A 72,089-nucleotide genomic window follows, 5' to 3' on the forward strand; every position below is an offset into this window, starting at 1 on the left:
CACTTTTTAATTTAGAGATGGATTCATGACAAGTAGATAATTCACTAGAGAGCATTTCATTCCTTTTAATTTCTAGAGCAAGAGAATTTTGTGCACTAACAAATTTATCATGCTCCTCATATAAAAGATCCTCTTGTTTTTCTAGTAACCTATTCTTGTCATTCAAAGCATCAATCAACTCATTAATCTTATTAATTTTAGATCTATCTAATCCCTTAAATAAGCATGAGTAATCTATCTCATCATTATCACTAGACTCATCCTCACTTGAAGAAGCATAAGTACTAGTATCATGAGTGCTTACTTTCTTCTCCCTTGCCATGAGGCAAGTGTGACGCTCGTTGGGGAAGAGGGATGACTTGTTGAAGGCGGTGGCGGCGAGTCCTTCATTGTCGAAGTCGGAGGAGGAGCAATCCGAATCCCACTCCTTTCCGATATGTGCCTCGCCCTTGGCCTTCTTGTAATGCTTCTTTTTCTCCCTTTTGTTCCCCTTTTCCTGGTCACTTTCATTATCGGGACAGTTAGCAATGAAATGACCAATCTTACCACATTTGAAGCACGAGCGCTTCTCCTTTGTCTTGGTCTTGCTTGGCTGTCCCTTGCGACCTTTAAGCACCGTCTTGAAGCGCTTAATGATGAGGGCCATCTCCTCATCATTTAGCCCGGCCGCCTCAACTTGCGCCACCTTGCTCGATAGCGCCTCCTTGCTCCTCGTTGCCTTGAGAGCAATGGGTTGAGGCTCATGAATAGGACCGTTCAACGCGTCGTCCATGTATCTCGCCTCCTTGATCATCATTCGCCCGCTTACGAACTTCCCAAGAACTTCTTCGGGCGACATCTTGGTGTACCTAGGATTTTCACGAATGTTGTTCACCAAATGAGGATCAAGAACGGTAAAGGACCTTAGCATTAGGCGGACGACGTCGTGGTCCGTCCATCGCGTGCTCCCGTAGCTCCTTATTTTGTTGATAAGGGTCTTGAGCCGGTTGTATGTTTGGGTTGGCTCCTCGCCCCTTATCATTGCGAATCGTCCAAGCTCGCCCTCCACCAACTCCATCTTGGTGAGCAAGGTGACATCATTCCCCTCATGAGAGATCTTGAGGGTGTCCCAGATCTGCTTGGCATTGTCCAAGCCGCTCACCTTATGGTACTCGTCCCTGCACAAAGAGGCTAGCAACACAGTAGTAGCTTGTGCATTTTTATGAATCTGTTCATTAATAAACATGGGACTATCCGTACTATCAAAGTGCATTCCACTCTCTACAATCTCCCATATGCTAGGATGGAGAGAGAACAAGTGACTACGCATTTTGTGACTCCAAAATCTGTAGTCCTCTCCATCAAAATGAGGAGGTTTACCGAGTGGAATAGATAATAAATGAGCATTAGTACTTTGAGGAATACGAGAGTAATCAAAAGAAAAGTTCGAATTGACCGTTTTCTTTTTCTCGTGGTCGTTGTCGTCCTTTTGGGAGGAGGAAGATTCGTCGCTGTCGTAGTAGACAATTTCCTTTATGCGCCTTGTCTTCTTCTTCCTCCCGTCTTTTCTTTTGTGGCCCGAGCCTGAGTTGGTGGGCTTGTCATCATTGGGCTCATTGACGAAGGACTCCTTCTCCTTGTCGTTGATCACCATCCCCTTGCCCTTAGGATCCATCTCTTCGGGCGGTTAGTCCTTTTCTTGAAGAGAACGGCTCCGATACCAATTGAGAGCACCTAGAGGGGGGGTGAATAGGTGATCCTGCGAAACTTAAACTTATAGCCATTGTGGCACTTGTTTAAGTGTTAGCACAGTAATTGCCAAGTGGCTAGAGAAGAGTCTCACTCAACACAATAACCACAAATATATCAATCACAGAGATGGCACGGTGGTTATCCCGTGGTTCGGCCAAGACCAACGCTTGCCTACTCCACGTTGTGGCGTCCCAACGGACGAGGGTTGCAATCAACCCCTCTCAAGCGGTCCAAAGACCAACTTGAATACCACAATGTTGCTTTTCTTTTCTTAATCCCGTTTGCGAGGAATCTCCACAACTTGGAGCCTCTCGCCCTTACAAAAGATGTTCACAAAGAATCACGGAGCAAGGGAGGGATTAGCAACTCACACAAGACACAAAGATCACAGCGAATACGCACACACAAAACCCAGACTTGAGCTCAAGAGACTAGCACACTAGAACGGAGCTCAAATCACTAGAATGTCGAACAAGTGCGCAAGAATGATGTGTGAGTGATCAAGATTGCTCAAGGAATGCTTGGTTATTTCCTCCATGCGCCTAGGGGTCTCTTTTATAGCCCCAAAGCAGCTAGGAGCCGTTGAGAGCAAATCTGGAAGGCCATTCTTGCCTTCTATCGTCTGGCGCACCGGACAGTCCGGTGCACACCGGACAGTGTCCGGTGCCCGATTTCCTTCCTCAAATGGCGAAGCCGACCGTTGGCGGCCTTGGAGCCGTTGGCGCACTGGACATGTCCAGTGCACACCGGACAGTCCGGTGCCCCCTTCCGACCGTTGGCTCGGCCACGTGTCGCGCTCGGATTCCGCGGCCGACCGTTGGCTCGGCCGACCGTTGGCTCACCGGACAGTCCGGTGCACACCGGACAGTCCGGTGAATTTTAGCCGTACGTCGTCGGCGAATTCCCGAGAGCGGCCACTTCGCTCGAGCCAGCCTGGTGCACCGGACACCACCGGACACTGTCCGGTGCTCCCAGACTCAGCAGAGTCTTGGCTGCTCGAGCCAAGACAATTCCAATTCGATTTTTCCTGTTTCTAGCACTTAGACACCATATATTAGTTCATAAACAATATACTAAGTCTGAGAAACATACTTTTATCCTTGATTTGTACTTTGTCCACCATTTTACACTTAAGCACTTGTGTTGGACACTAAATCACCAAAATACTTAGAAATGGCCCAAGGGCACATTTCCCTTTCAGAACCAGCAGAAGCAGGGGCAGAATGTTAATCAGAACCAAGGGAAGAGGCAGAAGGTGCAAGTGAGGCAGGGCAGGCTGAACTTCACCACCATGGCTGATATTCCAGAGGGAGCACCCGTCTTGACTGGTATCTTTACAGTTTTGAATTATCCTGCTATTGTTCTTTTTAATTCTGGTGCATCACACAGTTTTATCAGTACCAAATTTAGTGCCAAGTGCCAATTGCCTTTTCACCACACCAATGGGGGTATTACCATCCTAACACCAGGAGGCAGGGTTGCCACCTATCAAATTAATAGACACGTACCAATTAAGTTGGGTAGTCTCATTTTCAAAACCACTCTATTGATAATGGGATTGGACAGTGTGGATATCATCTTAGGGACTGATTGGTTATCACGACACCACGCGGTGATTGATGTCGCAGCCAGAGCCATAGAAATCCGCTCCCCTTTGGATGGCGAGATCACCTTATATCTACCCGACCAGGGATGCACCCGTTCTTGTGCCTTCGCTATGATAGAGTCCCCAGTGGAAAAGATCCCAGTGGTCTGTGACTATCCGGATGTTTTTCCGGATAAATTGCCAGGGATGCCACCTGACCGAGATATTGAGTTCACCATCGAATTGCAACCCGGGACTGCTCCTATCTCCAAGAGACCCTATAGGATGCCTCCCGCGGAATTGGCAGAATTGAAGAAGCAATTACAAGAATGGTTGGACAAGGGGTTTATTCGTCCAAGCACTTCACCATGGGGATGTCCAGCATTATTTGTGAAGAAAAAGGACGAGAGTTTGAGGATGTGTGTTGACTACCGCCCTCTTAATGCGGTGACTATCAAGAACAAATACCCACTGCCCCGTATTGATGTTCTGTTTGATCAGTTGGTAGGAGCCAAAGTGTTCTCCAAGATAGATCTTCGCTCAGGATACCATCAAATCAAGATCCGTGCCAGCGATATTCCCAAGACGGCCTTCTCAACCAGATATGGGCTGTATGAGTTTTTGGTGATGTCTTTTGGGCTGACCAATGCCCCGGCTTATTTTATGTACCTGATGAACTCAGTGTTTATGCCAGAATTGGATAAGTTCGTGGTCGTTTTCATTGATGATATTCTGGTCTATTCCAAGAATGAAGATGAACATACTGAGCACCTGCACATCGTGCTTCAGCGGCTGCGCGATCATCATCTTTATGCTAAGTTGTCTAAATGTGAGTTCTGGCTGAAGGAGATTAAATTCTTGGGTCACACAATTTCTCAGGATGGGATATCAGTTGATCCTGAGAAGGTACAAGAGGTAATGGATTGGAAACCCCCGACTACAGTGAGGCAGATTCGGAGTTTTCTGGGATTGGCAGGGTATTATCGATGATTTATTCCGGATTTCTCCAGAATTGCCAAACCAATCACTGAACTGTTAAAGAAGGGAGTCAAATTTGAGTGGAGCCAAAAGTGTGAAGATGCCTTTCATACCTTGAGGCAGCATTTGACAACAGCCCCAGTGCTGGCCCAACCTGACAACACCAAGCCATTTGAAGTTTATTGTGATGCTTCTGGTACCGGATTGGGATGTGTCTTGATGCAAGAGAACAGGGTCATTGCTTATGCTTCCCGAGCACTCAGGCCCCATGAGCAGAACTACCCTACACATGATCTGGAATTGGCAGCTGTAGTTCATGCTCTGAAGATATGGAGACACTACTTGATGGGAGCCCACTGTAACATCTACACTGATCACAAGAGTCTCAAATACATCTTCACTCAGGCTGATCTGAACATGAGACAGAGGAGATGGTTGGAGTTAATCAAGGACTACAATTTGGAAGTGCATTACCATCCGGGCAAAGCAAATGTTGTGGCAGATGCCTTGAGCAGAAAAGCCCAGTGCAATTGTATGAGCATGAATGCAAGAGTCACCACCCTGTGCGATGAGTTGTGCAAGCTGAACCTGGAAGTTGTTTCTCCGGGTGACTTAAGTTATATCTCGGTGGAACCCACATTGCAAGAGCAAATAGTAAGGGCACAGATTGAGGATAAGGGTGTCCAAATGATTAAGGATATGGTCAAGCAAAAGGCAGAGAAATACGAGTGTTTCCGACAGGACAGCAAGGGAATTCTATGGTTTGGAGATAGATTGGTTGTTCCCAAGGATCCTGAGCTCAGAAAGAAGATACTAGATGAAGCTCACCTTTCCAAATTCTCCATGCACCCTGGTAGCAACAAAATGTACCATGACCTCAGATCTTTATATTGGTGGACCAGAATGAAGAGGGAAATTGCCAAGTACATATCCGAGTGCGATACCTGTCAGAGAATCAAAGCTAGTCATTTGAAGGCAGCAGGCACTTTGCAACCCCTTCCCATACCGTCTTGGAAATGGGAGGACATTTGCATGGACTTCATAGTGGGATTGCCCAATACCTCCAGGCACCATGATTCTATTTGGGTTATCGTGGACAGGTTGACCAAGACTGCTCATTTCTTGCCAGTGCACACCACCCACAGGACAGAGAAGTACGCAGAAATTTATGTTGATCAGATAGTAAGATTGCATGGTATTCCCAAGACCATTATATCTGACAGAGGAGCACCATTTGTGGCACGATTTTGGGAGCAATTGCAAGAATCACTTGGGACCCATGTCATCCGAAGCTCAGCATACCATCCCCAAACAGATGGTTAGACAGAAAGGGTAAATCAGATTTTGGAAGACATGTTGCGAGCGTGTGCACTACACTATGGGAAGGATTGGGACAAGTGTCTTTCCTTGGCTGAGTTTTCCTATAATAACAGCTATCAGTCCAGTCTGAAGATGGCACCTTTTGAAGCTTTATATGGGAGAAGGTGTAGGACCCCATTGAATTGGTCTCAAGCAGGAGAGAGGGAAATTTTTGGGCCAGATTTGGTACTTGAAGCAGAGGCAAAGGTCAGAATTATCAAGAAGAACCTAGAAGCTGCTCAGGCCAGGCAAAAGAGCTATCATGACAAGAGGCGGAAACCTCTACAGTTTGAGGTGGGAGATCATGTCTATCTTAAGGTATCACCCACCAAGGGTGTCCAGAGATTCGGGATCAAGGGCAAGTTAGCTCCTCGCTACATTGGACCCTACGAGATCAAGGAAGCTTGCGGACCCGTTGCCTATCAACTGAAATTGCCACCCAGCATGTCAGCTGTTCATGATGTGTTCCATGTATCTCAGTTGCGGAAATGTGTTCGCCTACCCACGGAAGTGCTGCCTGAACCGGACATTGAGATAGAACCAGACTTATCCTACCAAGAGTACCCTGTCAAAGTATTAGATCAAAAGGAGAGATCAACTCGGGCAAGGTCGGTCAAAATGTACAAGGTTCAGTGGAGTCACCATTCAGCAGAAGAGGCCACATGGGAGACTGAGGATTTTCTACGCTCTCGCTTCCCTGATTTTCTGCCCAAAGGAGTTGGTATGTAACCCCAAAACCCCACCCCCACCTGCCCTTTGAATTCAATTATAAGAAAAACTTAGATAACAAGGATAGTCTAAGTTGTGGATTTAACTTAAGAAGGGCTTCCTTCTGAAGTTGCAAAGAGGATGACATTCGAAGAGCAGTTAATAAGAGAAACTTAAGTATAAAGGGAAAACAACACCAGCACACCTTCAAGCACCCTCCAAGGGACTGTACCTAAAATCTCGGGACGAGATTCCTTTAAGGGGGGAGGGCTGTAACACCCCAGGTGTTACCATGGTTAGAGCACACCTTGCCACTAAGGACTGTGAGTTATATGGGGTAAAAGCTTAGGGCAACACATAAGAACTTTGGAGATCATGTGCTACTCAAGTTGCCAATGACCTAAGAAGCATTACTCTAATCCTTGCTCACTTACTACCTTGGATAAGAGGGGAGAAGAACCCTAGACCTCTCTTAAACCCTATCTTCCAAAACCCTAGGTAAGAGGGGAAAGAGAGTGAACAAGTGTGCAAAGCATGAGTAATTTTTACCCCAACCCTTAACTAACCTTGTAACCATCAATTAGGGGAGGGAAATATTGCAAAAAGACCCCTGGAGAAACCCCAATTCAAATCTCCAAGTGGAGAGAGAGCTAGAGCTCTCTATTTCCCTCTAAGTCAAATTCTAACCCTAATCCAAAGACCAACCGTGTTCACCTTAAAGATGGCGCCAAAACCACTTAGGTTCTATACCAAAAATGTGGTATACCATCTAAGGCACCCCCTGGAAAAAGTGGAAACCGAGACTTGGATGTTTGATAGGATTTGGCATCAGTTTTGTCGTGAGGTGGGCAGTGAGACAAGCCAGATTTGGCGCCCGTCTATCTCTTGATCTAGGGCGTATCCTCCATTGGAACTCACACATGTGAGATAGCCCTAGGTGCCAGGAAGAGGTCTGCGCCGGATTCATGGCAAGATTCGCACGTTTGCGATCTCTGGAGACGTTTGAACAATGGAAGAAACACACCTCCAAGTGTTCGACGCTTCCTGCCTGCGCCAGAGCACGCTCGCGCGCGCCCCCGCATGCCCAGCGCCGCGCCCGAGCCAGGCCAGCGCCATAGCCCGCGCCCGCGCCTATAAAACCCTCCCAGACTTCGACTGTACTCTTCCGCGCACCCTCAAACCTCACCGGAGTCTAGCTCGCCGCCGTTTGCCCATGCGCAGCGTGTCCGCGGCCGCCCAATCCCTCTGCCACCGTAGACCGGCCAGTAGAGCCATTCCCAACTCCGTTCAGCTCTCGGAGAAGACTGTGCACACCTCCGTGAAGCTCCCCGATCAAGGAATCGGAGTTTGCTTCGCCGGAGAGGCCAGTCCACGCTCGCCGGAGCTCTCAACCCAGCCGGAGTACGTGGACCGGGTAAACCACTCCACCATACTTCGATTCCTTGTGCACACGGTCGCTACGTTACCCCGTGAAGCTCACCGTGCCCTCGGATTGAACCAGTTCGCCGTGGTTTGGCCGGTATACTCGCCCCCGATGAGGACACCCGCCTGCACGCGAGGACCGGGCGATTCCGGCCATCCCCGACGTCAAGCCGTACCTCGACGTGACCGCCAGAGTCTCCCCAAGCCAACCCCATCCTTCGCCGGACCTCCCTCGCCGCCGGTAAGCCGCGCCACCCTTTTCTTTCCCGCGGTTACTGTTTGCATAAGGGGAAGGACTGCGGGTGAGAGGGAGAGAAGGTCAGGGGGTTTTGTGAAATGTCAGAGACACAGGGGAATAGTGGCGCGAGGGTAGATTTGCGAAGGTTGATTTAGTTTAAACCCAGGGACCTCGGTGTAAACTGTTTTTCCAGAAAACCTTTATTAAATCTGTTTTTAAATGGGACAGAAACTTTGAAAATTCATAACTTCTGTTTAATTCATCCAAATTTGGTCAAACCAATTTTGTCAGACTCTAAATAATGTAACCTACTTAAGAAAAATATAAAACCCCCTATGTACTATAGAAAACTTCAAAGCTCTGATTTAATTTTAATTTTGACCAAAAGCTTAATAATAGGCCAAAATTAGTTGCACTATTTGACTGGGGTTAGAAAAATTTTAAGAAGTGTGTATCTACCTACTAACCCAAATAAAAATGTTAAACCTCTCTGTCCACTCCATTAAGTTAGTTTTTACCCCTTATTCTATAATATGCTTAAGGATAAGAAAAATAGAAAATGTAATTTAAACAATGAACCAGAGAGTACCTCTATTTTTGTTAGGATACTTGTTTAATGTAGTTCACTGAAAAAATATATCATACCCTGGTTTAGTATAAAATAAGTAGGATACCTTTATTTTAATAAACTAAGGATAACTTAGAAAAACCCTACAAAAATAACCCCAAGGTAAAAACACCCCCACCCTTGGGATAACTAATGTTTTATTAATGAGAACTTAGGAAAAATATGAAATCTGCTGTTTGACATTTTTCAAATAATAATGTAGTAGAAAGTGCCTCTTTGACATTAAACTTAAGAAAATCATAACTAAATAACCACCCCTTAGTTCTCTGTGATTTTTAGCACAGAAGCCTATTATTACTATGGGATGCCAGCAAAAATAACCTTTAGGACAGAACCTACCCCTAACTAAGAGATGTAGTGTAATGTGGCCCATTTTGCATAACTATTGTTATTTTTGTTTAAAGCCTAGCCTTTATACTTTAAGCCTCCAATTCTTAAAACAAGCTAGAATAGCAAATGACAACCCACAGTAATTTTTACAGAATTTTTGGAAATTATTAAAACACTGTCGTAGTTCAAACCTACACTAGAAACCCTAAATGGAAATTAAAGAAAGGAAAATGAATAAGGTAAATTAATGTCATCTTAAAACCTTTGTAATCTGTCAACTAAAATGTATCAAGGTAATACCAATCCACTATGTTATCTTCACTGAAAACCCAAGCCTAAAGAGTAATAAGCCTAACCCACTGGAAGCCCCGCATGACTAAGAAACCCTAAGTTACTCCTTAACTTACTTCTCTTTAGCACAATGTTATTAAATCCTGCATAATCATGACATACATGTTCATTGCATTTCGATAGACTGTAACCTTGCTGACGGAGAGTACATCCTCGTGCCGGAGCAAGGAGCTGCTCAGGAGGTAGCCCCGGATCCAGCACCAGAGCCTGCACCAGAGGACCTGTCTGCCACTGCTTTGGAAGGCAAGCCCCGGTTTTATGCATAACCTGTTATTTATGCTATTTTACTTCACTAAATGATTGTAGGATTGATTGTGCACTTAGGTGTAGGAATTGTTCGAAACCCTAGTTGCATGATCTCAGGAATCCTATTGAGATGAATACTAGTATGCTAGGTTGAGTAGCTGCTTTACTAAGTAGGATCTCGGTAGAAGACGAGTGATTTTTCTAGCACTCGCGCGAGGTCAGGACATTGATTGTACCCACTTTCATATCGTACTGATGTTGGGTGTGGGCAACAATCCATGGGGATTGGTTGTCTACGGGATAAAAATTTGAATAAGGATTAAGGTGTGGTACCGTGAGTCAAGCGTTTGAACGTACTAAACACATACCGAGAAATATGGTAAATCGGTAAGCCTAGTACCTGATTGAACCTGGCAGTAGACTTTGCCCCTCACGCGACCTGAGACGAGGTCTCCCATTCCGGTTATGGTGGGTACAAGTGCGGTCACTGCACGACGGCCAGTCGGGGTCAGTGAGGCATTGTACGCCAAGGCGGTGAGCCCTGATCTGCTGATGGGGAATCGATGGGGACGGTTGATGTGTGTGGGGACGGAGTGCCCCTGCATGTCGTGTGTTTAGGTTTACCTTGCAAGGATAAAAACTCGATTCGAATCGTCTGCTTCTCGTAGCTAATGAGACTGCTTGATCCATGCTGCTACATTGAGTAACAAGTGGAATTGTGCTGAGATGATACAAGATGTTGATTGCTAAAAATGTTTGCTACTATGTATGAATAGATAGTACATCTTTAGCCTTAAGAGAGTCACACTTAATTTTGACAAAGTTAAAAACTTGATTTAGAAACTCAGCTAGTGCTTTTGGCAACCAAACCCCACAGCCAAACAGCTGCATGTCTAGAGGTAGAGGAGTAGACTCCTCACACCGGGTAAGTCTAGCTGAGTATTAGTATACTCAGCCTTGCTTGTGGCATAATTTTTTTTTCAGGTTCTCTGGAGGAAATCGTTGCTGGAGTAACTTGGCCGTCCATCTTGCCACCGGGTTGGACTGTCGAGTGGGACCCTGCCTCGGCTGAGGAGGAGCATGAGGAGTGATGGGACAGGCTTCCCCATCTCTCTATTTATTTACCGTTAGTTTATTTCCGCTGCACTTCGAACAATGATGGTTACTTTTGCAAAAACTCCGATGATGATGATGGTGATGTAAGAATTTAATACTCTGACATGTATGGTTTTATGCTTTATTGTATTTGCTCTGTGACTCACCTTCGAGTGAGATTGTGGTACTTGATCCTGTCAGTGGCCGTGTCGGACTAGATCCGAGGGATTGACGGGTTATTCCCATTTAAGTGTGGTCTAGCCTCTAAAGTGGGGCTTAGGCACTTAAGTTGGAATAATTCGGGCAGTTCCGCCACAGTGACCGTGTTTGTCCTAGTTGTAGTGTTTGAAGCAGTGATAAGTATGGCAAAAATCTCTTAGTGTCTGTAGAGTATCTGACGTCAGCTCTGTAGCTTCTGGTGACGTCGAGCGTCCTTTTGTCGATGATATCAAGGCCAAAGCCACGCTTGGGAGAGACAGAAGTCTTCTTGAGGCCATGACTGAGCCTGCTCTGGGCTTGTAGTCGTGCAGGAACAATTGTAGGGGTGGCCTTCTGCGGGATTCGCGAGGGACAGTTGGCTGAGCCCGAGCTCGGGCGAGGCAGAGTTTGCTTCGAGGTTGAGGCAGGCTTCGGGTGAGGCAGATTCCCCCCCCCCCCAGGGTGAGACCGTGCTTTATCGTACGCATGTCCAATCCGGATTTGTTTGAACTGTAAATGCAATCAACCCTGACTGAGAGTTTTGGTGAGTAAATGACAAAACAAACAGAGTTTCTAACAAGTTTGCTCCTAGTATGTATACATTTATTCTAAAGACAGGAGGAGCATGTATTATATATGTACACAAATGTAAAAGCACAACGGATTAAAGTTCTACATCATATAGTGTGCTTCAAGTGCTTGGGAACAACGGTAATTTACTTTTTACAATTCTTGAGTCATAGGAATCGCCGTTCAATTAAGAGGGATCCGCAATAGTTGAGTAAGTAATTGCGATGAGCTTATTCCAAACCTTTTTCAAATCCTCGAAGAAAACATTTTACTAGATCATGAATGCTCTTGGAAAAACCACTTTCACTTCCCCACTAAGATTTCCCCATGGTTCTCTTCAGTTTTCTAAAAATCTGTTCGCCAGTTTCAAAAACCGGCTGTAGTGTTCCCTCTTCCACTTTCTGACCTGCCAGTCTGCCTGTCAGTCCTGTCAGAAAAAGTCGTGTGCAAACTGTTGGAAAATCGGTTCAACCATTTTTTGGGCCGGTTCAACCGGATTTTGAACTGGTCCACTCTCCGGTTGAGTCAGCCAGTGAACCGAGAACCACCCTGGTGGACACCGGTTCAACCGGTTTTTAGTAAGGATTCCCCAACGGTCACAAGTTTTTGTGTGCACCGGACAGTGCCCGGTGCGCCAAACGGTCCGAAAGGCGCAACGGTCGGCTTCGCCAGAAAAGGAAGGAGATCGGGCACCACACAAGCACTGTTCATGTCCGGTGGTGCACCGGACTGTCCGGTGCGCCACCCGACAGAAAGCAAGGATTACCTTCCAAAAGGAATTCCAACGGCTCCTAGACCCCTTAGAGAGTGGAGAAGTGTTGCTAAAAGCTAGAGCAAAGTCTTGAGCGCATTGTTACTCTGCCGGAGTGCTGTCAAGAAGACTATAAGCAGCCACAGCGTTGTTGTAACCAATATCAACAAAGTGGAATGCTCTATCTGTCATACTGACAGATCTGAGCAAACGGAGGAAGGAGTTGAAATAGACTCCAAGCCCAGGTGTGGCTAACTCCAACGAGGACTAGGTAAGCATTTCAGGCTTGGCCGAACCTCGGGATAAATCCCTGCGTCTGTGTGCTCTACTCTGTGCTGTGTGCTGATTCTCTGTCTTTCTTATTCTTTATATCTGCACTTCAATACTTATTTGTGGTACAAGTTATATTTGAAGTGCAGGGCATTTTAAGACAGGGTCTTCTATTCCGCCGCAACCTACTCGAAGGGTTTTTCATTCCACTGCGATCCAGCCTTCGAGTAGAGTAAGAATTTAAGGATTAAAGTGATAATTATTATTCGCCTATTCACCCCTCTAGGCGACATCCAGATCATGTTCCCGGGCAAAGGGAACTTTCAATTGGTATCGGAGCTAGGCCTCTCCAGTGTGGGCTTAGCCGTCCGGAGATGATGATGTCGTCACAAGAGGTAACTCTAGAACTTCTTCTAGGCGATGGTTCTAATTACAAATCTTGGTCTGTCTCTATTTATAATGCCTTCATGCATATTGACCCTGATTTGAGACAGGTCTTTAGTTAAAGTATTTTTCCCTCTAATATTAGTAAAAATCCTTCTAATGCTGAACTAAGATGTCTATCTCTCAATCACCATGCTTGCAACATCTTAGTCGACTCTCTTTCTAGAGGTGCTTATTTTTCCATCATGAGTAGTGATAGTGATTTATTTGTTGATGTTCATGATCTATGGACTAGAATTTGTCAGCGTTTTGGACCCGCGAGGTCCGTCAACCGACCAGTGAATTTGTTGTTGCGTGCCCCTGCCCAGATGGGTTGATGCAAGATGGAACACAAGCGGGGGGAATGATGCTTATATTATCTCGCACCAGGGTGCTTATAGTAGGGGTTACAAGCGTCGCGAGGGAGCGAGGGCGAGAGAGAGAGAGAGAGAGAGTCTGCGTGCGTCCGTCTCTGTCTCAACGTCAATGTATTGCGTCAACGTGTCTCCCCGTCTGTCCTCGCGTGAACCTCCCTCAACGTCCGTGTTGTCACGTGCCTTAGGAAGGCCCTAGACATCCCCTTTTATAGATGCAAGGAGATGTCCAGCTGTACAATGGGGGTGTAGCTAAGTGCTAACGTGGCTGGCGGAGAAGCGTCTTGAGCCCTATACACGAGCTAACGTGGCCGTCAGAGAAGTGCCTTGAGCCCTGTAGAAGCACAGCTGGCGGTGCGGCATGGATCCTGCTGACGTTTGCTTGCTTCCATAGGGGGTTTGAGAGCAACCGGCGTCATGGGCGCACGCGGGGAACCATCATTACCTGTTTACAGGAGTAACCTTAGATGGGACACCGGTCTTGTTCCTTCGTAGCCTGAGGCGATTAGCTAGGGGTAGGGTAATGATGTATCCCCTGTAGCGTAGTCGGTCCGAGGCCCAGGTCGGGCGAGGCGGAGACTTCTCCTGAGGCCGAGGCTGAGGTCGGGCGAGGTTGTGACTCCTCCCGAGGCCGGGGCTGAAGCCGAGGCCTGGGGTCGGGCGAGGCGGAGACCTTCTCTCGAGGCCGAGGCCAAGGCCAGGGGTCGGGCGAAGCGGAGCTCCCTGTTGTGCCCGAGGCTAAACTCGGGAGTGGTCACGACTTGCTGTTGCTAGTCTTGCCCTGGTGGTTGGCACAGTAGCCGGAGCGGGGTGAATAGCGCTGTTTTCCTGTCAGATCGGTCAGTAAAGGGGCGAAGTGACTGTGGTCACTTCGACCTTGCCGACTGAGGCACGCGTGTGAGGATAAGGTGTCAGACGATCCCCGCATTAAATGTGCATGCGATACGGTCGATTGGTAGGGCGATTCGGCCGAGGTCGCTGCACGACAAAGTCTGCCCAAGCTGGGCTTTAGGCAAGCCGAGGGTGCGCTCACTGCCTGACGAGGCCCTCGGGTGAGGCGTGAATCTGCCCGGGACTACTGTTCCCACCCGAGGCCGAGGCTGGGCTCGGATGAGGTTGCGTCCCTTGGTAGACGAGGCCCTGACTTGAACCACACTTTATCAGTTGTTTATGGTTTGTTCTGAAGATGTTTTCCAGCCGCGTTTAGGAGTATTGGGGGTACCCCTAATTACGGTACCCGATAGTAGCCCCCGAGCCTTGAAGGGAGTATAGGTACTCGCTTGGAGGCTTTGCTGGATTTTTTGCAAGGGTACCGGCCCTTCTCGGTTATGTTTGGTTCCGATGGGTGCACGCGAGCGCACCCGTTGGGTGTAGCCCCCGAGGCCTCGGAGGAGTGGTTTGACTCCTCTAAGGTCTTAATTCTTTTTGCGATTCCTAGGTCGGCCTTGTTGTTCCCTCCTGCGGCCTGGCCGTAGCCCGGGTGCACAGTCAGGCTCCGAGTTTTCACGCTGGTTTGTTGACGTGGTCAACGGTTCAGCCGTAGCCTGGTGCGAGAGCAACCCCGAGCCTCTACACGGAGCGAGAGGACGATCAAGGACCGTCTCGACTTTTATTGTACGCCCCTTCGTCGCCTTTCCGCAAGGAGGAAGGGGGGAAGCGCCATGTTACCCTCAGAGGGCACCGAACATGGTGTTTCCAGTGAGTTGCTAGCGGGTGATCCGAGTGGACGCCCGAGCCCCGTTCGTAAGGGTCGGCTAGTGGCCCAGAGGCGCGCTCCAAAAGTACCTGAAGGTGATTTGCTGGACCCGGACCCATTCGATAGGGTCTGAGGGCTCGATGCCTCCCTCCGGTGGGATTCCGTTACAAAATCGTTCCCGCTGGTCTCAGAAATGTCCTAGGGTACCTCGGGAGCATAGCCCGAGCCTCGGCCATGTAACAGACGTACCCAGGGTCATCCCTGACTCTGCGCATGCTCTGGGGCGGCTGTCGAACCCTTCCGAGGGGCTAGCCTTCGAACCCCTGATCAGTAAAGGGCATGGAGCCCGAGTGCTCTGGGGCGGTTGCCGAACCCCGGAGGGTGCAACCTTCGAACCCCTGATCAGTAGGAGGGCTCGGGGCCCGTTTCCTTCGCTGGGAAGGATCCTTTTTCGTAATACCCCCTTTCCCGGTCCCTGTGGCAAGAGAGAGAGAGGGAAAGAAAAAGGACATGAATTTAAATAAGGCGGCGCACCTTTTTTGACGCGACCATCATGACGGAGGTGAAACGGCGCCCGCTTCTCCTGCCGGAGGTGTCGCTTGCCCTGCCAAGGAGTTAATGCAACGGGACGGGCGATTCGCGGGGCGTCTGTTGCGCGTGCGCGGGCCGTTCGAGGAACAGAACACGGGCGTGTCGTATTTACTCCATGGGAGAGGGCTCCCCTGCCGTTTCAGGAGAGGATGCGAGCCTGTAGGTGATTGGGCTGCTGCTTCCACACGTCTGTTGCTGCAATTACTGTCGGTCCGCTTTTGGCCATATCGACCGTCGCGCCTCCTCCTGCGGCTGACTGACCCGTGATCGTTGCACTCAATTGGCACTGTTGGGTCACGCGCAGGGCTGCCTCGAGTCGCAGCTCTGGTTCCGCAGTCAAGAAGACGTGGCATTGGCGCGAGTGGCGGTGCGGTTTCCTTGCACGCAGTAATCGTTGCGCCGGTTACATGACATGTTGGCCCGGGCCTCCATGCTGGATCGCCAGATGCTATGAAGCCGAAAGGGTGCACAACCGTGGTGCGGTTGCATGCCTCCTGCGTGGCGGTCCGCTTTTCCGACCGCTGGTTTCGGCGAGGATGGGGGAATGCTTATAACCGCGGGGCGGTTGCATACTTCGTGTGCGGCGATTTGGCTTCTTCCGTTTCGGGTCAGCTCGCAGGACGTGTGGGATCCAGCCCCCGCGTCGGAGGGTGAGAACCCTGGAGCACGTCGGTGGAGGCTTTGCCCGTGACGCTTGGGGGTGCGAGTGAGGAGATCTGCCTTTAAAAAGGGGTCGATCCCCCAGGCAGTAGCCATGCCTTCACACTCTTCGCATTCATCGTGCCCTTCCACCTTCCGAGCCCCCATATGGGGTGCACCCGTGTCGCCTTCTTCTTGTTGCTGTTGGAGGAGCGCGACCCCGTGGGGGTTGGTGCTCTTCAGTCATCGCTCGGCTTCAAGGATTTTCATCACGCAGCCCGGCTGCAGTCCCCCGCCGGTGGTCACCCAGGATGATGACCACAGGCCTCGTGGTGGGAAAGAGCGAGCCGGGTCGTGGCCTCCCCCTACCCTCAGCTTCAAGGATGTTCATCATCCGTGCTGGGGAGGAGGGTGCACCAAACTGGGGTCAGCCTCCGCGTGGGCAGCGGCCCGCTCCTTCCCTCAGTGATTGGGGGAGAAGGGCGTTCGCCGTTCGTGGCACTGGCAGCTGCCGCGTGTCTGGCTCCCCGGCCTGAGCAGCTCTGGCGCTGCTTCCGGTGCCACCTCCTACCTCTGGGGCGGAGCGCGGCTGCCCTTCTGCTGCTTGGGTGTCGGTCGCGCCGTACGCGGTCCAGCCACGTCCAGGTCCTCCTTGCGCCATTGGCTGCACCGGGGGGTCGCACAAAACGTCGTACGCCGCGAGGGTGGTACTCGTGTTCTGGGACGGTCTCGTTCTCGTTCCTATGGCGAGGACGGGAGTGAGGACCTGCCGGTGCGCTTTGGGGCGGCCGCCATTCGACGGTGCGGTGTTGGTGGGCAGGTGGTCGCTATCGTCGGTGCTGAGGTGGTGGTCGCCATAGGTGATGCTTCCGCTTGCCGAAGCGGTTGCCTCCGCCGACGAGACTGTCAGTGCCACCTGTGCTCCGGGCCTCCGGCTCTTTGGCTTTAATGGCTGGTTCTCGTCCCCCGTGAGGGGACGTGAACGAGGGCCTTTCAGTAGTAGTGTTTGCCCTGAGGCCATCGCTGCTGTTGTCTACCCGTCCGAGACGAAGGTCGTTGTCGCGCTGCTGGTGCAGTGGTCGTCGGCGAGCCACCTGGAGTTTGTTATTCCGCAGGCCTTCTGGTGTGGAGGTTGTTCATTCCTGCGGGAATGGACCCGGAGTCCCATTTGTAATGGTACTTTCTTGAGAGCAGGATGTAACTGCTTCAAGCACATGTTTCCCGAGGGGCGAGATGAAGAGCAAGCCAGCACATGCTCCAGTTTTCATCAGCGACCCATCGAAGTACATGGTCCAAAGTTCGGCTTGGATTGGAGCTGTCGGCAATTGGGTGTCGACCCATTCTGCCAGGAAGTCTGCCAAGACTTGGGACTTTATGGCCTTCCGAGGGGCAAATGAAATTGTCTCGCCCATGAGTTCCACTGCCCACTTCGCTATCCTACCTGAGGCCTCTCGGCACTGGATGATCTCTCCTAGGGGGAAGGATGACACCACAGTCACCGGATGAGACTCGAAGTAGTGTCGCAATTTTCGCCGTGTCAGAATTACTGTGTACAATAGCTTCTAGATTTGTGGATAGCGGATCTTGGTCTCGGATAGCACCTCGCTGATGAAGTAGACCAGCCTCTGGACGAGCAGTGCATGTCCTTCTTCTCGTCTCTCGACTACGATCGCGACGCTGACCACCTGAGTGGTTGCGGCTATGTAGATCAAGAGGGCTTCTCCCGCAGCGGGCGGCACCAAGATGGGCGCATTGGTAAGGAGTGCCTTTAAGTTTCCGAGGGCTTCCTCGGCCTCGGGGGTCCAAGTGAAGCGCTCGGCCTTCCTTAAGAGGCGGTACAACGACAATCCTCTCTCGCCAAGGCACGAGATGAAGTGGCTCAGAGCCGCAAGGCATCCCATGACCCTTTGTACTCCCTTTAAATCTTTGATGGGTCCCATGTTGGTGATGGCTACGATTTTCTCCGGGTTGGCCTCGATGCCTCGTTCGGAGACGATGAACCCCAGGAGCATGCCTCGGGGGACTTCGAAGACGCACTTCTCGGGATTGAGTTTTACGCCCTTTGCACGCAGGCACCCGAAAGTTACTTTGACCACAATTTGATCGATGCGAGGCAGAGGGTAGGGAACCTTTGGACATGCTTTGTTTAGACCAGTGTAGTCTACACACATCCTCCATTTCCCACCTTTTTCTTTACAAGCACAGGGTTAGCTAGTCATTCAGAATGGAATACCTCTTTGATGAACCCTGCAGCCATGGACCTCCTCGCCTATGGCCCTGCGCTTTTCTTCATCAAAACGGCGCAGGTGCTGCTTCACGGGTCGGGCACCGGCTCGGATATCCAGCGAGTGCTCGGCGACATCCCTCGGTATGCCTGGCATGTCCGAGGGACTCCACGCAAAAATTTCGGCATTTGCGCGGAGAAAATCGACGAGTACTGCTTCCTATTTGGGGTCGAGCTTGGAGCCGATCCTGACTTGCTTGCAGGCGTCGTTGCTGGGGTCGAGGGCGACGGTTTTAACCGCCTCGGTGAAAGGGAAATGTGCCCTTGGGCCATTTCTAAGTATTTTGGTGATTGAGTGCCAACACAAGTGGACTTATGTTAATCTAGGCAAAGTGATGGACAAAGTGCAAATCAAGTGAAGAGGTATGTTTCTAAGACTTAGTACATTGTTTTGGACAGTAATGTATTGTGTCTAAGTGCTGGAAACAGGAGAAATCAAGTTGGAAAAGAGATGGCATTGTTCAGCCAAAGACAACTCTGTCTGGATGCACCGGACTGTCCGGTGGTGCACTGGACAGTGTCCGGTGGTGCACTGGACAGTGTCCGGTGCGCCAGGCCGGAGTCTGTCAACTGGCTGCTCTCGAGAAGCAATTAACGGCGTACGACTATAAATCACTGGACTGTCCGGTGAGCCAACAGTCGGCCGGGCCAACGGTCGGCCGCATAATCCGCGCGCGACGCGTGGCAAGAGCCAACGATCAGAAGGGACACCGGACTGTCCGGTGTGCACCGGACAGTGTCCGGTGCGCCAACGGCTCCAAAGCGCCAACGGTCGGCTTCGCCAAATAAGGAAAGAGATCCGCACCGGACAGTGTCCGGTGGTGCACCGAACTGTCCGGTGCGCCAGGCGACAGAAGGCAAGAATTGCCTTCTTGAAATGCTCTCAACGGCTCCTAGCTGCCTTGGGGCTATAAAAGGGACCCCTAGGCGCATGGAGGAGAACACCAAGAATTCCTTGAGCATTGTTGATCACTCACACTTCATTCTTGCGCACTTGTTCGACATTCTTAGTGATTTGAGCTCCGTTCTAGTGAGAAATTCGAGATATTGTCTTGAGCTCAAGTCTTGATTTTGTGTGTGCGTATTTGCTGTAGATTTGAGTGTGTTGCTTCCCTCCCTTACTCTTTGTGCTTCATATTGATTCTTATTGTAAGGGCGAGAGACTCCAAGTTGTGGAGATTCCTCGCAAACGGGAAAGAGAAAAGTAAAGAAGAACACCGTGGTATTCAAGTTGATCATTGGATCACTTGAGAGGAGTTGAGTGCAACTCTCATCCATTAGGACGCCACAACATGGAGTAGGCAAGTTTTGTACTTGGCCGAACCACGAGATAAATCCTCGTGTCTCTTGTGCTTGTCCTCATTGTGTCTATTTGTGCTTCACAAGAGCTCTCCTCTCTACTCACTTGATTTCATTGTTCTAACTCTTAATCAAGTTTGTGGTGTTAAGTTTTAAGTTTTACAGGATCACCTATTCACCCCCCTCTAGGTGCTCTCAATTGGTATCGGAGCCGTTCTCTTCAAGAAAGGGACTAATCGCCCGAAGAGATGGATCCTAAGGGCAAGGGGATGGTGGTCAACGATAAGGAGTCCTTAGTCAATGATCCAAAAGATGACAAGCCTACCGACTCGGGCTCAAACCACAAAAGAAAAGACGGGAAGAAGAAGAAGACAAGGCGCATCAAGGAGATCGTCTACTACGACGACAACGACGAGTCCTCTTCTTCCCAAAAGGATGACGACAACTATGAGAAAAAGAAAACGGCCAATTCAAACTTTTCTTTTGATTATTCTCGTATTCCGCAAAATACAAATGCTCATTTACTCTCCATTCCACTTGGTAAACCTCCTCACTTTGATGGAGAGGACTACGGATTTTGGAGTCACAAAATGCGTAGTCACTTGTTCTCTCTCCATCCAAGCATATGGGAGATAGTAGAGAGTGTAATGCAATTTGATAGTAGTGATAGTCCCATGTTTATCAATGAGCAAATTCACAAAAATGCACAAGCTACTACTGTTCTTCTAGCATCATTGTGCAGGGATGAACACCATAAGGTGAGCGGCTTGGATAACGCCAAGCAGATTTGGGACACCCTCAAGATCTCACATGAGGGGAACAACGTCACCATGCTCACCAAGATGGAGTTGGTAGAGGGTGAACTTGGGAGATTCGCAATGATCAGGGGCGAGGAGCCAACCCAAACGTATAACCGGCTCAAGACCCTCGTCAACAAAATAAGGAGCTATGGAAGCACGCGATGGACAAACCACGACGTCATCCGCCTAATGCTAAGGTCTTTTACTGTCCTTGATCCACATATTGTGAACAATATTCGTGAGAATCCTAGGTACACCAAGATGACACACGAGGAGATACTTGGAAAGTTCGTAAGCGGGCGGATGATGATCAAGGAGGCTAGATACGTTGATGATGCATTGAATGGCCCAATCCAAGAGCCTCAAACTATTGCTCTCAAAGCAACGAGGAGCAAGGAGGCGCTACCTAGCAAGGTGGCACAAGTTGAGGCGGCCGGGCTTAATGATGAAGAAATGGCCCTCATCATTAAGCGTTTCAAGACGGTGCTAAGGGGTCGCAAGGAGCATCCAAACAAGACCAAGACGAAGGGGAAGCGCTCATGCTTCAAATGTGGTAAGATTGGTCATTTTATCGCTAATTGTCCCGATAATGATAGTGACCAGGAACAAGGGAACAAGAGGGAAAAGAAGAAGGCGTACAAGAAGGCTAAGGACGAGGCACACCTTGGAAAGGAGTGGGACTCGGATTGCTCGTCGTCCGACTCCAACAACGAAGGACTTGCCGCCACCGCCTTCAACAAGTCGGCCCTCTTCCCCAACGAGCATCACACCTGCCTCATGGCAAGGGAAAAGAAGGTAAGCACTCGTGATACTAGTACTTACGCTTCCTCAAGTGATGAAGAATCTAGCGATGATGAAATAGACTATTCATGTTTATTCAAGGGCCTAGATAGAACTAAGGTTGATAAGATTAATGAATTAATTGATGCCTTGAATGATAAAAATAGGTTATTAGAAAAGCAAGAGGATCTTTTGTATGAAGAACATGATAAATTTGTAGAGGCACAAAAATCTCTTGCTTTAGAAGTTAAAAGGAATGAAATGCTTTCTTGTGAACTATCTACTTGCCATGAGACAATTTCTAATCTAAAAAGTGTTAATGATGATTTGAATGCAAAACTAGAAGTAGCAATTAAATCTAACTCTTGTGTAGAACATGTTGTGATTTGCAATAGGTGTAAAGATGTTAATGTTGATGCTTGTAGTGAACATCTAGTGTCAATTTCTAATTTGAATGATGAAGTGGCTAGTCTTAATGCCCATAAGACTAGCAAGAATGAATTTGACAAACTAAAATTTGCAAGGGATGCCTACACAATTGGTAGACACCCCTCAATTAAGGATGGTCTTGGCTTCAAGAAGGAAGTCAAGAAATTAACAAGCCATAAGGCTTCCATCTCCGCCAAGGAGAAAGGGAAGGCCCCTATGGCAAATAGTGTGCAAAAGAACCATGCTTTCTTATACCATGATAGGAGATATTCTAGGAATGTTCATCATGATAGAAGTTGCAATGATATTGTTTCACATGCTTATGATTCAAATGCAATGTTTGCTTCAAGTTCTTCTATGATGTATGATAGAAGTTTGGCTAGGAAAAATGTCATTCATCATGTGCCTAGGAGAAATGCTCATGTGCCTAGAAAAACAAGTAATGAACCTTCGACAATTTATCATGCTTTAAATGCTTCCTTTGCTATTTGTAGAAAGGATAAGAAGGTGGTTGCTAGAAAATTAGGGGCAAAATGCAAAGGAGATAAAACTTGCATTTGGGTCCCTAAGGCTATTTGTACTAACCTTGTAGGACCCAACATGAGTTGGGTACCTAAGACCCAAGCCTAAATTTGCCTTGCAGGTTTATGCATCCGGGGGCTCAAGCTGGATTATCGACAGCGTATGCACAAACCACATGACGGGGAAAAGAGGATGTTCTCTTCCTACGTCAAGAACAAGGATCCCCAAGATTCAATCATATTCGGTGATGGGAACCAAGGCAAGGTGAAAGGGTTAGGAAAAATTGCTATTTCATCCGAGCACTCTATTTCTAATGTGTTCTTAGTTGAGTCGCTTGGATATAACTTGTTGTCTGTGAGTCAACTTTGTAATATGGGATATAACTGTTTATTCACAAATGTAGATGTGTCTGTCTTTAGAAGAAGTGATGGTTCATTAGCTTTTAAGGGTGTACTAGATGGCAAACTTTATTTAGTTGATTTTGCAAAAGAGGAGGCCAGTCTAGATGCATGCTTAATTGCTAAGACTAGCATGGGCTGGCTGTGGCATCGCCGTTTAGCACATGTGGGAATGAAGAACCTTCACAAGCTTCTAAAGGGAGAACACATGATAGGTCTAACTAATGTAACTTTTGAAAAAGATAGACCTTGTGCAGCTTGTCAAGCAGCTAAACAGGTGGGAAGCTCTCATCATGCCAAAAATGTGATGACAACATCAAGACCCCTGGAGTTACTTCATATGGACCTCTTCAGACCCGTCGCCTATCTAAGTATAGGAGGAAGTAAGTATGGTCTTGTTATAGTTGATGATTTTTCCCGCTTTAGTAGGGTATTCTTTTTGCAGGATAAATCTGAAACCCAAGGGACCCTCAAGCATTTCCTAAGGAGAGCTCAAAATGAGTTTGAGCTCAAGGTGAAGAAGGGTAGAAGAGGCCTTGCTAGATCCGGACTGGGTGCTGGCCATGCAGGAAGAGCTCAACAACTTCAAGAGAAATGAAGTTTGGACACTGGTGCCTCGTCCCAAGCAAAATATTGTGGGAACCAAGTGGGTGTTCCGCAACAAACAAGACGAGCACGGGGTGGTGACAAGGAACAAGGCACGACTTGTGGCAAAAGGTTATGCCCAAGTCGTAGGTTTGGACTTTGAGGAGACTTTTGCTCCTGTGGCTAGGCTAGAGTCAATTCGCATATTGTTAGCCTATGCTACTCACCATTCTTTCAGGTTGTTCCAAATGGATGTGAAGAGCGCTTTCCTCAATGGGCCAATCAAGGAGGAGGTGTACATGGAGCAACCCCCTGGCTTCGAAGATGAACGGTACCCCGACCACGTGTGTAAGCTCTCTAAGGCGCTCTATGGACTTAAGCAAGCCCCAAGAGCATGGTATGAATGCCTTAGAGACTTTTTAATTGCTAATGCTTTCAAGGTTGGGGAAGCCGATCCAACTCTTTTCACTAAGACATGTGATGGCGATTTATTTGTGTGCCAAATTTATGTTGACGACATAATATTTGGTTCTACTAACCAAAAGTCTTGTGAAGAGTTTAGCAGGGTGATGACTCAAAAGTTTGAGATGTCGATGATGGGCGAGTTAAGCTATTTCCTTGGGTTCCAAGTGAAGCAACTCAAGGATGGGACCTTCATCTCCCAAACGAAGTACACACAAGACTTGATCAAGCGGTTTGGGATGAAGGACGCCAAGCCCGCAAAGACTCCAATGGGAACCGACGGACACACCGACCTCAATAAAGGAGGTAAGTCCGTTGATCAAAAGGCATACCGGTCAATGATAGGGTCTTTACTTTATTTATGTGCTAGTAGACCGGATATTATGCTTAGTGTTTGCATGTGTGCTAGATTTCAATCCGATCCAAGGGAGTGTCACTTAGTGGCAGTGAAGCGAATTCTTAGATATTTAGTCGCTACGCCTTGCTTCAGGATCTGGTATCCAAAGGGGTCTACCTTTGACTTAATTGGATATTCAGACTCCGTCTATGCTGGATGTAAGGTCGATAGGAAAAGTACATCGGGGACGTGCCAATTCTTAGGAAGGTCCCTGGTGTCGTGGAGTTCTAAGAAACAAACTTCTGTTGCCCTATCTACCGCTGAGGCCGAGTATGTTGCCGCAGGACAGTGTTGCGCGCAACTACTTTGGATGAGGCAAACCCTCAGGGACTTTGGCTACAATCTGAGCAAAGTCCCACTCCTATGTGATAATGAGAGTGCTATCCGCATGGCGGATAATCCTGTTGAACACAGCCGCACAAAGCACATAGACATCCGGCATCACTTTTTGAGAGACCACCAGCAAAACAGGGATATCGAAGTGTTTTATGTTAGCACCGAGAACCAGCTAGCCGATATCTTTACCAAGCCTCTAGATGAGTCGACCTTTTGCAGGCTGCGTAGTGAGTTAAATGTCTTAGATTCGCGGAACCTGGATTGATTTATAGCATACATGTGTTTTATGCCTTGATCATGTTCCTTCATGCATTTTGTTGTCTATTTATGGTGCTCAAGTTGTACAAGCACTCCCCGGACCTCACAAGTCCATTTGCAAGTGATGCACATATTTAGGGGGAGATGTTCTACAACTTGACCCTTTGAGACTAACTGTGTGCTTGAGTTTGCTTGATTTAGTCTCAAAGGTGGATTGAAAGGGAAAAGGTGGAGTTGGACCATGCAAGACTTCCACTGCACTCCGATGAGAGGGTAACTTACTCCAAGTTCATCTCAATATCCTTATTGCCTTTTTTACTCTTAGTTGAAGATTTTGGTGAGGCAATGGGGTTAAAGGGCCAGAATTGATCCCGTTTTGGTGCTTGATGCCAAAGGGGGAGAAAATAAGGCCAAAGCAAGAAATGGATCAGCTACCACTTGAGAATTTTGAAAAAGTAGAGTTAGAGTTTTTTGTTTGTCAAAATACTCTTGTTTGTCTCTTATTGTCAAAAGTTGATCTCTTGTGGGGAGAAGGCTTGATTATGGGAAAAAGGGGGAGTTTTTGAATCTTTGATCAATTTCTCTTGAAATATCTCTCTTTATGTTTCAACAAGTGTGTTTGACTTAGAGATAGGAAATTGAGTTTGATTTGCAAAAACAAACAAAGTGGTGGCAAAGAATGATCCATATATGCCAAAATTGAGTCAAAACAATTTTGAGTTCTCATTTGTATTGATGTTGCACTTCCTTTAGTTGCTTTTTATTGTGTTGGCATAAATCACCAAAAAGGGGGAGATTGAAAGGGAAATGTGCCCTTGGGCCATTTCTAAGTATTTTGGTGATTGAGTGCCAACACAAGTGGACTTATGTTAATCTAGGCAAAGTGATGGACAAAGTGCAAATCAAGTGAAGAGGTATGTTTCTAAGACTTAGTACATTGTTTTGGAGACTAATGTATTGTGTCTAAGTGCTGGAAACAAGAGAAATCAAGTTGGAAAAGAGATGGCTTTGTTCAGCCAAAGACAGCTCGGTCTGGGTGCACCGGACTGTCCGGTGGTGCACCGGACAGTGTCCGGTGGTGCACTGGACAGTGTCCGGTGCGCCAGGCCGGAGTCTGTCAACTGGCTGCTCTCGGGAAGCAATTAACGGCGTACGACTATAAATCACCGGACTGTCCGGTGATGCACCGGACTGTCCGGTGAGCCAACAGTCGGCCGGGCCAACGGTCGGCCGCATAATCCGCGCGCGACGCGTGGCAAGAGCCAACGGTCAGAAGGGGCACCGGACTGTCCGGTGTGCACCGGACAGTGTCCGGTGCGCCAACGGCTCCAAAGCGCCAACGGTCGGCTTCGCCAAATAAGGAAAGAGATCCGCACCGGACTGTCCGGTGCGCCAGGCGACAGAAGACAAGAATTGCCTTCTTGAAATGCTCTCAACGGCTCCTAGCTGCCTTGGGGCTATAAAAGGGACCCCTAGGCGCATGGAGGAGAACACCAAGCATTCCTTGAGTATTGTTGATCACTCACACTTCATTCTTGCGCACTTGTTCGACATTCTTAGTGATTTGAGCTCCGTTCTAGTGAGAACTTCGAGATATTGTCTTGAGCTCAAGTCTTGATTTTGTGTGTGCGTATTTGCTGTAGATTTGAGTGTGTTGCTTCCCTCCCTTACTCTTTGTGCTTCATATTGATTCTTATTGTAAGGGCGAGAGACTCCAAGTTGTGGAGATTCCTCGCAAACGGGAAAGAGAAAAGTAAAGAAGAACACCATGGTATTCAAGTTGATCATTGGATCACTTGAGAGGAGTTGAGTGCAACTCTCGTCCATTGGGACGCCACAACGTGGAGTAGGCAAGTTTTGTACTTGGCCGAACCACGGGATAAATCCTCGTGTCTCTTGTGCTTGTCCTCATTGTGTCTATTTGTGCTTCACAAGAGCTCTCCTCTCTACTCACTTGATTTCATTGTTCTAACTCTTAATCAAGTTTGTGGTGTGTTGGCACTTGCTCTCAGCGGCAAGGAAGCCAACAAGGGTGAACGGTGGTGACAACAGGGTTACGCGCACGGGGGCAATAGCTCTGTTGATCTAGCCTCTCACGGGCACTGTGCGGGGGTATTTATAGGTATCTGAGTGCCCAGCGCCTTGTGTTAAGGACGCATGTGCCCTCAGATACCTAGTTTATCCCCAGAATATTCCCATAAAGCGGGGTTACAAGCCGTAATTACAAGAATGCCTTTACAAACTAGGCCCGTAACACAAATGCGGCCACGCGGGGCCCGTTACAATGGGCCAGATCACACGTGGGCCTCGAAGCAGGACGAGGCCGTGCTACGGGGAGACGTCACCGCAGGCCTTCGTCTTGTGCTGAATGAAGCGAAGGGTGTCCCTGCCCGTCTTGTCTTCGTCAAACCAGCGACTGCAGCGAGAGACGACGAGCGGAGGGTGGCGTCTTTGCCTTCGCCCCAACATGGTGTTAAGTTTTAAGTTTTACAGGATCACCTATTCACCCCCCCTCTAGGTGCTCTCACTCGGCTGGTTCGAAGTTGCCGGCGTGGCGCTTCGCATCAGGCGCCTTCTTGAAGATGCAATCCAGGTCAGCGATGAGGGCCTCGGACTCGGCGATGGCCTCAGCGTACTCCATGCATTCCACGTTGCACTCGTAAGCGTGGCAGTACGTGGATCCGACGGTGATGATTCCTTTGGGGCCTGACATCTTGAGATTAAGGTACGTGTAGTTGGGGACGGCCATGAACTTGGCGTAGCACGGTCTTCCCAACACTGCACGATAGGTCCCTCGGAACCCGACCACCTCGAACGTGAGGGTTTCCCTGCGGAAGTTGGAGGGAGTTCCGAAGCAGACGGGCAAATCAAGTTGCCCAAGGGGCAGGACACGCTTACCGGGGACGATCTCGTGAAAGGGTGCTGCACCGGCCCGGATCATGGATAGATCTATCCCCAAGAGCCCTAGGGTCTCAGCGTAGATGATGTTGAGGCTGCTGCCTCCGTCCATGACGACCTTGGTGAGCCTAGCGTTGCCGATGACGGGGTCGACGACGAGCGGGTACCTTCCTGGGCTCGGCACATAGTCGGGGTGGTCGCCTTGGTCAAAGGTGATGGGCTTGTCGGACCAGTCTAGGTAGACCGGCGCCGCTACCTTCACCGAGCAGACCTCCTGGCGCTCCTGCTTGCAGTGCCGAGCCGAGGCGTTCGCCACCTGCCCGCTGTAGATCATGAAGCACTCGCGGACCTCCGAGAACTCCTCTTCCTTGTCGCCCCCCTTCTTGTTGTCGCTTTGGTCCTTGCCACCTTCTGACGAGGGTCCCGCCTTGATGAAGTAACGCCGGAGCATGTCGCACTCCTCAAGGGTGTGCTTGACGGGACCCCTGTGATAGGGGCACGACTCCTTGAGCATCTTGTCAAACGTGTTGACTCCTCTGGGAGGCTTCTGAGGCTTCCTGTGCTTGGCAGCAGCGATGAGATCCGCGTCAATGGCGTCGTGTTTTGCTTGCGCCTTCTTCTTGGCCTTCTTTTTCGAGCCACGCTGGACGGACGCCTTAGGGGCGTCTTCCTCCTATGTTCCCTGAGGCTGCTTGTCCTTCCGGAAGATGGCTTCGACCGCCTCCTGACCAGAGGCGAACTTGGTGGCGATGTCCATTAATTCGCTCGTCTTGGTGGGAGTCTTGCGCCCCAGTTTGCTCACCAGGTCCCGGCATGTGGTGCCGGCGAGGAACGCCCCGATGACGTCCGAGTCGGTGATGTTGGGCAGCTCGGTGCGCTACTTTGAAAACCGCCGGATGTACTCTCGCAGGGATTCCCCTGGCCGCTGGCGGCAGCTTCGGAGATCCCATGAGTTCCCAGGGCACACGTATGTACCTTGAAAGTTTCCAGTGAAGGCCTTGACTAGGTCGTCCCAGTTGGAGATCTGCGTAGGAGGCAGATGCTCCAGCCATGCCCGGGCAGCGTCGGAGAGGAAGAGAGGGAGGTTGCGGATGATGAGGTTGTGGTCGTTCATCCCTCCCAACTGGCATGCTAGCCGGTAATCCGTGAGCCATAACTCCGGCCTTGTCTCCCCTGAGTACTTGGTGATGGTAGCCGGGGCTCGGAACCGGGCCAGGAACGGCGCCCGTCGTATGGCCCGGCTGAAGGCTCGTGGACCTGGCGGTTCGGGTGAGGGGCTCCTATCCTCCTCACTGTCGTAGCGTCCTCCGCGCCTGGGGTGGTAGCCTCGGCGCACCCTTTCCTCGAGGCGGGCACGACGGCCGCGGCGGTGCTGCTCGTCGCCGAGGCGATCCGGGGCCACGAGCGTCTCGTCCTGTGTGCGCTCGGTGCGGACCGAGGCCTCCCGTATGCGTCGAGAGGGCGTTGCGCGATGCTCCGAGGGGCATCCCTGCCTTCGAGAGGCAGAGCTCTCGGCTCGCCGGACTGCGGCATCTTCCAAGAGATCCTTGAGTTCGCCCTAGATATGCCGCCCCTCGGTGGTGGATGGCTCCAGCATTGTCCGGAGTAGCATCGCTGCTGCAGCTAGATTCTGGCCGACCCCGCTGAAGGCCGGGGGCAGCCCCGCCCTGACATCGCCAACGATACGGCGCTGGACGTCTCGGGCCCAATGACGCGCTTCTCCGGCAAGTGCTCGGCCCGCCCACTCCTACTCGATGTTTTGTCGGAGCTGCACAAGCCTCCCCGCTTCTTCGTCGAGCTTGGCCTGCATCTCGCGGAATTGCTCGAGCTGTGTGTCCTGACCCCCCGCAGGGACTAGGACCACAGCTAGCTCCCGCGGGATGTCAACGCGAGACGCAGGCGCAGGGGCGTCGCCATCTTCTGGCATGCCGAGGTGGTTGCCTTCGCCATGATCCCCCTGATCGATGTGGAAACACTCGCGACTTGGGTCGTAACCCTCATCGTCAAAGCCATGGTCATCGTCAGAGCAGCCGGAGAGGCAGTAGTCACATGCGGACATGAAGTCTCGCATGGCACTGGGATCACGAAGTCCGGAGAAATCCCAACCGAAGTCGGAGTCGTCGTCTTCCTTGGAACCCGCGAGTCTGGAGGTTGTGACGGCCGTCAGTCGGTCCCAAGATGACCACATATGGTACCCCGGAAGGTTAGGATATGCCTTTACGAAAGCGCTTACAGAAGCGGGGTCGCTTGGTGGATCAAAGCTGAATCTAAAAGGGACAGGGTGGAAAACAGACGGTACCTCTTAGTCGATGGACAGTGGCAAAGTCGCGTCGGGGACGGACTGCACCGTTATCTCAGGTACGAGGCTAACGCCTAGCAAGTCCTTTGCGAGGGTGCTGGCATCATCAGTCCGCTTGGGGTTGGCGCATTGTGGGGAAGCGACACCCGACATGGCCCCCGCAGGGGTGCCGGCGTCGTCGACTCGCTCTGGCTCGACAGCCGACGAGGTGCCGCCTCCTACATGGCCATGGTTGCCCCGTCTCCTCCTCCTCCGGCGAGGAGGGTGGCAGGGCAAACTCAAGTGTTCCTCTTCTGCCACGGGGGGAAGTCGTCATCGAGTTCGCCGCCGCCGGGCGAGCTGACGACCGTTGTTGCTGTCGCGCTGCGAGGGGAGAAGCACCATGTCGTAGCTGCCGTCGCGGGACACGAACTCGAGACTCCCGAAGCGGAGCACCGTCCCGAGTCGAAGAGGTTGCTGATGGCTACCCATCTGGAACTCAACAGGAAAGTATTCACAAACACGCAGCGAGCCCCTACCTGGCGCACCAACTGTCAGCGTTTCAGACCCGCGAGGTCCGTCAACCGACCAGTGAATTTGTTGCTGTGTGCCCCTGCCCAGATGGGTTGATGCAAGATGGAACATAAGCGGGGGAATGAGGCTTATATTATCTCGCACCGGGGTGCTCGTAGTAGGGGTTACAAGCGTCGCGAGGGAGCGAGGGCGAGAGAGAGAGAGAGAGTCTCTGCGTGCGTCCGTCTCTGTCTCAACGTCAACGTATTGCGTCAACGTGTCTCCCCGTCTGTCCTCGCGTGAACCTCCCTCAACGTTCGTGTTGTCACGTGCCTTAGGAAGGCCCTGTACATCCCCTTTTATAGATGCAAGGAGATGTCCAGCTGTACAATGGGGGTGTAGCTAAGTGCTAACGTGGCTGGCGGAGAAGCGTCTTGAGCCCTGTACATGAGCTAACGTGGCCGTCGGAGAAGTGCCTTGAGCCCTGTAGAAGCACAACTGGCGGTGCGGCATGGATCCTGCTGACGTTTGCTTGCTTCCGTAGGGGGTTTGAGAGCAACCGACGTCATAGGCGCACGCGGGGAACCATCATTACCTGTTTACCAGAGTAACCTTAGATGGGACACCAGTCTTGTTCCTTTGTAGCCTGAGGCGGCTAGCTAGGGGTAGGGTAATGATGTATCCCCTGTAGCGTAGTCGGTCCGAGGCCCAGGTCGGGCAAGGCGGAGACTTCTCTTAATGCCGAGGCTGAGGTCGGGCGAGGTTGTGACTCCTCCCGAGGCCGGGGCTGAGGCCGAGGCCTGGGGTCGGGCGAGGCGAAGACCTTCTCCCGAGGCCGAGGCCGAGGCTAGGGGTCGGGCGAGGCGGAGCTCCCTGTTGCGCCCGAGGCTGAACTCGGGAGTGGTCATGACTTGTGAAAGGGAATTAGGCTTACACCTATTTCCAAAATAATTTTGGTGGTTGAATTGCCCAACACAAATAATTGGACTAACTAGTTTGCTCTAGTCTATAAGTTATACAGGTGCCAAAGGTTCACATTTAGCCAATAAAAAGACCAAGAAATGGGTTCAACAAAAAGAGCAAGGGATAACCGAAGGCAGCCCTGGTCTGGCGCACCGGACTGTCCGGTGTGCCACCGGACAGTGTCCGGTGCACCAGGGGACTCCAAGCCAAACTTTGCACCTTCAGGAATTTTCAGAGGTGCTTCGCTATAATTCACCGGACTATCCGGTGCACCACCGGACAGTGTACGGTGCTCCAGAGGAGAGCGACTCTGAACTCGCCAGCTTCGGGAATCCGCTCCGCTATAATTTACCGGACATGTCCGGTGCACACCGGACTGTCCGGTGAGCCAGCGGAGCAACAGCTACTTCGCGCCAACTATCGTCTACAATGCATTAAATGCGCGCCAGCGCACGCAGAGGAGCAGAGCACGCGCGGGTGGCACACCGGACAGCCAGGCGGGCCCACACGTCAGAGCTCCAACGGTCGGAACCCAACGGCCAGGTGATGTGGCTGGCGCACCGGACTGTCCGGTGCGCCATGCGACAGCAGCATCCACCAAACGGCTAGTTTGGTGGTTGGGGTTATAAATACCCCCAACCACCCCACATTCAAGTCATCCAAGTTTTCCACCTTCCAACCACTTACAAGAGCTAGGCATTCAATACAAGACACACCCAAGTGATCAAATCCTCTCCCAATTCCACAAAAGCACCAGGGTTAAGTGAGAGTGATTTGTTGTGTTCTTTTGAGCTCTTGCGCTTGGATTGCTTTCTTTCTCATTCTTTCTTGAGATCAAATTCACTTGTAATTGAGGCAAGAGACACCAATCGTGTGGTGATCCTTGTGGGAACTTTGTGTTCCAAGTGATTGAGAAGAAAAACTCACTCAGTCCGAGGGACCGTTTGAGAGAGGGAAAGGGTTGAAAGAGACCCGGTCTTTGTGACCACCTCAACAGGGAGTAGGTTTGCAAGAACCGAACCTCGGTAAAACAAATCCGCGTGTCACACTCTTTATTCGCTTGCGATTTGTTTTGCACCCTCTCTCTCGGACTCGATTGTATTTCTAACGACTAACCCGACTTGTAGTTGTGATTAACTTTGTAAATTTCAGTTTCGCCCTATTCACCCCCCCTCTAGGCGACTTTCAATTGGTATCGGAGCCCGGTGCTTCATTAGAGCTTAACCGCTCGAAGTGATGTCGGGAGAACACGCCAAGAGGGAGATGGAGACCGACGACAAGCCCACTACAAGCCACGGGAAAGCTTCATCGGAAGAGTCCCGCAACAAGGGGAAGGGGAAGGAGAAGAAAGCTTCTTCCCACAAGTCGCATCGGAGTGGCGACAAGAAAAAGAAGATGAGGAAAGTGGTCTACTACGAGACCGACACTTCATCACCTTCCACCTCCGGCTCCGACGCGCCATCCATTACTTCTAAGCGCCATGAGCGCAAGAAGTTTAGTAAGATTCTCTTACACTACCCTCGCACTTCTAGACATACTCCATTACTTTCCGTTCCATTAGGCAAACCGCCAACCTTTGACGGTGAAGATTATGCTAGGTGGAGTGATTTAATGAAATTTCATCTAACCTCACTCCACAAAAGTATATGGAATGTTGTTGAGTTTGGAGCACAGGTACCATCCGTAGGGGATGAGGATTATGATGAGGACGAGGTGGCCCAAATCGAACACTTCAACTCCCAAGCCACAACCATACTCCTCGCCTCTCTAAGTAGGGAGGAGTACAACAAGGTGCAAGGATTAAAGAGAGCCAAGGAAGTTTGGGACGTGCTCAAGACCGCGCACGAGGGTGATGAACTAACCAAGATCACCAAGCGGGAAACGATCGAGGGGGAGCTCGGTCGCTTCCGTCTTCGCCCAGGGGAGGAGCCGCAAGACATGTACAACCGACTCAAAACCTTGGTGAATCAAGTGCGCAACCTCGGGAGCAAAAAATGGGATGACCACGAAGTGGTTAAGGTTATTCTAAGATCACTTATTTTCCTTAACCCTACTCAAGTACAATTAATTCGTGGCAATCCTAGATATACACTAATGACTCCCGAGGAAGTAATCGGGAATTTTGTGAGCTTTGAGTTTATGATCAAGGGCTCAAGGAAGATCAACGAGCTTGACGGTCCCTCCACGTCCGAAGCACAACCGGTCGCATTTAAGGCGACGGAGGAGAAGAAGGAGGAGTCTACATCAAGTAGACAACCAATCAACGCCTCAAAGCTCGACAATGAGGAAATGGCGCTCGTCATCAAAAGCTTCCGCCAAATCCTCAAACAAAGGAGGGGGAAGGATTACAAGCCCCGCTCCAAGAAAGTGTGTTACAAATGTGGTAAGCCCGGTCATTTTATTGCAAAATGTCCACTATCTAGTGACAGTGACAGGGGCGACGACAAGAAGGGGAGAAGAAAGGAAAAGAAGAGGTACTACAAGAAGAAGGGCGGCGATGCACATGTTTGTCGCGAGTGGGACTCCGACGAAAGCTCTAGCGACTCCTCCTCCGACGACGAGGACGCCGCCAACATCGCCATCACCAAGGGACTTCTCTTCCCCAACGTCGGCCACAAGTGCCTCATGGAAAAGGACGGCAAAAAGAAGAAGGTTAAATCCAAATCCTCCACTAGATATGAGTCTTCTAGCGATGATAATGCTAGTGATGAGGAAGATAATTTACGTACTCTTTTTGCCAATTTAAACATGCAACAAAAAGAGAAATTAAATGAATTGATTAGTGCTATACATGAGAAGGATGATCTCTTGGACACCCAAGAGGACTTCCTTATTAAAGAAAACAAGAAGCATGTTAAGTTTAAAAATGCTTATGCTCTAGAAGTAGAAAAGTGCGAAAAATTATCTAGTGAGCTAAGCACTTGCCATGAGACTATTGACAACCTTAGAAATGAAAATGCTAATTTGTTAGCTAAGGTTGATTCATATGTTTGTAATGTTTCAATTCCCAATCCTAGAAATGATAATGATGATTTTCTTGCTAAGATTGAAGAATTGAACATTTCTCTTGCTAGCCTTAGAAATGAAAATGAAAAATTGCTTGCTAAGGCTAAAGATTTTGATGTTTGCAATGCTACCATTTCCGACCTTAGAAGTAAAAATGATATATTGCATGCTAAGGTTGTAGAATTAAAATCTTGCAAACCATCTACATCTACCATTGAGCACACCTCTATTTGTACTAGATGTAGAGATGTTGATGTTAATGCTATTCATGATCACATGGCTTTAATTAAACAACAAAATAATCATATAGCAAAATTAGATGCTAAAATTGTCGAGCATGAACTTGAAAATGAAAAATTTAAATTTGCTCGTAGTATGCTTTATAGTGGGAGACGCCCTGGCATCAAGGATGGCATTGGCTTCCAAAAGGGGGACAATGTCAAACTTAATGCCCCTCCTAAGAAATTATCTAACTTTGTTAAGGGCAAGGCTCCCATGCCTCAAGATAACGAGGGTTACATTTTGTACCCTGCCGGTTATCCTGAGAGCAAAATTAGGAGAATTCACTCTAGGAAGTCTCACTCTGGCCCTAATCATGCTTTTATGTATAAGGGTGAGACATCTAGCTCTAGGCAACCAACCCATGCCAAGTTGCCTAAGAAGAAAACTCCTAGTGCATCAAATGACCATAGCATTTCATTTAAAACCTTTGATGCATCTTATGTTTTAACTAACAAATCCGGCAAGGTAGTTGCCAAATATGTTGGGGGCAAGCACAAGGGATCAAAGACTTGTGTTTGGGTACCCAAAGTTCTTGTGTCTAATGCCAAAGGACCCAAAACTATTTGGGTCCCTAAAGTCAAGAACTAAAATTGTTTTGTAGGTTTATGCATCCAGGGGCTCAAGTTGGATCATCGATAGCGGGTGCACAAACCACATGACAGGGGAGAAGAAAATGTTCTCCTCCTATGAGAAAAACCAAGATCCCCAACGAGCTATCACATTCGGGGATGGAAACCAAGGTTTGGTCAAAGGATTGGGTAAAATTGCTATATCTCCTGACCATTCAATTTCCAATGTTTTTCTTGTAGATTCCTTAGATTACATTTTGCTTTCCGTTTCTCAATTATGCAAAATGGGCTACAACTGTCTTTTTACTGATGTAGGTGTCACTGTCTTTAGAAGAAGTGATGATTCAATAGCATTTAAGGGTGTGTTAGAGGGTCAGCTATATTTAGTAGATTTTGATAGAGCTGAACTCGACACATGCTTAATTGCTAAGACTAACATGGGTTGGCTCTGGCACCGCCGACTGGCCCATGTTGGGATGAAGAATCTTCATAAGCTTCTAAAGGGAGAGCACATTTTAGGATTAACAAATGTTCATTTTGAGAAAGACAGGATTTGTAGCGCATGCCAAGCAGGGAAGCAAGTTGGTGCCCATCATCCACACAAGAACATCATGACGACTGACAGGCCACTGGAGCTCCTACACATGGATCTATTCGGCCCGATTGCTTACATAAGCATCGGCGGGAGTAAGTACTGTCTAGTTATTGTGGATGACTATTCTCGCTTCACTTGGGTATTCTTTTTGCAGGAAAAATCTCATACCCAAGAGACTTTAAAAGGATTATTGAGACGGGCTCAAAACGAGTTCGGCTTAAGGATCAAGAAAATGAGAAGCGACAACGGGACGGAGTTCAAGAACTCACAAATCGAAGGCTTCCTTGAGGAGGAGGGCATCAAGCATGAGTTCTCTTCTCCCTACACGCCACAACAAAATGGTGTAGTGGAGAGGAAGAATAGAACTCTATTGGACATGGCAAGAACCATGCTTGATGAGTACAAGACTTCGGATCGGTTTTGGGCCGAGGCGGTCAACACCGCCTGCTACGCCATCAACCGGTTATATCTACACCGAATCCTCAAGAAGACATCATACGAACTCGTAACCGGTAAAAAGCCCAACATTTCATATTTTAGAGTCTTTGGTAGCAAATGCTTTATACTTGTTAAGAGAGGTAGAAAATCTAAATTTGCTCCTAAGACTGTAGAAGGCTTTTTACTAGGATATGATTCAAACACAAGGGCATATAGAGTCTTTAACAAGTCCTCTGGACAAGTTGAAGTTTCTTGTGACATTGTGTTTGATGAGACTAACGGCTCTCAACTAGAGCAAGTTGATCTTGATGAGATAGGTGATGAAGAGGCTCCGTGCATCACGCTAAGGAACATGTCCATTGGGGATGTGTGTCCTAAGGAAACCAAAGAGCCTCCAAATGCACAAGATCAACCATCCTCCTCCACGCAAGCATCTCCACCAACTCAAAATGAGGATGAAGCTCAAGTTGATGAAGTACAAGATCAAGCAAATGAGCCACCTCAAGATGACGACAATGATCAAGGGGGAGATGCAAATGATCAAGACAAGGAGGATGAAGAACAAAGGCCACCACACCCAAGAGTCCACCAAGTATCCAACAAGATCACCCCGTCGACACCATCCTTGGCGACATTCATAAGGGGGTAACCACTAGATCTCGTGTTGCACATTTTTGTGAGCATTACTCTTTTGTTTCCTCTATTGAGCCACACAAGGTAGAGGAAGCACTTCAAGATTCGGATTGGGTGGTGGCGATGCAAGAGGAGCTCAACAACTTCACTAGAAATGAGGTATGGCACTTAGTTCCACGTCCTAATCAAAATGTTGTAGGAACCAAATGGGTGTTCCACAACAAACAAGATGAGCATGGTGTGGTGACAAGGAACAAAGCTCGACTTGTGGCCAAAGGATACTCCCAAGTCGAAGGTTTGGATTTCGGTGAAACCTATGTACCCGTAGCTAGGCTTGAGTCAATTCGTATATTATTAGCCTATGCTACTTACCATGGCTTCAAGCTTTATCAAATGGACGTGAAAAGTGCCTTCCTCAATGGACCAATCAAGGAAGAGGTCTATGTTGAGCAACCTCCTGGCTTTGAAGATAGTGAGTACCCCAACCATGTGTATAAACTCTCTAAGGCGCTTTATGGGCTCAAGCAAGCCCCAAGAGCATGGTATGAATGCCTTAGAGATTTCCTTATCACTAATGGATTCAAAGTCGGAAAGGCCGATCCTACTTTATTCACTAAAACTCTTGAAAATGACTTGTTTGTATGCCAAATTTATGTTGATGATATTATATTTGGGTCTACTAACGAGTCTACATGTGAAGAATTTAGTAGGATCATGACACAAAAATTCGAGATGTCTATGATGGGGGAGTTGAAGTACTTCTTGGGATTTCAAGTAAAGCAACTCCAAGAGGGCACCTTCCTAAGCCAAACAAAGTATACTCAATATATTCTAAGCAAGTTTGGGATGAAGGATGCCAAACCCATCAAGACACCCATGGGAACCAATGGGCATCTCGACCTCGACACGGAAGGTAAGTCCGTGGATCAAAAGGTATACCGGTCGATGATAGGTTCTTTACTCTATTTATGTGCATCTCGACCGGATATTATGCTTTCCGTATGCATGTGTGCAAGATTCCAAGCCGACCCTAAGGAAGCTCACCTTACGGCCGTAAAACGAATCTTGAGATATTTAGTTTATACTCCTAAGTTTGGGCTTTGGTATCCTAGGGGATCCATGTTTGATTTAATTGGTTATTCTGATGCCGATTGGGCGGGGTGTAAAATTAATAGGAAGAGCACATCGGGGACTTGCCAGTTCTTGGGAAGATCCTTGGTGTCTTGGGCTTCAAAGAAGCAAAATTCTGTAGCTCTTTCTACCGCCGAAGCCGAGTACATTGCCGCAGGCCATTGTTGCGCGCAACTACTTTGGATAAGGCAAACCCTTAGGGACTACAGTTACAAATTAACCAAAGTTCCTCTTCTATGTGATAATGAGAGTGCAATCCGCATGGCGGATAATCCCGTTGAGCATAGCCGCACTAAACACATAGCCATTCGGTATCATTTTCTAAGGGATCACCAACAAAAGGGAGATATCGAGATTGCATACATTAACACTAAAGATCAATTAGCCGATATCTTTACCAAGCCACTCGATGAACAAACTTTTAACAAACTTAGGCATGAGCTAAATATTCTTGATTCTAGGAATTTCTTTTGATGTCTTGCATACATAGCTCATAAAAATACCTTTGATCATATCTCTTTCATGTGCTATGACTAATGTGTTTTCAAGTGAATTTCAAAACAAGTCATAGGTGTATTGAAAGGGAATTGGAGTCTTCGGCGAAGACAAAGGCTTCCACTCCGCTCCATAACTCATCTTTCGTCGTTGCTCCGAGCCATTTCTCCAACTTTGGTATAATCTTCACTCATATTTTATTTTGCCAAAGGGGAGAAAGTAGTTAGAAAAGAGCTTATATTTCACTCAAGTATCCGTTTTTGGCGATTCATGCCAAAGGGGGAGAAAGTATTAGCCCAAAGCAAAAGGACCGCACCACCACCTAATTTTAAAAGAGTTTTTCAATTGGTATGATTTTTCAAATTGGTATCTCATTGTGTTCAAAAGGGGGATAGAGTAATATTTTCAAAATCAGTATCTTAAAACCCTCTTGAACACTAAGAGGAGGAATTTATCAAGGGGAGTTTTGTTTAGTCAAAGGAAAAGCATTTGAAACAGGGGGAGAAAATTTCAAATCTTGAAAATGCTTCTCAAAATCTTATTCATTTATCTTTGACTATATTGCAAAAGGACTTTGAAAAGGATTTACAAAAGAATTTGCAAAAACAAAACAAGTGGTGCAAGCGTGGTCCAAAATGTCAAAAACTAAAGAAACAATCCATGCATATCTTATAAGTATTTATATTGGCTCAATTCCAAGCAACCTTTGCACTTACATTATGCAAACTAGTTCAAACATGCACTTCTATATTTGCTTTGGTTTGTGTTGGCATCAATCACCAAAAAGGGGGAGATTGAAAGGGAATTAGGCTTACACCTATTTCCTAAATAATTTTGGTGGTTGAATTGCCCAACACAAATAATTGGACTAACTAGTTTTCTCTAGTCTATAAGTTATACAGGTGCCAAAGGTTCACATTTAGCCAATAAAAAGACCAAGAAATGGGTTCAACAAAAAGAGCAAGGGATAACCGAAGGCAGCCCTGGTCGGGACTCCAAGCCAAACTTCGCACCTTCGGGAATTTTCAGAGGCGCTTCGCTATAATTCACCGGACTGTCCGGTGCACCACCGGACAGTGTCCGGTGCTCCAGAGGAGAGCGACTCTGAACTCGCCAGCTTCGGGAATCCGCTCCGCTATAATTCACCGGACATGTCCGGTGCACACCGGACTATCCGGTGAGCCAGTGGAGCAACGACTACTTCGCGCCAACGGTCGTCTGCAACGCATTAAATGCGCGCCAGCGCGCGCAGAGGAGCAGAGCACGTGCGGGTGGCACACCGGACAGTCTACAGGACTTGTCTGGTGCACCACCGGACAGCCAGGCGGGCCCACACGTCAGAGCTCCAACGGTCGGAACCCAACGGCCAGGTGACGTGACTGGTGCACCGGACACTGTCCGGTGGCGCACCGGACTGTCCGGTGCGCCATGCGACAGTAGCATCCACCAAACGGCTAGTTTGGTGGTTGGGGTTATAAATACCCCCAACCACCCCACATTCAAGTCATCCAAGTTTTCCACCTTCCAACCACTTATAAGAGCTAGGCATTCAATACAAGACACACCCAAGTGATCAAATCCTCTCCCAATTCCACAAAAGCACCAGGGTTAAGTGAGAGTGATTTGTTGTGTTCTTTTGAGCTCTTGCGCTTGGATTGCTTTCTTTCTCATTCTTTCTTGAGATCAAATTCACTTGTAATTGAGGCAAGAGACACCAATCGTGTGGTGATCCTTGTGGGAACTTTGTGTTCCAAGTGATTGAGAAGAAAAGCTCACTCGGTCCGAGGGACCAATTGAGAGAGGGAAAGGGTTGAAAGAGACCCGATCTTTGTGACCACCTCAACGGGGAGTAGGTTTGCAAGAACCGAACCTCGGTAAAACAAATCCGCGTGTCACACTCTTTATTCGTTTGCGATTTGTTTTGCACCCTCTCTCTCGGACTCGATTGTATTTCTAACGACTAACCCGGCTTGTAGTTGTGATTAACTTTGTAAATTTCAGTTTCGCCCTATTCACCCCCCTCTAGGCGACTTTCAACTTGCTGTTGCTAGTCTTGCGCTGGTGGTTGGCACAGTAGCCGGAGCGGGGTGAATAACGCTGTTTTCCTGTCAGATCGGTCAGTAAAGGGGCGAAGTGACTGCGGTCACTTCGACCTTGCCGACTGAGGCACGCGTGTCAGGATAAGGTGTCAGGCGATCCCCGCATTAAATGCGCATGTGATACGGTCGGTTGGTAGGGCGATCCGGCCGAGGTCGCTGCACGACAAAGTCTGCCCAAGCTGGGCTTTAGGCGAGCCGAGGGTGTGCTCACTGCCTGAGGAGGCCCTCGGGCGAGGCGTGAATCCGCCCGGGACTACTGTTCCTGCCCGAGGCCGAGGCTTGGCTCGAATGAGGTTGCGTCACTTGGTAGACGAGGCCCTGACTTGAACCGCGCTTTATCAGCTGTTTATGGTTTGTTCTAAAGATGTTTTCCAGCCGCGTTTAGGAGTATTGGGGGTACCCCTAATTACGGTACCCGACAGAATTAAAATAAAATATTCTGAGTCAAATTGTGCTACTTCTACTCCCTATGTTGCTTGTGGTACTAACCTTACAAAGGGAGAAGAAAAACGATGGCAACCAAACGATAAATCTACCTCACCAACAGGTTTGTCTTCCACTAGTTATAAATGTCTCATTGCTAACAATGATAGTGGAGACGAAAGCAATGATGAGGAGGAATATGAGGATGATAGCGAGGATGAATCTTCATCACCACAAGGTACATTTTCCTGTATTGCTTCCACTGATAATAATGACAAGGAAAATGAGACCGACGATGTGAAAGAAGAGGAGATTTGCTGGTTTTACACCCATCTCAACAAAGAAGACAAAGTGCTCTTGGTTAAGCTGTTGAGAAGGAACAAAGAACAGGGCGAGACGCTCCTCAGGCTAGAGGAAACTCTCATCAAAACCAACGACAGCCTGGAGAAGATGACCAAAGAACATGAGGAGCTAAAGTGCTCTCATGATAATTTGGTCCAACGGTATGAATCTATTTTATTTGAGCAAAGAAATAATCATGATGTATTATCTGATGTTGCTCAACTTAAAACTGAGAATTCTATGCTTAGGAGTCAAGTAGAAATGATGAATTTAGAAAAGCTTGCTCTAGGTGAAAAGTATGATATGTTGTCGTACTCTCATAGTAAATTAGTTGATGACCATATCATGCTCGATATTGCTCTTGAGGTAGTAATTACTAGTTTAAACTCGTGTGAACCTCATTCTTGCACAAGTGATCAATTAGTTAAAGTATTATCATGTGCTGACCTCCATTGCCCCAAGAAAGGCCAATCTTTGATTGAGAAACAAGCTGTAGGGTCAAAAAGAAAATTGCTTGGGAACAAGAAACAAAGACAAATGAGGAGAAGACGCCATGCTCGACTTCCTCAAGATATTTACAAACATGTGGTGAATAAGCTTGAGGAAGGAGGAACCGCAGCAAGGGTCAAACTCCGCGAGAAAGAAGCTCCTAAGGCAATAAGTGAAGCAATCAACATGAACAAAAAAAAGGTAAAGATTCAATTAGTCATGTTGTTTGCACTGATCATCTCTCTATGTTATCCAAGAGAAGAGGAAAAAGAAGGTGCTTCAAGTGCAATGAGTCAGGCCACCTCATTGTGTCTTGTCCATACAAAGACAAGGATGAAGGGATAAGGAGATGTTTTGGATGCAATGACAAGGACCATATGATCACTTCATGTCCGCTCATGATAAATCAAACATGTGCACCCTCCAGGATGACCCTCACTAAGAGAAAAGACAAACAACAAGCGTCATGTCAGGTTGAGCGACGTTTCAGCTACATGTGTGGTGAGCATGGTCATCTACCTAAGGTATGTAAGAAGGGTAAGGTTCCTAAGCAAGTAAATTTATCTCAATTTTATTCGCTTAGGAGACCAAATCATACACTTGTGCTAGATCAAAAATGAAATCACCTAGAACCAGCACAACTGCTATTTGGGTACCAAAGGCTCTTTTAGATGAACGTTATGGACCCATTCCGAGATGGGTACCAAATTGTGCCAACTAGACCATGCAGGTGCCTCGAGATGGACTGGAGATCTTGGGAGAGCTTAAGATGGTTAATTCAAACTCTATGCTTAAGTTATAAATTTTTTAGTTATTAACCCAAGGTTGAATTATTGTGCAATACTAATCCCATGTTCATCTCGAGTTAAATAAGTTGTAGAGGTCCTTAATCATAATTGGTGAATCAAGCAAAGAACTTTGATGAGAATCTGCAACTTGCTCTCCAAAGGATGGTACCCATGTATCTTACGTACATTATTTCTAATCAGCATTGCTTTTAAGTTGGATTGTCGTGCTATACCTATCCTTGGAGTAGTTATGCTTTTGAGATTGTGTGTGTTGAATATCTTTCAATTAATGATCCATAATTTCCAAAGATCATAATCATGCTTGCTCAATCGTGACTGTGTGCTTTATAGGTTATATATCTTGAATCATTCAATGGGTAGCTTTTCATTTGATATGTCCATGATTAACCCTCTTGGTGTATGTGGCTAAACCTGTATCTTTTTGTAAATCATGTTGTGTGGTTTTTAATGATTATGTATTAACCCATGTGCAAGCATGATAGCTTTGTTTAGTCCATTTCACATGATTACTTTGTCTTGGTACTTTGTGTATACCAAAACAAGAAACCCATGTTGTGTTTCTAATACACTCTCTCGAGCAATGCGATGCATGAGCAAAAGGAGCCCTAAATTGGTGACAACAGATGCTCTCACTCCACACTACCTAAAAGAATGAATCTCGTGACATTCAGGTAAAAGGCAAAGGTATGGAGAATGGAACTATGCAATTTCATTGAATATCTTGAAGTTCCGTTGATTGTGATCATAGCTATGTTCTTGACCTTAAATTGGTAGTATCTTGACTTAGGTGCTTTATGCTTTAAAATGTTGTTTCCTTTGGTGTACCTAAGAAAATACTTCTTAATCAAGGTGTGTTTAGACTTTGTGCTTTATATGCATGATCTTGTCATTTTTCCAATTGGTATATGTGTTACAACCATCATCATGTGTGAAGCGTGCCTAGGTTGCTTTTAAAATGTTATATATCTTGAGGCATGCATTGTTTCCACTAGTCATAAGTTGTATTATGTCATCTATTCAATTGGTATCCTTTGTGATGCAATTGATATATTGCCTAGACCAAAGTATGGTGTGATCCCCTCTAGTTCTGAGGACGCTAGAATGTGCAAGGTGCGAGTCATTCAAATATTTGATGCACAACTTTAGTGGGAGCACACACAACTTGTGTCTTTTGGGACTAACTGGTTCTTGAGTGATCCTATGTAGTCTCAAGGTGGAAAAGGGAAGATGAGCAATAAATGGAGCAATCAGGACTTGGGTACCTCCACAAGTCGAGTAATTGGTATCTAAAGTTGTGAGTAATTGCGTATTTAAAGATTGTTCATGCTCTATAATAGTTGGTGATCCTAGATGCTTATCTTAAATATCATGGAGCTATGACAGTGATGATCTTTCAATTGGTAGCCTTGGTAGTGTGCTTCAATTAGTATCTTTTGGTAATCACTAGAATAGAAGCTTCATCTTGTGCCACAATACTATAACTTGTTCTAAGTTTGGTGTCTTAGCAACAAGAAAAGGTCAGGATAAAGGATCAGGCACAAGTGTGAAGGAGCTCCCTAGAGATAAAACTTTCAAGATGGAAATCTTAAATTGATGACAAGAGCAACTCCGCCTATTTAGATGGAAAGTACACCATAACATGGTAAAGGTAAAAAAAGGAGGTATTGGCCTTTCTGTGTATTTGTACCTTAATCTTCCTCCAATGCTTGTGTTGCATATGTTTAATATGTAAGGGGGAGTAATGTTAGTGTGTTGCACTTTACCCGCTTAATACCCTGCTGTCCCTTAACATCATCCTATGTTCTTGCTTGAATATGGTTTTGGTGTTTGATGTCAAAGGGGGAGAATTTGTGCATTAAAGCTTACCTCGACCTAAGAGGAAAGCTTATCCTAAGTGTGAAGAGGGTGAAGATTAAAGATTAATTTTCACTGTGTGCTAAAGGACTCAGAGGAGTTTCCTTGAGTTCCCTTGATCTTAAGGAAGAATGTGTTAGTTTTGTTGATAATTCTTATCATAGCTTCTTGTTGTATTATATGGTGATAATACATAATTAGTGTTTCCGATGATATGAATCAATTAAAATCTATTGTGTTTGTCATGTAATAGATATTCATATGGTTCTGGTGCTTTAATTGGTATCTTAATTGTGAATAGTGGTAGGTTGATATTCCTGTGGTATATCCATTTAACTAGTGTTTAATTCTGATTCTGTGCATGTGTGTGTTATATGCATCACGGTTTAATTCTTGAGACAATGCATCCCACAGATCCTAATGTGTAGTTATGCTTCGAATTAGCCTAAGTATGTGCAATTTGGCATATAAGGCCAAAGTTGAGATTTTAATGTAAGCACATATTTAGGGGGAGCATTCTATAAACTTAGAATTTAGAATTTGTGCTTTAAAATCTTATTCTTGTGTAAGCTTTAATTGTGTTGCCATCAATCACCAAAAAGGGGGAGATTGAAAGCTCTCTTGTGGGTTTTGGTGTTTAGATAACAACTCAATTAAAGGACTAACAAGTATGCTAAGTGTTGAACAGGTGCTTAATGCAAAGCTAACAGAGTTCAACACAAGTGAACAAGTGTGATGGTCCAAAGACTAGATTATCTATAGATAATGGACATCACAAGTAAGATGGACATTGCTTAAGTGAGACTCGATGTGCGTAACTCAGAGACAACCGATCAAGCCAAGGATGGAGGCAAGAAGAGCTTCGAGGTACCGAGTGCACGGGAGAAGGTCAAGGAGACCAGGAACCCAAAAGCCAGGGGTGAAGAAGAAGACCTGCAAAGTCAAGGTTAATCAAGTTAAGAAGAGTTATGGTGCATCAAGGATCACTACATAAGGACAAGACTTACAACCAATAATGTAACATCTACAATTATGTGGTGTAAGTCATAAAGCTCAAGATCAAGCTCTAGAAGTGAACAACGTATGTTTCTGGACTCAGTGAATTGTTTTGTTCACTAACATAGTTATCTGAGTGCTAGAAACAATGCTAAGAAAAGAAGAAAAGAGTTGGAGAAGATATGGCTTTGTATAGCCAAAACCAGCATCAGCTTGGCACACTAGACTGTCCGGTGGTGCACCGGACAGTGTCCGGTGCCCTAGGCTGACTCGGCGGTGGACTGCCAGCTCTCGGGAATCTGCGGGGAGTCATGGCTGAAATTCATCGCCACTGTCTGGTGGTGCACCGGACTGTCCGGTGAGTCTAAGCCGCCCGATCCAACGGTCGGCAGCGTGATCAGCGGGCGACACGTGGCCTCAGCCAACGGTCAGTGGGCGCACCGGACTGTCCGGTGTGCACCGGACAGTGTCTGGTGCGCCAAACGGTCTGAAAGCGCAACGGTCGGCTTCGCCAGAAAAGGAAGGAGATCGGGCACCGGACAAGCACTGTTCATGTCCGGTGGTGCACCGGACTGTCCGGTGCGCCACCCGATATAAAGCAAGGATTGCCTTCCAAAAGGAATTCCAACGGCTCCTAGGCCCCTTAGGTCTATAAAAGGGACCCCTAGGCGCCTCCAACAGTGACACAAGTGCAACCAACAATTGTATACATCATTTGGATCAATTCTCTCTCTCCCTCTCATGTATATCTCTCTAGTTTGTGTAGAGGCAAAGCTATAAGCCTTTAGAGAGTGGAGAAGTGTTGCTGAGAGCTAGAGCAAAGTCTTGAGCGCATTGTTACTCTGCCGGAGTGCTGTCAAGAAGACTATAAGCAGCCACGGTGTTGTGGTAACCAATATCAACAAGGACTAGGAATGCTCTATCTGTCATACTGACAGATCTGAGCAAACAAAGGAAGGAGTTGAAATAGACTCCAAGCCCAGGTGTGGCTAACTCCAACGAGGACTAGGAAAGCATTTCAGGCTTGGCCGAACCTCGGGATAAATCCCTGCGTCTGTGTGCTCTGCTCTGTGCTGTGTGTTGATTCTCTGTCTTTCTTATTCTTTATATCTGCACTTCAATACTTATTTGTGGTACAAGTTATATTTGAAGTGCAGGGCATTTTAAGACAGGATTTTCTATTCCACTGCAACCTACTCGAAGGGTTTTTCATTCCACTGCGATCCAGCCTTAGAGTAGAGTAAGAATTTAAGGATTAAAGTGATAATTATTATTTGCCTATTCACCCCCCTCTAGGCGACATCTAGATCATGTTCCCGGGCAAAGGGAACTTTCAGCTGCTCTCGGGAAAACGACAGAGGCGTACGACTAAAATTCACCGGCCTGTTCGGTGGTGCACCGGACTGTCCGGTGAGCCAATGGTCGCCAGCGCCAACGGTCGGCCGCGCAATCTGCGGGCAACACGTGGACTGCTCCAACGTTCAACTGGTGCACCGGACTGTTCGGTGCGCCAATGGGCCCGAAGGAGCAACGGTCAGATGCGCCTGATTTGGAAGGAGATCGTGCACCGGACATGAACAGTGGCTGTCCGGTGGTGCACCGGACTGTCCAGTGCACCACTCGACAGAAGGCAGGAATTGCCTTCCAAGATTATCTCCAACAGCTCCTAGCTGCCTTGGGCTATAAAAGGGACCCCTAGACGCATGGAGGAGTACACCAAGCTTTCAAGAAACATTCTAAGACTCCCAGACTCTGACTCCACGCATTTGATTCTCTGTGCTAGTGATTTGAGCTCCATTTGAGTTGCGAACTCTGTGTGTTGTGTTTCGAGCTCAAGTCGTGACTTGTGTGCGTGGTTGTGCTATGGATTTGAGTCTTGCGTGTGTTGCTCTCCCCAACCTTACTCTGTGCTTTCTTTGTGATCTCAATTGTAAGGGCAAGAGACTCCAAACTATGGAGATTCCTCGCATACGGGAAAAGACTCTAAAGGAATAGACCATGGTATTCAAGTTGATCATTGGATCACTTGAAAGGGGTTGAGTGCAACCCTCATCCATTGAGACACCACAACGTGGAAGTAGGCAACTGTTACATGGCCGAACCACGGGATAAAAATCACGTGTCTCTTATGTTTCTTTCTCTGTGATTGTTGTGTTCACAAGAACTCGCCTCAAAGCTACTTAGTCGCACTAACTCTCTAATAAACTAAGTCTTGTAGCTATTCAGTGTTTGATTTTATAGGATCACCTATTCACCCCCTCTAGGTGCTCTCAATTGGTATCAGAGCCGTACTCTTCATCTAAGGGACTAACCGCCTGAAGAGATGGATCCTAAGGGTAAAGGGATGGTGGTCAACGATAAGGAGAAGGAGTCCCTCTTCAACGAGCCAAGAGACGACAAGCCCACTGACTCAGGCTCGAGTCACAAGAAGAGGGACGGTAAGAAGAAGAGACACATCAAGAAGATCATCTACTACGACAGTGATGCATCATGTTCTTCACCAAGGGACGACAACGACGACGACTCTTCGTCAAAGAAAAAAGACGGTTGATCAAAATTATTCTTTTGATTACTCTCGCATTCCCTATAATTCAAATGCGCATCTACTTTCAATTCCCCTTGGAAAACCTCCACACTTTGATGGAGAGGACTATTCGTTTTGGAGTCATAAAATGCGTAATCATTTATTCTCTCTCCATCCTAGCATATGGGAAATTGTATAAAATGGGATGCATTTTGATAGCACTGATAATCCTGTGATTATTAATGAGCAAATCCATAAAAATGCCCAAGCTACTACTGTGTTGTTAGCATCTCTTTGCAGGGACGAGTATAATAAAGTGAGTGGCTTGGACAATGCCAAACAAATCTGTGATACCCTCAAAATATCACATGAGGGAAATGATGCCACTATGATCACAAAGATGGAACTAGTGGAAGGCGAGCTAGGGAGGTTCGCGATGATCAGGGGAGAGGAGCCAACTCAGACCTACAACAGGCTCAAGACCCTGGTCAACAAGATTCGAAGCTACGGAAGCACAAGATGGACAGATCATGATGTCGTCTGACTCATGCTAAGGTCATTTACTGTAATTGACCCCCATCTTGTGAATCTTATTCGCGAAAACCCCAGGTACATCAAAATGACACCCGAGGAGATCCTCGGAAAATTCGTGAGCGGGCGCATGATGGTGAAGGAGGCTCGATACATGGACGATGCACTAAACGGTCCACTACCCGTCTACGAGCCACAACCCATTGCTCTCAAAGCAACTAGAAGCAAGGAGATGCTACCAAGCAAGGTGGCATAAGTGGAGGCTGCCGGGCTCAATGAAGATGAAATGGCGCTTATCATCAAACACTTAAAGACCGCGCTTAAAGGACGCAAGGAGTACTCCAACAAGAACAAAAACAAAGAGAAAGCACTCATGTTTCAAATGCGGTAAGACTGGTCATTTCATTGCAAAATGCCGCGATAATGATAATGACCAGGGATAAGAAAAGAGCAGGAAGAGGGAAAAGAAGAAGAACTACAGGAAGGCGAAGGGCGAGGCACACCTTGGAAAGGAGTGGGATTCTGACTGCTCCTCATCTGACTCCGACGATGAAGGATTGGCTGCCTTGGCCTTCGACAAGTCTTCACTCTTCCCCAACGAACGCCACACTTGCCTCATGGCCAAGGAGAAGGTACGAATTCTAGATTCCCCTAAGTACTCTTCATCTAGTGATGAGGAATCCTTCGATGATGAAGTAGATTACTCTGGTTTATTTAAAGGTTTAGATAGAGTCAAAGTAGAGAAAATTAACGAATTAATTGATGCTCTAAATGAAAAAGATAGACTGCTATAAAAACAAGAGGACATTTTGTATGAGGAACATGACAAATTTGTTAGTGTACAAAAATCTCTTGCTTTAGAAACTAAGAGAAATGGAATGCTATCTTCTGAGTTATCTGCTTTCCATGAATATATCTCTAGTTTAAAGAATTTAAATGATGGATTAAATGCTAGGCTTGAGGAAGTTAGAAAAACAAGTTCATGTGTAGAGCATGTTAGTATTTGTAATAGATGTAAGGACTTTGATGTTGATGCCTGTGATGAACATCTTATTTCTATTACTAAATTAAATGATGAGGTGGCAAGTCTTAATGCTCAACTTGAGACTTGCAAAATTAATTTTGATAAATTAAAATTTGCTAGGGATGCCTACACTATTGGTAGACACCCCTCAATTAAGGATGGACTTGGTTTTCGAAAGGAAACCAAGAACTTAACAAGCCAAAGGATTCCCGTTCTCAACAAGGAGAAATGGAAGGCCCCTATGGCGAGTAGTCCTCAAAGGAACCATGCCTTCATTTATGATAGGAAAATTGCTAGTCGTTCTCATTATAATAAGAGTTATGTTCATACTGCTTATAATGATTCGTGTGCTATGTTTGCCTCTAGCTCTACTTTTGTTCATGGTAGAATTAGGCCTAGGAGAAATCATGTTGTGCCTCATGTGCCTAGGAAAATGTGCAATAAACCCACTACTATTTTCTATGCTTGCAACACTTCTTTTGTACTTTCATGTAAGAATGAAAAAGTAGTTGCTAGGAAGTTGGGATTCAAATGCAAAGGAGACAAGACTTGTATTTGGGTTCCAAAAATTATTGTGACTAACCTTGCAGGACCTAACAAGAGTTGGGTACCTAAAACCCAAGCTTAAAATTGCCTTGCAGGTTTATGCATCCGGGGGCTCTAGCTGGATAATCGACAGCGGATGCACAAACCACATGACGGGGGAGAAGAAGATGTTCACCTCCTACGTCAAGAACAAGGATTCCTAGGATACAATCATCTTTAGAGATGGGAACCAAGGCAAGGTGAAAGGCTTAGGCAAGATAGCCATCACTAATGAGCACTCAATATCAAATGTATTTTTAATAGAGTCACTCGGGTACAATCTTCTGTCTGTAAGTCAATTGTGTCACATGGGTTACAATTGCTTGTTTTCAAACGTTGATGTATCTGTCTTTAGAAGAAGTGATGGTTCATTAGCTTTTAAGGGTGTATTAGACGGCAAGCTCTACTTAGTTGATTTTTCGAAAGAGAATGCCGGTCTAGATGCATGCTTAATAGCTAAGACAAATATGGGCTGGCTTTGGCATCGCCGTCTAGCACATGTTGGGATGAAGAACATTCATAAGCTTCTAAAGGGAGATCATGTGTTAGGACTAACCAATGTCTGTTTTGAGAAAGACAGACCTTGTGCAGCATGTCTGGCAGGAAAATAGGTGGGAAGCACTCATCACGGCAAGAATGTGATGACAACATCAAGACCACTGGAGCTCCTTCACATGGATCTTTTCAGACCCGTTGCCTATCTAAGCATCGGGGGAAGTAAGTATGGTCTTGTAATTGTTGATGATTTTTCCTACTTAACTTGGGTGTTCTTTCTGCAGGACAAATCAAAAACTCAAGGGACCCTAAAGCGCTTTCTAAGGAGGGCTCAAAATGAATTTGAGCTTAAAGTGAAAACGATAAGGAGTGACAATGGGTCCGAGTTTAAGAATCTACAAGTTGAAGAGTTTCTTGAGGAGGAAGGCATCAAGCACGAGTTCTCCGCTCCCTACACACCACAGCAAAACGGTGTGGTAGAGAGGAAGAACAGGACGCTTGTCGACATGGCAAGAATGATGCTTGGAGAGTTCAAGACACCCGAGCGATTTTGGTCGGAAGCTGTGAACACAGCGTGCCACGCCATAAACCGGCTCTATCTGCATCGCCTCCTCAAGAAGACCTCCTACGAACTCCTTACCGGTAACAAACCCAATGTCTCTTACTTTCGTGTATTTGGGAGCAAATGCTACATTCTGGTGAAGAAAGGTAGACATTCTAAATTTGCTCCCAAAGCTGTAGAAGGGTTTTTACTAGGATATGACTCAAATACGAAGGAGTATAGGGTCTTCAACAAATCATCGGGATTAGTTGAAGTCTCTAGCGACGTTGTATTTGATGAGACTGATGGCTCTTCAAGAGAGCAAGTTGATCTTGATGATATAGATGAAGATGAAGTTTCGACGGCCGCAATACACACGATGGCGATAGGTGATGTGTGACCACAGGAACTACATGAACAAGATTAGACTTCTTCCTCGGCACTGGTGCATCCCCCAACTCAAGATGATGGACAGGTACCTCAAGAAGAGGAGCGTGATCAAGGGGGAGCACAGGAAGAACAGGTTATGGAGCAAGAAGTGCCACGGGTTCCTCCAACTCAAGTTCGAGCGTCAATCCAAAGACATCACCCCGTCGATCAAATTCTGGGTGACATCAGCAAGGGAGTAACTACTCGCTCATGTTTAGCTAATTTTTGTGAGCATTACTCATTTGTCTCTTCTATTGATCCTTTCAGGGTAGAAGTGGCCTTGCAGGATCCGGACTGGGTGTTGGCCATGCAGGAAGAGCTCAACAACTTCAAGAGAAATGAAGTCTGGAGCCTAGTGCCACGTCCAAAGCATAACGTTGTGGGAACCAAGTGGGTGTTCCGCAACAAGCAAGACGAGCACGGAGTGGTGATAAGAAACAAGAGGTTTGGATTTCGAGGAGACTTTTGCTCCTGTGGCTAGGCTAGAGTCAATTCGAATATTATTAGCCTATGTCGCTCACCATTCTTTTAGGCTATTTCAAATGGACGTAAAGAGCGCTTTCCTCAATGGGCCAATCAAGGAGGAGGTATAAGTGGAACAACCCCCTGGCTTTGAGGATGACAGGTATCCCGACCATGTGTACAAGCTCTCTAAGGCGCTCTATGGACTTAAGCAAGCCCCAAGAGCATGGTATGAATGCCTTAGAGACTTCCTTATTTCTAATGCTTTAAAGGTTGGGAAAGCCGACCCCACCCTTTTCACAAAGACATGTAATGGTGATCTCTTTGTTTGCCAAATTTATGTCGATGACATAATATTTGGTTCTACTAATCAAAAGTCTTGTGAGGAGTTTAGCAGGGTGATGACACAAAAGTTCGAAATGTTGATGATGGGTGAGTTGACCTACTTCCTTGGGTTCCAAGTGAAGCAACTCAAAGATGACACCTTCATCTCCCAAACAAAGTACACTCAGGATCTTCTCAAGAGATTTGGGATGAAGGACGCTAAGCCCGCAAAGACACCGATAGGAACCGACGGGCATGTCGACCTCAACAAAGGAGGTAAGTCCGTTGATCAAAAGGCATACCGGTCCATGATAGGTTCATTACTTTATCTTTGTGCTAGTAGATCGGACATCATGCTTAGTGTATGCATGTGTGCTAGATATCAATCCGACCCCAAGGAATGTCACCTTGTGGCCGTTAAGCGAATTCTTCGATATTTAGTTGCTACGCCGTGCTTCGGGATCTGGTATCCAAAGGGGTCTACCTTTGACTTAATTGGATACGCAGACTCTGATTATGCCAGGTGCAAGGTTGATAGGAAGAGTACATCAGGGACGTGCCAATTTCTAGGAAGTCCCTGGTGTCCTAGAGTTCCAAGAAACAGACATCTGTTGCCCTATCCACCGCTGAGGCCGAGTATGTTGCCGCAAGACAGTGTTGCGCGCAACTACTTTGGATGAGGCAAACCCTCTGGGACTTTGGCTACAATCTGAGCAAAGTCTCACTCCTATGTGACAATGAGAGTGCAATCCGCTTGGCGGATAATCTTGTTGAACACAGTCGCACTAAGCACATAGACATCCGGCATCACTTCCTGAGGGACCACCAACAAAAGGGAGATATCGATATTTATCATATTAGCACCGAGAACCAGCTAGTCGATATCTTCACCAAGCCGTTGGATGAGAAAACATTTTGCAGGTTGCGTAGTGAGCTAAATGTCTTAGATTCGTGCAACTTGGATTGATCTATAGCATACATGTGTTCTATGCCTTTGATCATGTTACTTTGAGCATTTACATTATTAGTTGTATATTTATGGTGCTCAAGTTGTACAAGTCCTCCCCGGATCTCACAAGTCCATATGCAAATGGTGCACATATTTAGGGGGAGACGTGCTACAACTTGACCCTTTGAGACTAACATGTTTGTTTAAGTACACCTGATGTAGTCTCAAAGGTACATTGAAAGGGAAACTGAACTTGGACGATGCAAAGTCTTCCACTGCACTCCGGTATTAATTCCAAGTTCATACTTATGCTCTCATTTCCTTTTTGCTCTTAATTGACATTTTCTGGTGAGGCAATGGGGTTAAAGGGCCACAAATGATCCCGTTTTGGTGCTTAATGCCAAAGGTCGAGAAATTAAGGCCAAAGCAAAATGGATCAGCCAACCACTTGTGAATTTTGAAAATAGAAGAGTTAGAATTTGGTTATTGCTCAAAATACTCTTATTGCAAAATTTGGTCTCTTGTGGGGGAGAATTTTGATTATGGGAAAAGGGGGAGTTTTTGGCACTTCATTAATTTTACTCTTGGAATATCTCTCTATGTGCTCAAACAACCGTGTTTAACTAAGAGATAGGAAAATGAATTTGATTTGTAAAAACAAACCAAGTGGTGGCAAAGAATGATCCAAATATGCCAAATCCTAAGTAAAGAGAATTTGGTTTTCATCTGCATTGATGTTGCACTTCTTTTGTTGCTTTTTGATGTGTTGGCATGAATCACCAAAAATGGGGAGATTGAAAGAGAAATGTGCCCTTGGGTCATTTCTATAATGTTTTGGTGATTAAATGCCCAACACGATTGATTAAGTCCTTATGTGCTAAGTGAGCAAGAAGTGCAAATCAAAGACAAGGTACGTTTCTAGACTTAGTGAATTGTTCTTAAGTACTAACATGTTTGTCCAAGTGCTAGAAACAGTGCAGAAAAAAGAGAAACAAATTTGGAAAAGGATTGGCTGTGAGCAGCCAACATCAGCTCGGGCCTGGCACACCGGACAGCGTCTGGTGCGCCAGGCTGGCCGACGGTGAACTGGCTGCTCTCGGGAAAACGACAGAGGCGTACGGCTAAAATTCACCGGACTATCCGGTGAGCCAACGGTTGCTAGCGCCAACGGTCAGCCGCGCAATCTGCGGGCGACACGTGGACTGCTCCAATGGTCAGCTGGTGCACCGGACTGTCCGGTGTGCACCGGACAGTGTCCGGTGCACCAACGGGCCCGGAGGAGCAACGGTCAGATGCGCCTGATTTGGAAGGAGATCGTGCACCGGACATGAACAGTCGCTGTCCGGTGGTGCACTGGACTGTCCGGTGCACCACTCGACAGAAGGCAGGAATTGCCTTCCAAGATTGTCTCCAACGGCTCCTAGCTGCCTTGGGGCTATAAAAGGGACCCCTAGGCGCATGGAGGAGTACACCAAGCTTTCAAGAAACATTCTAAGACTCCTAGACTCCGACTCCACGCATTTGATTCTCTGTGCTAGTGATTTGAGCTCCATTTGAGTTGCTCTCAGCAGGTTCAAACTTGTTCAGCTGTAAATAAAATCAGCTGAACCAGTTTGCACCAGTGCAACTTGAATTTAACACTATCTCAAAGTTTTTAGTGAAAAATTCCAGGTGTATCCTATCCACCTCCTCTAGGCTACTTTCAATTGGTATCAGAGGTTCGTGCCTCATTTTACGCTTAACCGCGTGAGGTTACGATCATGTCTACGCAAAGGGACCACGTGGATCCTCTTCTCGAGGAAATCCCTACCACCTCCACCGGTGAGGAAGTGGACCCCAAGGTCCTCGACCTTGCCATGAAGATTGCGAAGAAAATGTTCCTCAAAATGAAAGAGGAAGATGCAAAGAAAAAGGCGGAAGAAGAAGAAACAAGAAGAAAGGCCGAAGAAGACAGAGGAAAAGGAAAAATTGAATACAATGATGACTTGGTGGAACTTTTGTTGTCAAGGGTGATGAGCAAGGTAAGTCTCAACACCGAAGCATCATCAACCAAATGTAAAGGTACCAAATTCAATAAGGTTCAATTTGATTGCTCTAGAAATTTTATTCCCAAGTTCTCTTCGGCTCCACTCGGAAAGTTACCAACTCTTAGTGAGTTGAACTATGATGAGTGGGCCGATAAGATGAAGTCGCATTTAATTGGTGTGCATCCTAGTCTTTGGGAGATTGTTAATATAGGTATGCATAAGCCTACCTAAGGAGAAGAGATGACATCGGAAATGATGCAAGAGGTGCATCGCAATGCTCAAGCAATGAGCATAATCAAAGGAAGCCTTTGTCTGGAAGAGTACCGGAAAGTTCAAGGAAGAGAAGATGCACGTGACATTTGGAATATTTTGAAAATGTCACGTGAAGGAGATCCCAAAGCTAAAAGACACAAAATTGAAGCTTTGGAAAGCGAACTTGCAAGATATGATTGGTCTAAGGGTGAATCTCTTCAATCACTCTTTAATCGATTAATGGTATTGGTCAATAAAATAAGGGTGTTGGGTAGTGAAGATTGGAGTGACTCGAAGGTCACTAGGCTATTCATGAGAGCCTATAAAGAAAAGGACAAGAGTTTGGCAAGGATGATAAGAGATCATGATGATTATGAGGAGATGACTCCTCATCAACTATTTGCCAAAATTCAACAACATGAGTCCGAAGAAGCTCCAATCAAAACAAGAGGCTCACATGCTTTATTTTCAAATGAGCAAGATTCTTCCAAGAAAAGCAAAGACCACAAGTCAAAGAAGGTGGTTGAAACATCAAGCGATGAAGATAGTTCAAGTGATGAGGACATGGCGATGTTCATCAAGACCTTCAATAAGTTTGTACGGAAGAATGACAAATATCAGAGAAAAGGAAAGAAAAGGGCATGCTATGAATGTGGCTAGACCGGTCACTTCATTGCGGATTGTCCAAACAAGAAGGAACAAGATGCCAAGAAAGATTACAAAAAGGGACAAGTTGAAGAAGGGAGGCAAGGATAAGGGATACTTCAAGAAGAAGCCCACATAGGTGAATAATGGAACTCCGACGAAGAGAGTTCAAGCTCGGAGGAAGAGGAAGAGGTGGCAAATGTCTCCATTCAATCCACCTCGACCTCGCAACTCTTCACTAACCTCTCCGACGACTCCTACACCCCTACTTGCCTCATGGAAAAAGGAGATAAGGTAATCTTATTTAATGATGATTTTACTAATGATGATGATGAACAAATTGCCAAGAAAAATAAAATGATTAAAGAATTTGGTTTAAATGGATACAATGTAATCACTAAATTGATGGAGAAGCTAGATAAAACGAAAGCAACCCTTGACGCTCAAGAAGACTTGCTCATCCTTGAAAAGGAGAGAAACCTAGAGCTTCAAGAATTGCTATCCAATAAAGATGAGATGCTCGAAGTTTTGACTAGGGAAGTATCTTTAGTCAAAGTGACTATAGAGGATAAAGAGAAATAAATGACCAATATAAAAACCTCTATAGTTAGTCTTGCAAATGAAAAAGATGCACTTGAATCAAGCATGTTAAGCTTGACAATTCAAAATCAAGAACTTCAAGTGCAACTTGAAAACTGCAAGAACTTCAACGCTTCATTTTTGTTGGTAGAATCTAAGGCTAGCTCCTCAAATAATAATATTTGCAAACATTGTACAAAATATCATGCTTCTTGTTGCTTGACTAACCATGCAAGGAAGGAAAGCTCGCAAGTTAAAGTCAAGAAAATATTGAAGAAATGCTCTAGCAATGATGTGTTAAAGGAAGTTGAACCCAAGTACAAGTCCTTGAAGCCCAACAATGGGAGAAAGGGGCTTGGGTACAACTCATACAAGGTAAACCCTAGCATAGAGCATAAGGGGTGGAGATCCCCCAAGTTCATAGAGGGAACCACCCTATATGATGCCTTGGGGAGGATTCACTCCTCAAATGACAAGTCAACTCAAGTGAAGGTAAACTTGAGTTCCACAAAGGATAAGATGAAGGAAGCCGTTTCCACCAATGGAGAAAAGTTTAGAGCTCCCATTTCTCATTCCTATCTTTGTGATTATATGTTGACTTGGGATTCAGGAAAACTAGTTGTAAAATATGTGGGTGCCTACACTAAGAGAAAGGTTATGAAAAGGACTGTGTGGGTACCCAAGACGATAACTAACACTGTAGGACCCAATTCAATTTGGGTACCTAAAAGCATAGCCTAAATTTGTTTTGCAGGTCTACTCCTCTGGTGGGTCAAGCTGGCTGCTTGACAGTGGATGTACAAATCACATGATCGAGGAGAAAGACATGTTTCACTCCTTGCAACTAACTCAAGAAGCACAAGAAATTGTGTTTGGAGATAGTGGCAAGAGTGAAGTGATTGGTATTGGTAAAATTCCTATCTCTGACCACCAGTCACTTTCAAATGTTTTGCTAGTAGCTTCTTTAAGCTACAATTTGATGTCTGTTTCACAACTTTGTGGAATGGGATATAACTGCCTATTTTCTGATGTGGATGTGAAGATCCTTAGAAGGGAGGATCCCTCTATTGCTTTTACGGTTGCTTGAAGGGTAAACTTTATCTTGTTGATTTCACAACAAATAAGGTGACGCCTAAGACTTGTTTAGTGGCAAAATCCGACAAGGGTTGGCTATGGCATCGCCGGCTAGCTCATGTCGGCATGAGGAATTTGGCCAAACTTTAAAAGGATAGTCACATCATTGGACTAACAAATGTTGTGTTTGAGAAAGATAGGGTTTGTGGCGCATGCCAGGCAGGAAAACAACATGGAGTCCCACATCAATCAAAGAATGTGGTCACAACTAAGAGGCCTTTGGAGCTTCTTCATATTGGAGGAAGTAAGTATGGATTAGTCATAGTTGATGATTTTTCTCGCTTCACCTGGGTTTTCTTTTTGAGTGACAAAGGTGAAACCCAAGAGACGTTGAAGAAATTCATGAGAAGAGTTCAAAATGATTTTGAGCTAAAAATCAAGAAAGTGAGAAGTGACAATGGGACAAAGTTCAAGAATACAGGTGTTGAAGAATTCTTAGGTTAAGAAGGAATCAAACATGAGTTATCGATCCCCTACACTCCACAACAAAATGGTGTAGTGGAAAGGAAAAATCGAACACTAATTGAAGCCGCAAGAACCATGTTGGATGAATACAAGACACCTGACAACTTCTGGGCCGAGGCGGTCAACACCGCCTGTCATGCAATCAACCGTCTATATCTTCATAAGATTTATAAGAAGACTGTTTACGAGGTTCTCACTAGTTACAAAGCTAAGGTTGATTTCTTTAGGGTCTTTGGTTGTAAATGCTTCATTCTTAACAAGAAAGTCAAGAGCTCAAAGTTTGCTCCTAGAGTGGACGAGAGTTTCTTGCTTGTTTATGCATCAAATGTGCATGGATATCGTGTTTTCAACAATACCACCAGTCTTGTTGAAATAGCGATAGACGTGACATTTGATGAATCTAATGGCTCGCAAGAGCATGTTTCTAATGATATTGCAGGAAATGAAGAACCACCTTGTGAGGCCATAAAGAAGCTTGCAATAGGTGAAGTGAGACCACAAGAAAAGAATGATGAAGAAGGAGCCTTTTGGATGACAAATGAGGTCATTGATGTGGGCGCAAAGGTGGCGGGTGATAAATCCTCCACCCAAGCAAACCCATCAACCTCAAGTCATCTAATCCTTGAAGAAGTTCATCATCCACAAGAGTTGCCAACAATTGTGGAAGATGAACCTGAAGTTGTTGTTAATGAAGTGTCTCTTGAACAAGAGGATGATGATGAAGGGCAAATTCAAAGACAACCATCAGTGCCTCATCCTCGAGTTCACCATACCATCCAAAGAGATCATCCAGTGGACAACATTCTTGGTAGCATCAAAAGAGGCATAACAACTAGATCTCGTTTAGCAAATTTTTTGTGAATTTTACTCGTTTGTTTCGTCTCTTGAGCCACTTAAGGTTGAAGAAGCGCTTGGTGATCCGGATTGGATAATTGCAATGCAAGAGGAGTTAAATAACTTCACTCGGAATGAAGTCTGGTCCTTAGTTGAAAGACCTAAGCAAAATGTGATTGGAACCAAATGGGTCTTTAGAAATAAACAAGATGAGCATGGTGTTGTTACAAGAAACAAAGCACAGTTGGTTGCCCAAGGTTTCACTCAAGTGGAGGGACTTGACTTTGGTGAAACATATGCGCAGCAAGGTTAGAATCAATAAGAATATTATTTACCTATGCTACTAATCATGATTTCAAGTTGTACCAAATGGATGTCAAGAGCGCATTTCTAAATGGACCACTACAAGAGTTGGTCTATATGGAGCAACCGCTGGGGTTTGAAGATCCAAGGAAGCCCAACCATGTTTTTCTTCTCCACAAAGCGCTCTATGGGCTTAAACAAGCCCCTAGAGCTTGGTATGAATGTCTCAAAGATTTCCTACTTAAAATGGTTTTGAGATAGGAAAAGCTGACTCTACCTTATTTACTCGCGAAGTTGATAATGAATTATTTGTGTGCCAAATATATGTCGATGACATTATATTTGGTAGTACTAACGAGAAATTTTGTGAAGAATTTAGTAAGGTAATGACGAACAGGTTTGAGATGTCTATGATGAGTGAGCTCAAGTTCTTTCTTGGATTTCAAGTCAAGCAATTAAGGGAAGGAACGTTCTTGTGTCAAACCAAATACACTCAATATATGTTGAAAAAGTTTGGTATGGCAAAGGCAAAACCCATCAAGACTCCAATGGCACCAAATGGACATCTCGACCTTAATGAATAAGGTAAACCGGTAGACCAAAAGCTATATAGATCAATGATAGGGTCACTGCTTTACTTGTGTGCATCTAGACCTGATATAATGTTAAGTGTATGCATGTGTGCTCCTTTTCAAGCAAATCCAAAAGCATGTCATCTTGTAGCCATTAAGAGAATCCTAAGATACTTAGTCCACACCCAAAATCTAGGCTTATGGTATCCTAAAGGCTCCTTTTTCGATTTACTTGGCTATTCTGATTCGGATTATGCCGGTTGCAAAGTAGATCGAAAAAGCACTACTGGCACTTACCAATTCCTTTGGGCGGTCCTTAGTGTCATGGAGTTCCAAGAAACAAAATTGTGTTGCACTTTCCACTTCAGAAGTTGAGTACATAGCAGCTGGTGCATGTTGTGCACAGCTGTTATGGATGAAGCAAACCCTGAGAGATTTTGGTTGTGAGTTTAACAAAATTCCACTTCCGTGTGACAATGAGAGTGCTATTAAACTTGCAAACAATCATGTGCAACACTCTAGAACTAAACATATCGATATTAGACATCATTTCTTGAGAGACCATGAAGCCAAAGGAGATATCGAACTATTCCATGTAAGCACCGAAAATCAACTAGCTGATATCTTCACTAAACCTCTTGATGGGACTAGGTTTTGTTTTCTAAGGAGTGAACTGAATATCTTGGATTCTCGAAACATGTCCTAAGAAATAAAATTTGAATCATGATTGATTAGTATAAGGTTGTTTTTGTGAACAAGATTAAGTTTGAAATCTTACTTTTGTTGTCTAAAATATTCATATCATTGTTTGTATACTAGGCCACATCTGGCTTCTTCTGAAATCTGGTTGAGTAAATCGGCTAAGTCAGCTACTCAACCGGATTTTCTCTGGTGAGAACCGGTTGAACCGGTCACAAAACCGGTTGAACTGGTTTTCTGCGTCTCGGCGTCTGCGCTGTCAGTCTGTCTCGCAGTCTACGCTGTCAATGCGTCAGTAGTCTGCGCAGTCAAACCTCTTTTCTGCGCATTTACTGTGCGCGTTGCAGCAAAACCGGTTGAACCGATTTTGGGCAGTCTGCCCAGCCGCCAGCGCCCCCTTTTCTCTCCTTTCCCCTCTACTTTCCATCTCTCTCTCAGTTCTTCCAGCCACCGACGCCTTCATTTCTTTCCCTCTCTCACCTCCTCCCCTCAAATCCTTCCAAAAACCCACTAAATCTATCCAAAACTTCGTGGATATTGTTGTGGATTCGATCCTCTCGAGCTCCTCCACCCTCTCTCCACTTCTCTTCGGGATTTTTGTGGACGGTTTCACAGATCGGGGATGGTTCGTCGTCAAAATCCATCCGTCGTTGAATCCGATTCAGATGACAGTTCCCCAGAAATTCATGAGGAGACTCCCCCTCGGCCCAGATCCAAGCGTGGGCGAGGATCAGGTATTGTCATGATGGGTGGTGAGGCCTCTGGGTCTCAAGGAACTCGCGTACGAATGACTTGAAACCCTTCTAGTCGTTCTCGTCCCGCGACAAATCCTCAGGCCTGGGAGTCTATAAGTGATGACGAAGGAGGCAAAGATGATGTTGTTGACCTCCCTCCTGCTCATGCCCTCATCATCCAAGGATTGGTGCTTCACAAAGCTCAGGCTCGCCGTTCCCCAAACGAAGAAATTATTGATTTCAGTGCCAGCGGAGGATCCGCTCTTCTACAAGACATGCGCTTTCAAAATCCTACCCTCCGTGTACCTGATGTCAGGATTGAAGGTAATCGCTTTTGGATTCTACTTCATGTAGATTTCTACAATTCGGTTTTCTTCCAAAGAAGCACCAGCCCATTCTCCATCAACGCTTTATCAACTGGAGTGGGTGTGAAGGTATTGGGGATTCAGAGATGACATTGGCACTAAGGGCCTGTGAGCAAAAGAAAATGAAGAATATCATGACTTTCCAATTTGATTGGAATAATGAGATCATTGCTCAATTCTACTCTACTCTATGGATCAAGCCTATAGATGAGGAAAGTCCCTACAACTTTCCTTATCTAAACTTTTTTATTGAAGGAAGCTGGTACAAAGTGAGCTACAAGAGATTTGCTCACATATTGGGATTCACTGATGGTGATATTGCTGGAGATAAGATCAAAATCCATGATTATCGCCCTCCCACCAGGGTTGAGGCCAAAGATCTTCACATTTTTGAGACTGATGAGTACTGGAAATCAACAAATTTGCATAAGTACTACAGGTACCTCAACTCTCTTTTTAGGACGACTCTTATTCTCAAAGGGGGAAATCAAATGAACATCCTGGGTGAAAGTAAAGTTCTTCTCTCCTTCATGAAGCCCAATAGCACTGAGAGCTTGAATGTCTTTGATATGATTTGGCAAGAAATTATTCATGCCTCTTGCTTTCCTCTCAAGGGATGTCTGCATGCCCCCTTCATCATGAAAATGATTAAGCTGGTCACCCAATTCAGATATGAAAAGGGCACCATACATCTCTCATATACCCCTTTCTAGATTGACCCTAATAATCTAGTAGGGCAGTTGAGGAAGGCTCCTGCAAGCTCTCGTGAGCAAACTACAGCTGGTCTCGTCCTTCTCCTGGTCGTGGCTCTCCCACACCACGTGGTCGTGGTCGTGGTCGAGGTCGTAGTCGCAGCATGGGAGCAAGGTTGGCTCATGGGATATCAGCTTTTTTTCTCCATGCGCAGGAATATTTTTCTGATGTTCATGAGCTAGTCAGGCGGCAGCGGGAGACAGATGACAATCTCCATCATCAATCTATATCTATGTGTATCACTTTTGCTCCCCGCTCACCTAACGTGCCTCTCCATGCACCTCCGCCAGAAATAAATGAATGGCATCAACAAACTTATGGAGTTCCATTCACGACGGCTGAAGATGAAGAAGCTGAAGAAGAAGAATTCTTTGATGACAGGGATCAGTTTGTCCCGCCTCCCCACCAGGGTGCTTGTAGGAAATAGGTGACGTCTAAGAGGGGGTGAATTAGGACTTCTAAAACTTTTCGCTAAACTAGGCCACAATTAAATCCCTAGAGCGAAACCTATGTAAATAGTTAAACTAGAATGTGCAAACTAAGTTTTGTCTAAGTGTTGTTATCTCTACTGCAATGGCTAAGTTTCAATCTACACTAAATAAGTATGACTACAAGATTGAAACTTAAATGCTTAATATAAATGCGGAAACTTAAAGAGCAAAGTAGAGAAGCAAACTCTCGTGGATAACGCCTGTATTTTTACCGAGGTATCCGGAACCACGCAAAGTCCCGACTAATCCTCGTTGGTGCCCCTATGCAAAGGGAAGCCCACGCGAGGGCCAAGCACCTCGGTCGAGTAACTCCGTAGAGAGCCGCAGGCATTCTCCACGCGTAAGTGGTGCTCTGCTTTCGGCTCCTCTCGGACGCTTCCCGCTGTCTCCACTATCGAGCTTCCAGTCGAAACGTCGCGGGCCTCGTTCCCTCCGGTACACGGTGGCGGCCGTGACACAAACGCGGTTGTCACGGTCTCGCAAGACTCTCGCCCCACTCGGTACAATTACAACTGCCCGCACAAGAGCCGAGGGGTTGTGAGGTTTATCTAAAATCACTCGACAATCTAGGGTTCACCTAGAGCAATAGCTAAAGCGGTCTAACTAACCTAAGCACTTCACAAAGCACCTACGCTAATCACTGAGTGATTCTGTTAAGCACTTGGGTGTAAGAGCACTTGGGAATGTCTACTATATGCCTTGGTACGTCTCTTGGGCTCCCACACTTGGAAATGGCTGGTTGGGTGTGTATTTATAGCCCCCAACACAAATAGAGCCGTTGGAGAAAAGTTGTTGCTTTCTGCGGCACACCGGACAGTCCGGTGGTGCACCGGACAGCGCACTGTAGCCTGTCCGGTGCGCCTATCCGTTGCCTTATTAGAGCAGGTGACCGTTGGCGCTGCAGGCTTTCCACACCGGACAGTCCGATCCTCACACCGGATAGTCCGGTGGTCTTCTCTCCGGGTGCCACCTGGAACTAGTCGTTGGGCTGCGGTTCCCTGGTGCACCAGACAGTCTGGCGTGTGGGCACCGGACAGTCCGGTGTGCCACCGGACAATCCGGTGCTCCACGCACAGACAGTCCGCAGGCAGCACACTTGGACTTTTCTTGGATCTTTTTAATGTCTTCTTTTGAGGTGTTGCTTTCCTCAATTCCTTAGTCCAAGTTAATCTTGCATCCTGTGAACTACAAACACAAACACTAGAAACCTTATTAGTTCACGGATTGTGTTGATCATCAAACACCAAAACTCAATTAGCCAAATGGCCCGGGGTCCATTTTCCTTACAATCTCCCCCTTTTTGGTGATTGATGACAACACAACCAAAGCAAGCAAATAATACAATTATTTGAATGACAATATGCAATCTACTTGCTAGGATGCATGTTTGTCCCCACAATGTGATATTATGGACTTAAGCCTCCCCTAACTCCATAATTCACTTACTTCCTATTTTTGGACCAAATAACCAAAACATATGAAAAACCATTAAAATTTTAAATTGGTGGTGTTTGGTGTTTGATATAGTTTTCATTGCTTTGGTCCCTAAACTTCTCCCCCTTTGGCATCAACCACCGAAAAGGAAGACATAAAAAGCATGTAGGAAGTAAATTGCCCTCAGATGATTACTCCCCCTAAATGAGATCTTCTACCTTTAGGAAAAAGCATGTGAAAAATAGAGGTGCAAGACATGATTTGAAAAGATTAACTTCCCTTATGCATAGGTAACAGAATATGAGTTAACCACTTATGCATTTTTAGCAACATGGAAGTATATGATATGAAATATAGTCTAATCAAATATTGGAGAAGAAATGTAAATGATACTAGATGTAGTCTCAAAAGATACTGATTGAAATTCAATGGCGAGCTTGAGAGACATGAGAGTTCTTGGAGATTTTGCAGTGGAAGATTGTTGTCTTTCTCCGGGGACCTCATTTTCCTTACAATGAGATTATAACATGAAATTGACTTGAAAAGGTGTTAGTCTCAAAGTATTAGATTATAGAGTAACCTCCCCCTGAAGGTGTGCATAGAAGTTTTGAATACTTGCAGGAGACATGCACTTTGATTTGATATCAAGAGGGGCAAATTATCTATAATCCGAACTTTGGCACATATAAGTTAAATGATACAGATTGTAGAATATGAGTGTTTTACCACTTGAAGAATTCACAGTTATCAATTGATGTATCATTTACTATGTAGTGATATTGAAGCTATGTGTCGTGCTTAAATAAACATTTTAAGCCATGTAGGTTTGCTTAAGTATATGAATTGAAAGCAAGCAATCCTACCATGTGATTTACCTAGTATGCATAATTTTAAAACAAAAGTAAATACTAGGCATGAAAGGTAAACTAGATACAAGGTAAATAGATACGCATATCTAAAGATAAGAAATACAATAAAACTAGTTACCTTAGTCATGGGTGGGGAAATTTGGGTCCAAAATATTCACTAACCCACTTGGCAATAAACTTGATCCAACATGATGTATCCCATGATATACATCCCAACTTTGCCAAGTCTCCAAATTCCCCGACGACCTTCGGTCCACTCACTTCCCTTTTGGGATCCAAACCTTCTTGGTGCTTTTCATAGTTAAAATTATTTCCTTTGGCACCCAGATGCGTTTGGCCCCCTTTCCTTTGTTGGCTTGCTTGTTGGCCTTGATTGCTATCACCTTTCCATTCTTTTTCTTCTTGATCAAATATGGTGTAGCAGCCTTTTTGTCCACCTTTTTTATGTAGGTGTTGGAGATTTTGCTTGATGGCTTTTGCTTGTGTTTATGCCTTTGCTTATCCCTGGTCATCGCCTGGCATTAGAAAGACTTATGGCCTTCCATGTGGCATAGCCTACAAATCATAGTTTCTCCCTCCATAGGCTTGTTCACTCCCGCAGTGGTGTTATCCTGTGGAGGTCGGATTTGTTTGGCTTTGCCTTTCTTATCATACAAAGTCTTGCCAAGATGAGCCACTTCTTGCCTTAATTGCTCATTTTCCTTTGCAACCTCATCCGAACATGTTTCTACAATAATATTCTCAACAAGAACTTGGTTGCGGGAGTTAGAATCATCAATTAAATCAAAGCAAGAAGTAGAGACATCCTTTTTAATAATTTCAGGAATTTTAACTAAAGATGCTGCTAGGGTGCTACTAATGTTTTCTAGCTTGGTAGTTAGCTCATTATTGTGTATGCTAAGAATTTCCATTTTCTCTAGCAAATTTTCAATAGCTTCTTGGGAGATAGCTAACTTAGCCTTAAGTTTTACATTTTTTTAATAAGACCATCATCAGTAGTAGTGGATGGAGCACTAGACTCTAATAGCTCAATTTTAGTTGACAGCTCACAATTTAAGTTTGCAAAAGTTTCAAATTTTTCTAGCAAACCTTTATAATCATTTTGGGAGCTAATCAACTTATTTTTCAAAGTTTTAAGTTGAGCTTTTTGCTTAGTGCAAACATCCTGGAAAAATTTAACGGCTTCCGCAAGTTCATCTACGGAGGGATTTCCCTCACCATCATCATCACTACTACTATCATCATTAGAGGATGGAATGCTCATTTTACCTCTTGCCTTAATGCATTTGTGTGATGACCGTGATGAGCGTGATGAGGATCGATGGCTACACATCCTTGGGGGTTTATCATCACTTGAAGAATCATCCCAAGTTCTGACACTTGTTAGCGCCTTGCCTTTGCTCTTCTCCTTTTTGGGTTCGGCCATAGTTGGACAGTTGTCCCTGAAGTGGCCCTTCTCCCCGCATGTGAAGCACCCTCTCTTTCTTTGCTTTTTCCTGTCAATGTTAAAGAGAAGATCTTCGACCTGCAGGGGCACACCCATTAGATTAATCTTGCAGATCATCCCCATTATCTTTCCGACGCGTCGGATTGTTTCTTCGTCCTCGGAGGATGATGTGCATGGTTGATTATCTTCATCATCATCACTTTCTTCTTCTTCCTCTTCTTCACTTGAGGAACTTGGAGTGAGAGCCTTCTTTTTGCCCTTCCTTTCATCACATGCAAAAGCATATGGCCTTGAGGAAGTTGGCTCCTCTCCCCGACACATTTTTCGTGACATCTCAAAAGCCGCGATTTTCCCAATCACAATGGTCGGGGTCATATTACTCAAGTTCGTCATGTTGTGAATGATGGTGATGATGCTCACATATCTTCGTTGTGGTAGCAGGGAGATAATCTTCCTCACAATGTCCGCATCACCTAGCTTATTTATGCCAATAGAGTTGAGCTCATTGATGATTAGATTTAAATGAGAATATATGTCTCTAACAAGCTCATCATCTCTCATAGCAAAAGAATTGTACTTATTTAAGACTAGGCAATGTTTTTGCTCACGGACATTTGATGTGTCGTCATGGAGCTCATGCAATTTTAGCCAAATCTCATTAGCAGTTTTCAAGGTAAATACTTGATTAAAAATATCCATGCTAAGAGATTCATACAAGCAATTTTTGGCTCTAGCATTTAAATGAATTTCTTTTTCCTCACTCGTGGTGGGTTTCTCGGGATTCTTGGGGGGTTTCATCCCGTCACGAGTGACTCTCCAAACACCTAGATCAACGGCCTTGTTGGGGACTTGTTCTCAAATGCTTCGAATTAAGAACAAGGCAACATAAAATGTTAAATATTAATGACCTTCGTCCATTGAAGCGTTATCTCCCCAGGGATAAAATGCACTTCGGACGAAGGTCATGAGCAAAAATTACGAAGGTCATACCTTCGTAATCAGAATTGTGAGGTAATGAAAGATGTAATATAAAATACAAGACATGAAGGAATAATATGTCAAAACACATAAACTTATTCATGTATTTCATTATATAAATTCAAATATCAAAACATAACATTTAATCACATTTGTACCTTCGTCTTGGCAGAGGGCAATAATCCAAATGTCGCGTACAAGTGATTACAAGATTGCGTGAACAGTACAGGGGTACTGTTCACTTATTTATAGGCACAGGGCACAGCCTGTGCATAATTACATTTATGCCCTTTACAATCGACTACAATAATGACACAAAATACCATGGGTCTTTGGGTCATTTCATCTTTAAGTCGGTTCACCCCTTCGTCTTGAGGCATGTCACTGTGCCGAAGCTTTATAGGCGATAGCTTCGGTACTGCTTTTGAGAGGATCTGCCGAAGGTATTTCTTTCTTTAGGATCTTCGGCTACGAAGCATACGCCCAACAGTAGCCCCTTCGCGGTGCTAGATCGTTTTTCGTAACGAGCTTGATCCGTGAAAAAATCTTCTAGACTTCGGGATGCTGAAGATTCGAAAAACACCTTCCCTGAGCTCATTGCCGAGAAACGATTAAAATAATCCGAGCGCGAGGTGACCCCATCTTGCGCAATTACGCGCGCCCTGGCGATTCACCTTCTCGGACTCTGTGGCCCACCGTTCAGTGAGTGCGGGTGGCTGTTTGTCCGGTGCGGAAGACCTTGACGATTCACCTTCCCACCTGCGACACTATATAAACAGACGGGTAGGTGTGAAGTTACCACAGCATTCATTGCTATTGCGCTGTTTTGCTGCCAAAATATTGATCAAAGCCGAAGCTTGCTTACTGCATCCTCAACCAAAGCTATTTATTTTTCTCAAGCTTCGTAACAAGAAAGAGCTTCGGCAAAGTTAAAAAAAAATTCAACTTCGTTCGAAAAACAAGAAATTCAATCATCAGATGGCCAGAGTACGTTCAACAGCTAGGGTTACTCGCGACGGAGAGGAAGTCGAAGGTGCCGAAACCGCTCCAATCTCTGAAGTGATGAAGCGTTCAGGGTTAGTAGTATCGGAGGGTGCACCTGCCGCTGAAGCCGAGCAGGCTGATGCTGAGGAAATTGAATCTGAAGATGATTACAGCGCTGTGCCAACTAAACCCAGCCACCTGGAGTTTGGGAAATCCACCATTTCCGAAGGTGATATGTCTAAGCTGATGAATTTGGGATATTTTAGTGAAGCAAAGAAGGAGCTGGTTCGTTTCGGCGGGGAGGAGATTACCCCGAAGCCAGGAAAGGATGAAGTAGTGGTCTTCAAAAGCTTCTTTAAAGCTGGATTAAGATTTCCTTTAAATGGGATGATTGCTGATGTTTTGAAGAAGTTTGGGATCTACCTTCATCAGCTAACTCCTAACGCTATCGTTAGGCTTAGCGTTTATATCTGGGCCCTCCGAAGCCAGGGGTGGAACCATTTGCCGAAGGCTTCTGCCGAGTGCACGAGCTTCATTATCAAACAAAAGCTAGAGGAGATGGGCTGCATGAAAACTTTGGCTGCTACAATTTTTCCTATCGCAAGAATACGAAATTTCCAGTTATCAGCTATCGTAGCAAGTGGCCAGCTGGCTGGAAGTCTGAATGGTTTTACGTCAAAGTTGATGAAGAAAAGGAGAAGCTGGTCCAAAGTCCGCTAGAATTAATCTTCGAAGAAACCAGACCCCAGTGCAAAATGACACCAGGGAGTCCAAGCCAAATTGCTCTGGCTGAATTTCGAGTTATTGCGGAGCATATTGGCACTAGGGACTTAGTGCAAGAATTCTTGGCTTTCAGAGTGTTCCCAACTTTGAAAGAGTGGGACATGCCGAAGCTAAAGGGAGAAAAGAAAAAGGGGGAACTTATTCGGTTGCCCTATCATTATAAATTCAAGAAACATTTCAAAGTGCCTTGCCAAGAGTGGTTAGACACGATTGAAGTAATGTGCAACGAAATTCTCGGCAATTACTCTAAAAAAGAAGATCAACTAATGACTGCAGCCTTCGGCTCTCGTCCGAAGCGAAGGTTAAACCGAGTAATGGATGCTCTGGACTTTGAGTACCCCGACTACGAGCGACTAGACAAGGATGCCGAAGGGCAGAAGAGAAAGAGAGTGGCCAGTGTTCTGAATAAAGAAGCTACTAAATCGATGAAAGACGATGAAGAAAAATTGAAAAAGAAAAAACTGAAGCCTGAGCCGAAGACAGATGCTTCGAAGAAGAGAAAAGCTATAGCTCCGAAGCATAAGGCAATTGATGTAGGAGAAGAAACTGCTGCAACATCTTCTGCCATCGACGTGGAGGAAATCTTAAACGTAATAACTGAATCTTTGCCTATCAAGCTAAGTCCACTGGGGCCGCATCCGACAAAGCTTTTTTAGAAGGAAAAGGAGCCCTCGATAATGAAGAAGGCCGCTGGGCCGAAAAAACAAAGAATCGTTATTGTAACAGAAGTTATTGAAGGGACACCACCGCAAGCTTCGGCTCCGAAGGCACCAGCTGTTGAGAGCACAACAGCTACCGAAGCTGCACCTTCGGAAGCTACAGCCGCCGAAGCTGCCACGGCCGAAGATATAGATTTAGAACACTTAATTTCTAATATTGATAAGATACTTCTAGACATGGCCGCAGAAGAAGCTGTCGCAGCCACCAAAGAAGCTATGTCCCCAGAGCCTAAGAAGGAGAAGGAAATAGCCGAAGACACTTCGGAAGAGGAAATTTTCAACTTTCAAAACTTAGTTGGACAGGAGTTGACGAAGGCTGAGAAAGAAGAGTTAAAAGAATATACCATATCTTGCAGATATCAACCGGGGGCACTACTCTTCGGTGGCGTTGACGATGAAAAGTTAGGCTGTGTCCGAGATCAAACCGGAGCGAAGGTTATTGATACTCTATCAAAGAATATTGGTTTCCTGAAGCTCGAGACAGACATTAGCCGCTACCGACGACAGCACATCGTCGGTAGTTTATTCTATTCCAATTTCAAGGTAAAAAACGTTTCTTCAGTTTTTATTATCTTTAACAACAAAGATGTTTTCTAACGAAGGTTGTTTGTGCACAGAGTATGTTGTTGAGTAAAGCTTTGAGAATGCAGCAAGATTTTGAAGATAAAAAACATGAAGTTATAATTGAGAGTTTAGAAAGCAAAATAAAAGATCAAGCAGCTTCTCTTGAAAAGAAGGACTTCGAGCTTCAGACAACAGAAGGTTTATTGGCAGAAGCTGAAGCTAAAATTGCAGAATTAAATACAGAGCTCCTCTCCAAGTCAAAAAGCTTCGAACAATAAAAGCAAAAGTTTAATGCAAAGCTTGAGGCCGAGGTCGAGAAAAGTTCAAATTTGCAAAAATCATTGACAGAGCTTCAGAACAAGTGTCTGGAGTTCAGTAGCCGATGTGTACAACGGCTGAAGCAAGTCTTCAATTCGGTTGGAGCCAGCTGTAAAAAAAATTAGTCCCTCGACTGAAGACTTGCCAGGAGCCTTCAAACATATCGAGGGTGAAATTGATGACCTTGATGAAATTATAGCCGGACATGGTGATTTCTGTGCCCTGGTAGCTTCTCGGGGCACAACTGTCGCCTTCCTGAAATCTGGTTGTACACATGGAAATATTGTTAATAGGCCCAACTTTAGTTTGTCACCAGCAGATCTAGTTGATATCCCCAATCTTGCCCGAAGCATAGGAAACAGGTTTATAAAACTGATATGGACTAAGAGTGGACGAAGCATGGCTGGTGACGAAGCTCGAAGTCATCTTAAGCCGGTAACAAAATCATACCTTGTGCTGACTTCTCCCTTTAAACTTGAATAATTCTTACCATACTTAAATATGTACAGGATGACGAAGCTGAAGAGCAAGTTGATGAAGCTGAAGAGCGCGAAGTCGAAGCTTAATAGATAATGATGAAGCTGAAATAGATAGCTGTGGAAAAGACTAAGAATTCTTTGTAATAACCTTTGTGAAAAATATTGTAACTTGAAAATTAGATTTTACTCTGTAAACTTTGTCCATACCTTGTAATATATTTTTACCTTTCCATCAACGTATGAAGTGCTTC

The sequence above is a fragment of the Zea mays genome, chromosome 8 (genome assembly GCF_902167145.1).
Source record: "Zea mays cultivar B73 chromosome 8, Zm-B73-REFERENCE-NAM-5.0, whole genome shotgun sequence".
In the NCBI taxonomy this organism is placed as follows: domain Eukaryota; kingdom Viridiplantae; phylum Streptophyta; class Magnoliopsida; order Poales; family Poaceae; genus Zea; species Zea mays.